The sequence below is a fragment of the Adiantum capillus-veneris genome, chromosome 16 (assembly GCF_014529385.1).
Source record: "Adiantum capillus-veneris isolate H3 chromosome 16, ASM1452938v2, whole genome shotgun sequence".
In the NCBI taxonomy this organism is placed as follows: Eukaryota; Viridiplantae; Streptophyta; class Polypodiopsida; order Polypodiales; family Pteridaceae; genus Adiantum; species Adiantum capillus-veneris.
The window spans coordinates 62519769-62591857 of NC_140946.1; the positions used below are offsets into that span (position 1 = coordinate 62519769).

Below are 72089 nucleotides of genomic sequence, written 5' to 3' on the forward strand. Positions count from 1 at the left end.
TCAAACGGCGGCCGGAAAGTGGACGAAAAATGATCGATCAGTTGGCCGGTGGCCGGTGGTTGGAAGTCAAAGGCCGGTGGCCGGTGGCCGAATTCAAAAAGGGACTTGTCTTCTCAAGGGCGGCCACACATGGGCGGATTGGAGGGTCCGATTTGGACTTATCTACACAAGGGTGGCTACACATGGCTGCCTCTCATGAGAGAGGGTAGCCCTTTTGGCCTATAAAAGGAGGCCATTTCTACACACATTTCATAGTGTGAAGTTGATGCGACAAGGTGAGTGTGAGGTGGTGAGAGTGAAGCAAGGCGGGAGCTCCATTAAGAGTATAATCCCTTTGTAAACTACTTCTTGTTTTGAAGTACTAAAGCCATTGAGTGGCTGCTTTCCCGTGGACGTAGCCCACGTTGGGTGAACCACGTATATCGTGTGTACTCTCTCTCTCTCTCTACTCTATAATCTCTTGTTTGTGAAATCTATCTCTCTCCATTAATTAATCTACTCAAATATCTATTTAGCTACGTTATATTTCAGAACAACTGGTATCAGAGCAAGGTTTGCTCGTAGCTAAATTATCTCAAGGAAAGGATTCCTTGAATTGAGTGGGAGTTATGGTGGAGGAAGGGAAGCTCAAGATTGAGAAGTTCAACGGCACAAACTACCAACATTGGAAGATGCAGATTGAAGACTATCTCTACCAGAAGGACCTCTATTTGCCACTAGGCGGTCTTGCGAAAAAGCCCGCAACAATGGCAGATAAAGCATGGATTGTCCTTGATCGAAAGGCACTGGGAACAATCCGGTTAAGCTTGGCATCAACGGTGGCCGTCAATGTTTCAGAGATAAAGACCATGGAGGACTTGATGAAGTCACTTGACGACTTCTACAAGAAACCATCGGCAACCAATAAGGTATTTCTTATGAAGCGCTTGTTCAATCTAAATATGGCAGAGAATGGTTCAGTTACAGAACACCTAAATGACTTTAACACAAACATAAGTCAACTTCGATCGGTGAAAATCAATTTTGATGATGAAGTGTGAGCTCTCCTTATACTACCATCTCTACCGGATAGTTGGGACAGCCTTGTGATGGCTGTAAGTAATTCTATCTCTGGCACAAATACTCTTAAGTTTGATGATGTTGTGGGTATTCTCCTAAGCGAGGAAATACAAAGGAGAATCACAGGAGAATCATCAAGTGCTGCACTGTCAATGGAAACAAGAGGAAGGCGTAAGGAGAGGTTTAAAAACCAAAAGGGTCGTGATCGCTCAAGACAGAGCAAGTCACGCACAAACTCAGTTCTTGAATGTTGGAACTGCGGCAAGAAGGGCCACGTCAAGAAGGATTGCTGGTTCAAGAAGAAGAAGGATACTGAGTCTCAAGACAACAAGCCAACATCGGAGGCCAATGTGGCAGGTAAAGTAGAGCAAGATGCTCTAATTCTCTCATTAGACAATGTGTCTAATTCCTGAATAATAGATTCCGGGGCTTCATTCCATGAGACACCACACAAGAAACATTTCCAAGATTACACCAAAGGTAATTTTGGGTATGTATACTTGGGAGATGATGAAGCTTGTGAGATTGTCGGCAAAGGTACAATTTTTGTCAAAACTGCTAACGAAAATGAATGGAACCTTAAAGATGTTAGGCATGTTCCTTCTCTTTGGAAAAATTTGATCTCTACAGGACAATTGGACGATGAAGGTCACAACATCGCATTCGGAAACAAACGGTGGAAGATCTCAAAGGGATCTTTGGTGGTTGTCAAGGGACAAAAGGTCGGTACACATTACTTGTGTACTATGAGCAGACAACCTTCAGCTTGTGCAACAACTATAAAAGTTGACAGTGCGGTGTGGCACTACCGGCTTGGGCATATGAGTGCCAAAGGAATGCAAATCCTTCAAACAAAGAAGCTTCGGCCAGGTTTGAAAGAAGTGGACTTAGAGTTCTGTGAAGACTGTGTTTATGGTAAACAAAAGAGGGTAAAATTTCAAAAATCAGGAAATTAAAGAAAAAATAAAAAACTTGAGTTGGTTCATTCTGATGTTTGGGGTCCTGCAAGTACACCATCACTTGGTGACTCATTGTACTATGTAACATTCATAGACGATGCGACTAGAAAAACATGGATTTATGTCATGAAGAATAAGTCCGATTGATTTTCCATATTTCAAAGGTGGAAAGCCTTTGTGGAGAATGAAACAGGTACCAAGGTTAAATGCCTCAGATTCGACAATGGACGCGAATATTGCAGCCAAGCTTTTGAAAGCTTTTGTGCTAGCAATGGCATTCAGAGGCAAAGGACAACCCCAAGGACACCTCAACAAAATGGTATTTCGGAAAGGATGAACAGGACAATCATGGAGAGAGCACGAAGCATGCGGCTACATGCAGGCCTACCGCTTGAGCTTTGGGCGGAAGCTGTAAGTACTTAATCAATCGGTCACCCTCAACGGCATTGGATGGGGGAGTTCCAGAAGAGGCATGGACAGGTAAACCGGTGAATTATGCATTTCTCAAAGTGTTTGGGTGTGAGGCTTTCATGCACATAGATAAAAGCCTAAGATCAAAGCTAGATGCAAAGTCCTAAAAGTGTTTCTTCATTGGCTATGAAGAAGGTGACTTTGGGTATCGCCTATGGAATCCTCAAGATGGTAAAATCTTATGGAGTAGGGATGTAATTTTGAACGAACAAAACATGTACAAAGATTACTTGGAAAAAAAAAAACAAAAGAAACGTGTGATGAGTACATGGAGCTTCAGGACGGTGAAGACTCAAGGACTGCAAACGGGGACAATGTGCAATAACGTCAACCAATTGAGGAGCCTCAACCTATTCTCCGAAGATCTACAAGAGCAAGTAGACCTCCAAAAAGGTTTGTTCCTTCCTTCAACCATCTCTTGATCTCAGATTCTAGAGAGCCAGAATCAACAAAGAAGCTATGCAACATGAATCCAAAAAATAATGGACTAAGAGCATGCAAGTGGAGATGGACTCACTACATTGCAACCAAACATGGGAGTTGGTTGAGTTGCCTAAAGATAAGCGAGCACTTCAAAACAAATGGGTGTACAAGGTGAAGGAAGAAGAAGGTGGGAAGAAAAGGTACAAGTTTAGGCTTGTGGTAAAAGGGTTTTCTCAAAAGAAAGGTATTGACTTCAATGAAATATTTTCTCATGTTGTAAAAGTGAACTCAATCAGGCTTGTCTTAAGACTTGTGGCTACTCATGATCTAAATCATAAGCAAATGGATGTAAATACGGCATTCCCTCACGGTGACTTAGAGGAGGAAATCTACATGCTTCAACCAAAGGGGTATGAAGTAAAAGGTAAGGAGAAAATGTTTTGCAGATTAAAGAATAGCTTGTATGGTTTAAAACAAGCATTAAGACAATGGTACTTGTATTTTGATCAATGGATGTTGGATCATGGATTCACAAGATGCAACTCGGATCATTATGTTTACACGAAGAATTTGGGAGATGGAAAATTCATCATCCTAACGTTGTATGTTGATTGCAAGTGCTAACATGCAAGACATCAAAGACCTAAAAGAGGAGCTATCTAAATCTTTTTCAATGAAAGATTTAGATGCTGCAAAGAGGATACTTGGTATGAAAATATCAAGGGACAGGACGAAGAAGACAATAAAGCTATCTCAAGAGGATTACATCAAGAAGGTACTAGAAAGGTTTGCAATGCAAAATGCACAACCAGTTTCTACACCTTTGGCTGGTCACTTTAAACTAACGAACGATATGTGTCCAAAGACACAACAGGAGATAGCCTATATGTCTAAAGTTCCATATGCTACAGCGGTAGGTTCTCTATTGTATGTTATGGCTGGACAAGGCCAGACATTGCACATGCAGTGGGAGTTGTGAGTAGGTTCATGGACAACCCAGGTAAAGAGCATTGGCAAGCTGTAAAGTGGATACTTAGGTATCTAAAAGGGACAACAACAAATGCTTTGTATTTTGGAGGAACTAATATTTTTCTAGAAGGGGATGTTGATGTAGATATGGCAGGTGATAAAGATACTCAAAGAAGCACCACTGGCTATATGTTCATGGTTGGAGGCACAGCAGTAAGGTGGGCTTCAAAGCTGTAGAAAGTGGTCTCACTTTCTACCACGGAAGCAGAGTATGTAGCAATGACAGAGGCAAGCAAAGAAATTCTGTGGCTTCACAGATTCTTAGAAGAGCTTGGATTCAAACAAGACAATTGTGTCTCGTACAGTGATAGCCAAAGCGCTATCCATCTTGCGAAGAACTCAGCCTTTCATTCAAGGACAAAGCACATTGAGGTGAGATATCACTTCGTACGCACTCTTTTGGAAGAGGGATAGCTAAAGCTAGGAAAGGTGCATACAAGTGAAAATCCTGCAGACATGTTTACAAAGGTGGTCAACAAGGAGAAGTTGAGCTTTTGCTCACCTTCAATTGGCATCCAAGGATAAGAATCGAGGATGGAAAGGAGTCACAGGTTTGGTTTGGAGATCAGTCTCCAAGTGGGAGATTGTTCAGTATGGAGCCTGATTTACCCCTTGTAATTTTTTGTGGTAAAAATGCACATTTGTAAGGCCCCCATTATGAGGAGAAGCCATCGTGCGTGAAGGAAAATCACTCGCCGAAAACCAAAATTTTCACGTCCAAAATTCAAGGGCAAATTTAGGGGCCTCGGGGGCGGAAGCCCCCAAGACTTCTTTTCCTTCGCCGGAATATTCTTTTTCTTTGGAATATTATGACCGTACGACGGCTGAAAAGTGGTCGGAAAACGATCGGTCGGTTGGTCGATTGGCCGGTGGTCGGAAGTCAACGGCCGATGGGCCGGTGGCCAAATTCAAAATCGGACTTGTCTTCTCAAGGGCGGCCACACATGGGCGGATTGGAGGGTCCGATTTGGACTTATCTACACAAGGGCGGCTACACATGGCTGCCTCTCATGAGAGAGGGCAACCCTTTTGGCCTATAAAAGGAGGCCATTTCTACACACATTTCATAGTGTGATGTTGATGCAACAAGGTGAGTGTGAGGTGGTCAGAGTGAAGCAAGGCGGGAGCTCCATTAAGGGTATAATCCCTTTGTAAACTACTTCTTGTTTTGAAGTACTAAAGCCATTGAGTGGCTGCTTTCCCCTGGACGTAGCCCACATTGAGTGAACCATGTATATTGTATGTACTCTCTCTCTCTCTCTCTATTCTATAATCTCTTGTGTGTGAAATCTATTTCTCTCCATTAAGTAATCTACTCAAATATCTATTTAGCTACGTCATATTTCCTAACAGAGTCTTGGGGGCATCATAAAGACTATCCCAAAAAAAGTCTATTGCTTCCATTTCAAGCATTGGCAACCCATAACAATGATGTCAGTTGCCTATAAAATTATTGCCAAATCTATAGCCCTCAAGCTCTCTCCCTTGCTTCACAAAGTCCTCACACCTCACAGATCAATTTATGATAACATTCTGGCAGCAATGGTCGGCATTGAATATGTTGCAAGCATGAAACAAGAGTGTATCTTCCTGGAGTTGGATCTTGATAAGGCCTATAGTAGGATCACATGCTATTTCGTTGAAGATGTCATGAAATCACTAGGATTTGGGCCTCCAATGTGCCAAATGGTCAACACCCTCTTTGCCGGAAGCCACTCGGAGCTCCTTTTCAATGAGAGAATTGTGGGAGCTTTTGAGGTCAAGAGATCGATTAAACAGGGCTGCCCCCTTACCCCTCTAATGTTTGCCATTGGATCCCATCCTCTGGTAACCTTACTCAAAGACAATGCTGCTAAAGGAGAGATTCAAGGGCTAACTCTACCTAGCAACCATCAACTTTTGGCTAATTTTTTTGCAAATGACTTCTTGCTTTTCCTCAAATCATGCCCTCAAGTCATGCGGAAGGCTTTAGAAATTGTGCAAACATATGCCTTAGCATCAGGGTCGAAATGTAGTATTGAGAAGGCAAGAATGATCTCTCTATTTGAGAATGACTCATTTGATTCGTCAATGTGGAGAGGGGAGATTGTGTTAATAGGGAAGATTTTACGGCACCTGGGAGCCCCTCTGGGAGTCGACATGACCCAGAAGCAAAGATTCATATGGTTCATGGAAAATATAAAAAACAAGATGAGAAGGTGGGAGTATGTGCTTCTCCCCTTTCCAAGCAAAATTAAGGTTATTAACTCCTTTATGCTCCCTTATATTGCCTTTATTGGGAATCCTGCCAAATGCAATTGGAAAGAGTTCTTGAAACCAATAAAGAGATTCTTATGGAAGAACAACTCTAAAAACTCAATACCTTGGCAATGAGCTAAATGGGACACAATTGCAAGACCTGTGGAGTAAGCCGGTCTCAAGATGCTGAACCCTATTAGTCATGCAGAGGCCCAATGTGCTAAGTTTGTGGTTACACTAGCAAAGCAAGACCAAGCTTGGGCTATTATGGCTAAGGCTATGATTGGAAAGCTCTAAACTATGCTTGAAAGGTGGCTAGTGGTGGAAAGGGCTTGAAACGCACAACAAGATTCTTGCCCCTAGTTAGGCCGTCCTGAAACTTGGAGGTTTGACTGGCGAGCTCACTCAAAAATGCAAGAGGGAAATGGAGTCCTTGGAATGGGGAGAGGTGTCAAGGTATTTCCACAGTTCCATCACTCATTGGTCCCCTTGGCTCTCTAAGGCTGAAAAGATTCTTCTAACCCCTTTCTGGAGAGAAGTTGCCAGGGAGTTCAATAATAAAGGTATTAAACACCTTAGCTAGTTGTGGGACTACAACAACTATAACTAGAAAGAGGCAAACCAAGTGACCCTACATTATAACCTCAATGGCAATGAAAGATTATTGATCAGCAGAGGCCTAGAACATCTTAACAGTGGCAATGGCCAAAGAACAGACATTTTCTTAAACCTCAAACTAAGGAAGTGTAATTAACACTTATGTATTTAGAGGATTGGTTCTTTTTGCTTAACAAGTAGTGGGGAAAGGACTAGCTAGAGTCGAGATGGGAGACAGTCATGAAGAACATATGGCACCCAAAATGGTCACAAGAGATGAAGGTCTTTATATGGAAGATTTTATGGGGATCCTTGCAATCAGGGTAGATATTCTCACCAGGGGAATTGGCCTGGCCAGATGTTTGCAATGCAGAATGGCTAGCGAAGACCTCCCTCACCTTGTTAAGGAATGCCCCGTGATTTGTGGCATGGCAAGGAAGGTTTTTGAATGGTTTCAAAAGACTTTTAAAATAGAATTCTTCAAGAACGATCTCTTCTTGGGAGGGAAGGTGTTCAAGAGCCAATCATTACTCATTGCAACGCAATTAGTGAGATTTAGTTACTTCAAACATATTTGGAAGGCAAGGAACTATCAATTTTTTGAGAACACCATGAAAACTGCTAAGTTCATAGAGATAATTCAAGAAAGCCAAGGGGTGATCATCACCATTGGAAAATAGAGTAACTCTGAAGAGTGCCTTGTGTGCTGTTATGAATGACTGACAAGAATAAAGGAGTGGGCTCTTCCCTCATCATTGGGTAGCTCCACATTGACTAGTCTATTTGGGTAAAGGTGTGGGCTCATCTCTTGTCATGGGGTGGCTCCCCAATCAGCCCATGTGACTAGGACCACTTGAGGTTGCCATGGCTTGACACGAGCATGGAAGGAAGTTGTAAATTGTATGGTTATGATTATATTAACTACTCACAATTGTGAGTTTTTCCAACCAACAAAAAAAAACATAACTTGAAGCTCTTAGTTGTTATGATAATGCCTTTACTTGCAAAGTAAGCACCCTACATTTTTCATACAAAGACTTTAGATAAGAAGATTTCAAAGTCTTTTAGGTGCCTAATTTTTCTATAAATAAAAGTTTATAGAAGAATTTTTAATTTTACAAGTGCGTAAGGCTCTTGAAAGGGTCTACGAGAGAGTAAAAATGTTCTTATGAGGCAAGAATGAGTAGAGTTATCAAAGAGGGATTCTTAGAAACTACCAAAAAAGTGAATAATAAGGGTCTGAATTAGCTAGCTCACTTCTAGGATGGTAACAGTAAGAGGTGGAAAACCATTGACCTTCTGGAAACCCAATATCAACTAATTGGCTTGGAGATATTGTTAGTCAATAGAGTGATAAAAGAGCGTGACAATGTTGTAATGCCAATCTGTGAATCCGAGTTTGAGTGGAATGCCTGGAGATGGCCCAGACGTAGTCTTTCATGGAAACCCTAAAGGCATATATCATGCGATTATACACGAGAATAATTGGTCTAGCCCCGTCAACAAAATATGGAAGATACAATGGCTAAAAGAATGATGGGAGGAAGTCATGGAGAAAATTTGGAAGCCAAAATGGCTACAGTTTATGAAGATATTCTTATCTAGGGTGATGTGGGGGGCTCTACCGACGGGTGTAAATATCTAGGAGAGGGGAATTGGGTCAGATAGATGCCTGGGGTGCAGAATAGCTAGTGAAGATTTGGCCCACCTATTCATGGAATGCCAAGCGATCAGAGGCCTGGCATGGAAACTCTGCAAGTGGGTCCAAAGGACATGGCAGATCAGATTCTTCAAGACTAATTTGTTCCTTGGTTGAAAGAATTTGGTAAGTCTTTCTCTTCTCATCTGCACTCAAACTATCAGATACTTCTTCGTCCGTCATATATGGTAGGCAAGGAACCGCCATGTGTTTTAAGGAAATTCAGACGTGGAAAGCTTCACAGAGATTATACAAGAAATCAGAGTGGTGATCTATACGCTTGGATGCAAGCAAGACTCAAAAGACTGGTCTAGGACTACCCATGCTATATTGTGAACCTGTGATAAGTAAAGCCTAGGACTACAGTTCACCTACTTTGTTAAGCCGATGATAAGCCTTGATGAGAGGCATTAGAAATCCAACTTGTAATCTTCAGCACCTCAAGGCCCGACTTGAGCTTGAGGTTGTATTGTGATCTCATGATGTGCTTAATACAATACACTCACAAATTGTGAGTTTTGCCCCCCAACAAAAAAGAGTTATCAAAGAGGGATTCTCAAAGAAATAGCCACAAAAAATAACTCAATATGATATTCATGGGTATGCACATGTACAAAAAGAATTCCTTCACAAAGAACAACGTGCATAGGAGAGAGAAAAAGATTAATGAAGCCAACACTTGGGCCCCATTGGGAATCCACAAAAGCTTACATTAATCTAGATGGAGTAAAGAGGGGTTGATGAAGCCGATATATCTCTTGGTCATCCACAAAAAGAGCCTTACATCCACAAAAAGTGTCTTACTTCCACCAACATTCATGCATCAAACATCAATTGTTGTGAATCCCCTCTTGAGTGAAGAGGTGCCTATTTGTCTCACTTTTCCAAAGCTCCATTGCATTAGAGAAGTCAAACTCATCTCTACCTTCAATGGCCATCAATGCATTCAAGTTCTCTATCTCTAATCAATCCTGCCATTTGGTTTTAATCTTTTTGCAGGCACTAAATCCCTACTCACAAATTGCAATGCTACAACATTCCACGAGAGCAATTTGGGAAACCTTCAAGATTGTAGGAAAAGAATCCTTCCAAGTGGATTTGTTTGGAAGCAATGAAGCCACTTCCATGATGCTCATTTTAGAAGAAGCAATACTAGCTTGCCGTTTAAACTTTCTAAACTCAACCTTGGAAGTCTCCCCATCAATAATAGGAGCAAAGGACACATTAGAAACCCTTTTGTCAATACTATAAAATGAAGCAATTGTATCACATTCATCATTTCCATACTCCTTGAGTAATCTCTCATGCATAGGCTCTTGGGCTAAAACCAATGTAATTTTGATTGCATACAAAGTGGAGTTATCAACAAAGCACTTTTCAACGGATTCACACAACTTTTTTGCATGCTTGAATTGAAAGTCTAAAGCAATTTGCAAATCCACACCTTCAAGATCTCTTGTAATTTTTTTCCCAAAAAACATGTCTCCTTTCAAAGAGGTTTGCAAACCATACATGTACCCATTTGTAGCACCATAATCCAACATAATAGGGCATCCACCAATGCCCCTTTGAGCCACCTTGAAATCTAGCTCACGTTCATCCAAGTAATCAACCTTCATACATAGGATTGTACTTTGTGACTCTCCCATGAATGATAGTAACATCCACATTCAAAAGTGTTTAAAAAATCATACAAATATTTGCGTTCCTTCTCCAAAGCCACAAGAAATGCATCTAATAACTTGCATATATTTGTTATGCATACATGGCAACTAAGCCATTGTATCTCAGAGATATGTTGCATTCTAACTATTTCATAATCAAGTTCCTCTTGTAGGTCATTCAAAGCATCCACTCAATTAGAACTACTTTAGTTGGCTATGACATTCACAAGTACAACTTTTTTTTTCATATGCAATCTTCTTGCTAGTGTCACATGTGGCTACAATGTATAGAAGTTAACATTGGACTCACTTTCTTCATTAGTGTGGCTACTCCATTTTTCCTACCAACCATTGTGTTGCACCCATCAAAACCAAATGCAATCAACATAGAGAGGTCTAAATTAAATCAAGTGCATGATGGAGTCAAAGGTCCCCTTTGCCATGCTATCCGTGGTGCGAATAATGCCATACAATGTATTACAAGGTATCAATCTCTCTTTTCAATAAGAAAGGTACAAAACCATATGGTGGTGAATGGAAACATCCAGCATCACACCAAACCATGGAATCTGTTTCACCTTTGCTATAGTCTCTTGAATTATGGATTGTGCAATACATTGCACCATCTCCAAGCAAGACTTATCATCAATCTAAAGGCTTGTCATGGACTTAACATCTAAATCCTTCATTAGATCAATCAAAGATGGATACAATGTGAATGACAAGTTATTCATACCAATAAAGTAATCCGTCTTTAACAAATTGAGCAATGCCTCCTCTTAAGTTGAATGCATTTTTAAAAAAACCCTTTTGCATGGAGGGTTTTGCAAACACTTTTGCATTCCTTGCATCCCTATGGCTTCGTGTGTGAGCATGGCTAAGATGATTACTTGTTTTAAACTTCTTAGAACCTTTTGGAGTAACTAGATTTAGCATGTGGATAGTTCATGCAACATGTGCAAAAAAGCCTCACCTTCTTGTCATCATATACAAGACAAGGTTTAAAACGATCTAACCACTCATCTTGCAAAAGCTTTCTACGAGACTTCTTATTATTTGACTCCGCACTAACCTCTCTTGCATTCTCATCGTCAACATCAATAACAATGGTGGTAGGTGCCTTACTAGTTTACTTAGCAACTCATGCCTTTTTTGAAGCTATCTTTGTCAAGGTGCCGTATCGTTCCAAAGAACATTGATGAATCTTTTGCTCCATGACACTATTTTACAAGACATAAATAAATAGGATTTTAGTAGCATGCACATTGCACAAGTTGCTTATTTTAAGTGAACATTGAATAGGCAAAAGAATGAAAAAAAAAACTCATCACTTTAATTGATTATTGGAGTGTTGAAAGTCTAAGCCTTAAAGCCAAGGCTTTTCATTATCAGAACTTAGAAGATCTCATTTACAACACCTACAGGCTACAAGACGTGACTTACCCAACTTGCAAGCAAGGAAACCTTTTTGCCCATTGGCAAATGTGGTCACCTTGACTGGGAGTTGTGAGGAGACTCAAAAGCCTTTGAACGACCAGACATGGTCAAGCTTGCTATTGCAATGGTCAGCCTGAGTGCACCTCGCAGTTGGAACTTGGAAGGGACAATCCAATGATGCGCAAGTTGGTGTGGGCAAAAAGAAAATAGTAGATCACTGCTATTGTTAGAGATTTTTGGACCTAGAAGCCTTGGAAGTACTTGGATGATGCACAAGCTACTAATACTATTGTTAGAGCTGCGCACGCTACAACTTGAAGGTGGTGACTTGGTGAGCCTTGAAGCTATGAGGAGATGCGATTTATAGAATGAGAAAGTGAGGGGAAGAGGGCTAAGGCATTGCAGAGCAAGACAACTTGACAAGAGACTTGAGAGTCAGGACTGTGGAGTCGAGAGTCGGGAGCAGCTGCAAAGTAGGACGTTTGATGAGCAGCGAGCTTGAAGCCTTGAGCCTTGAGCAATGAGTGGGTTGGCGCCTACAGAAGCGACTCAGTGAAGCATCCAAATTTGATTCACTGATGACTGCACAGTGCCGAGTTTGAGCAATTAACAATGAGCAGGAGCACTCAACGAAGCATCTAATTTTCCAAATTTCCAATAAAGGCATAAATTTTAAAGCCTTAGAAGTTAGAGATCAGTTTTAATATTCACAGGTGACAGATCAATACCGTCCAAAATACTCCATATTGTCCTCCTTTTCTCTGTTTTTAGAGCATCGACCCTTCACTATTCAAACTTCAGTGTTCAGTGAGTTATGGATGCACTAAAGTTTTAAAGCATTGTGCAGTTTCCAATCTAAGTCTAAAGTTTAAAATATTAGAGATATTAGATAATGTATTCATTTCATAATTCATCTCTCTCTCTCTCTCTCTCTCTCTCTCTTTCTCTCTCTCTATGTATACATTCATATATATACACACACACACACACACTTGGTTTTGTATATACACTTCGTTTTCATTTGAACAGTCAATGGCATATCTCCTTCTAAATTTATTTTATTGTGGAGAATTTCCCTCCTCTTTCTAAACCTTAGGGATGGTATCCTTTTTTGTGAAAAACTCACCTTCCTCACCTTCTCTTTGCAGATCGAGGCAAAGGTCAGAAGTAAAATCCGAATCGGTATGAATGTGAACTAAGACACAATTATTGGGTACACTCCCAGGGGGTTCACCTCAAAATAAGTAAGTGTAGCACGTGAGTTCAGCTGGAGGGGTTTTTTATATACCAAAGAGTTACAAAATTACATGTACAAGAGGGGTTTTAATAGTGAAAAATTAGAAAAAAAGTTACAAGTTTATGAAAGAAGAGAGGTCTTTTAATTCATGATGATGATGTGTGTGTGTGTGTGTAGGGGGGTTTTAAATATACCTCTTGAACACAAGTACTAAAGGCATTTTTGAAAGGTGGACCTCGGTACACTTGAGTACATATGGTGGTTTGGGTTACGAAAAAAATTCTAGCGCTTCACCATCCTTTTTTTGTTTTTTGCAAAACTCATAATGGTGAGTGGATTATATTGAAAGGTCAAAACAATTACAAATTGATGCCATGCTCGTCATGAGCCATGACCACTTCACCATATCAAAGATACATCGACTGATGGGGGAGCCACCCCATGAACGGCAACCAAGGTCCTGTTCTATACTTTTATACTTGCTTACAGTGCTTCACCATACTTTAATATTTGCTTCTATACTTGCTACTGACCACACCCATTATTTAGATTAGCTAGAAGCATTGTTATTTCATTTTGTTTTTATATGGCTTCATGGCATTGATGTCCAAAAGATGTATCCACCATACTTTTGCATGGCACTCACTTAAGCTATGCACTATATAAATCCTCAATATTTTAGTGGAACTTTCATTATGAGAGAAGTTAATAGACGTGTTCTCTCCAAATGTGTTTGAATCTAAACTAACATAATATGGCGGAAGGGAGAGCTCTTTACACTTATCAAAATCTACGACATGAAGGCTAAACTCCAAAACTAAGAGAAGCCCCTATGCACGCGATAAAGAGGGAGGGCGGTCAACCGTACTAATGTATGATACATCGAGACAATGCTCTATCTTGCAATGTAACATCACATTTAGTGCTTTACACAAAACTAGCTTCATATTGTTATCAATTAAAGAACTTTATCATTACACGCGTTTTGTAGAATTTTGCATGTAGACATGTCAAACGTCTGTCAAAAATTTTCTAGTGGTATCCTTAAACATTATAAGACAAAAAGGGGCCTTGTACACCTCAACATAGTTTATCGTTAAATAAAACATATATTGCCAGGCCAAGTTGCCGATCTAGCAAGCAAGCAAGACTAGTTGAGACTAGTCTTTGTTAACCTTTTCTTAAAGATTTCTTACAATTTTTTGGTGGAATTTTTGGCAAATGACTAATTCCTTCTAACTCGTCAACAAAGCTTCAGTTCCTTATTAGAGGCTAGCAATGGCTTCCTCCTCAGGAATTACCTTCACAGTTTCTCCTCATCCTGCCAGGCTCTTGACTCCTCCAAGTAGCCAAGATGCGGGGCACCTGCATATGCTGTCTTACTTAAAGGAGTACCAGCAGGAGGCTTGCCACCGAATCCTGCATGCCTCCCCTGTTTCCCCCCTTTCTTTCGAGCCCTCCAATAGTGGCTTCGTCAGAGCGGTTGTGGAGGCTTACATCTGCCATCGCAATCTTGTCATTCGCCCCGACGATGTCTGGCTCGCCATCCTCATCCAATTCGGCTTCTATGTCAACGCCAATGCAGAGGCCTTCCGTTCCCTTTTCGTCGCTCATCAAGGCAAGAAGGAGCTCACCGTGCATCAAGTTGGATCGCTCGAGTCAGTGGATTATGTGCGCTTTGTGCACGACATGGTTTCCCAGCTGCGCGCCAACATCACCGATCTCTCGTTCTGTGATTGGGTCCTTCCTCGCTTCTCCACCACCACTCACGATGACACCATCGTTGCCAGTGTTGCCCTCATGGCAAGCATGAAGAAGTACTTTGAACACAGATTTTGTATTTTGTGTGGAATTCCGCAGGTTACTCTGGCAGGCACGGTGCAGGACTGGGAAGAGATTGATGCACGCATTAACAGGCTAGAGACAGGGGGCTATGGCAAGGTCTGCTCAGAGTGGGCCTCTATGCTCAAGAAGATTTCAAGCCAGTTCATTCAGACCAGTAGGAATGTGGTTGACACCGAGTTTTGGGGGAAAATTTGCGATTACACTGTTGGTGGATCTGGGCCAAGTTTTTTGAGTGGGTGGATCACTGCTTTCTGTGTGTTTGATGGACAAGGCAATTGGCAGGCAACAGACTTCACCGCTCCGATATCTGGACGTAGAGCGTCGCAACAAAGCGAACCACACACATTGGAATTTCCTGTCATTGACACATCCGACATACCTCCCGGCTACATAACCGTAGATGTCACTGTGGATGACAATGGGGAAGAGCATGAGACTCTTATGTTCGCTGGCCATATGGGTTATGACATTGTCCAGGAAGGGTATGGGATTGCTCCAAAGCTTGCTTGGGCTATTGCACTCAAGGGTGAGAAGCACTAGTATTGGTGTAGAGTACATAAGGTGAAGGTAGCTTGGACTGTAGCTTGCCTAGTTTAGGTCTTTATTGTATATTTCGATGTAACAATCACAAACTATGCTTGTTTGTTGAAGGCAAGGCACGGTTTAGTCGACACATATACGATATGTGCCGTCTTTCTTTTGCACTAATAACACGGGTGAGCAAAATGGAGATGAGCTATGTTCTAGCTTATGGGCCTGCCTATGTAGCGTCAATGACATTTTCGCCGTTCTTGCTTCTATCTTTTCAAATTTGAAGGCGGGTTGTTCAAAGGGACTGCCCTATCGCCTAAACACACCTACACTCTTTTTTTTTAAGTCTTCAAAGGGACTGCCCTTTCCCTGAAACACACATGCACTCTTTGGTCTAGCTGGTTAGATCGAACACCACAGAGCTCTTCTGTTCCCGCCCTCATACCCTCTTCACAACCCACATCGAAAAGTAAGTGGAAGCTATCAGCATGGGTGGGGTAGCCTGGTGTGTGGGGGGGGGGGGGGGGGGGGGGATAGCACAAGAAGTTTTGGACAAATTCTCACAATAATTCCAACATAGTGACTTACCTCAACATCATGAGCTTCTATGAGGGAGGCACCGTATACCTAGCTAGGTACGATTGGGGGCAGGGGACCGCCGGCCCGATGGGGGGGCCGGTGGTCCCCTGGCCCCAATCGTACCTAGCTAGGTATGCGGTGCCTCTCGAGCATAAGCTCATGATGTTATTCATTGTATGAAAAACACTGGAAAAGACTTCGTTTTCCTACATGGGTGGGAAACCTTCGATGTTTTTCCTCACGAATCAGCTCTTGCCACATCCTCTACAAGCACCTGTGGCTTTTTCTCGAACGAGTAGTTTGAACCTAGCCTCACTAACACTGGGTGAAGTCCTTATGGGGATGTCAAGATAATGACGGTCGTAAATGTCCCATTAAAACTAAACTCAACGTAAAACTAAACCTAGACAAAGGGGCAACCCCATATTTACTTAAAATGTGTAGTTATAAGGCAATGGTCACACGAGGCATAGATATCAGTTACAAAGGGGCAACCCCCATATTTACTTAAAATGTGTAGTTATAAGGCAATGGTCACACGAGGCATAGATATCAGTTATTCTGCTGGATAACTATGCCTCAGTTCTGGTCATGCGAAACAGTCTTCTCGATATAGTAGAACAACATTGTTGAATTTGATCACAGTCAGCTTCTGTTCCTTTACTGCGCCTCACGAGCTAGCTTGCAAAATGCTGCAAATGCAACGTGGCTCACCCCAATGCTTTGCACGACACAACTTTGGCCGAATTTGCCTAATAGATTGTGGGCCACGTAGGTGTTACCTCTCTCCACCAGCCCAACCAGTTCAGAACCGGTTGTTCTCACCTCTAGATGACATTTTTTTTCTCTAGCTAATTATGCCTTGCGTCACAAGAGCAGACATGGTATGTTCGCATGCATTTATTACACGAGCTTAGTAGGCATAATTATTTCCTACGAATAATTGCGGTGCGCATGACCACGCTCTAAGCACGAGCATTGGTATACTATGTAGGGCATGTTTACACAACCGAAAATGGTCCATTTGTGGCCATCAACATTCAAGCCTCCAAGTCCCATGCTCCCTACAAATAAGGCCTCAAAGCAGGTGATTGGACATATCTTAAATGTTGATTTCACGCTTGCACTTTTCCCATTGTGGTTTGGGTGAAGTTTTGCTTTGTTTTAAATGGTTTTCACATCTTTTGAGAGGATCTTGTCTAATCAAAAAGTGGTGCACTCCTTTTAAGGGTAGAATTAAGAAAGGGTGCAAAAAAAAGGACCACCAATACTCACTAAAATGTTTGGCTCCTCACACAAAGTGCACATTTGACAAGCGTGGAAACAGGCCCTACACACGAGTGAAATGGTCAGTCCACATGCATGGGAAACTTGGATCATGAGGTAGTTCAAGCCTTGGCTCGGGGGAGGACAGCTTCGTCCAACCTTGTTTTTATTGTTGGTTGGGTTAATATTGCCTTGAGATGATGTGCACACTTCCACATTGTTGATCCCCTAACACTGCTTCATTAAATGCTTGTGTTACTTAGTGACTCCACCCCCGCCCCAGCGCTATATGACACTGGATAGTAAATGAAGTTGAAGCGGTGGGATCAATGACGCAGAAGCTTGGGCACAAAACTAGAGGTATATGCAGGCTTCGGATGTTGAAAAGTAAACAAAGACACAAAAAGTAAACAAGGACATGGAGGGGGAGTAAACATGAACTAATTTTATAACAATGTGAACTCACAATGGTTTCAACAAACCTAATATGTCTGTGTGGTTAGCTCATTAGGCTTCCATCCGTGAGGCAGTGGGCTCAAATCCTTGATCATCAACTTGTTGTTGACTTTTTTTCAGGCCGTTCCCTTGCCTCGAGATTCGTGTGCTTCACTCCTCACCGCGATCCCACCATCTTGAGGTCATTACGACCCCATGGTAAGTGGTGGGATGAACGACACAGAATCTCGGGCACAAAATTAGAGGCACACAGGCGTCAGATGTTGAAAAGTAAACAAAGATACAAAAAATAAACAAGGACACTAGGGGGAGTAAAATTGAACTAACTCACGTGCCTGCGTGATTAGCTCAGTGCGCTTCCATCTGTGAGGTTGTGGGTTCAAATCCTTGATCATCGACTTGTCATTGACTTTTTTCGAGGCCGTTCCCTTGCCTCAAGGTTTGCAAGCTTCAACCCTCATTGTTGATCCCACTATTTTGGGGTCATTAAGACCCCATGGCACATAGCGTCATGTCCCCCGCCCCGCCCCCCGAAGATATGCATGACTTGTAATCTTTATGTGTGAATGGTTAGAACCAAATTGAATGATTGATACTGGCTTCTTTTAAATTTAATTACGTGGAATCTTACAAAGATTTCAAAAATTGAAGTAGCCTTCCTTGTGGTTTGCATGTTTCCTTCTGCCATCGCACATGCTGCCCCTCCTTAGGCCTCCATCATGCTCCCTTTGCACCCTTGTGCGTTGTACGCTTCCACTTTTTGTCTTGGCATGCGGGTTGGAGTAAAGTCATTGTGTCTTTGCTCGGGTTGGACGTTTGGTGTCCGCCTGTCGGTCCATTGTGTGTACGCACCTTTATTCTTTCATATACAAAGAATAAGGAGCTCCTCACTCATACATTTCTTGAGGTTGCTCCACACACACTCTCATGCTTCTCCTTTCTTCGCACGCACCACGCATGCACGCATTCGACGCACACGTGCACTCACAAGTGGTATCAAAGCTGCAATCTTTTGTCCCGCTTCCCGACGCGCGTGCGTAGGCTTCCCCGCGAGCTCATGACAGTAACGATGGAGCTCAATCATCAGCGGCGGTAGATCCAACACGGAGGAGTTGAATCGGAGGAGATCCGGGTGAATCGTGGAGCTCCGAACTCCGATGTGTGCATCCCTTCCAAGCCGAAGGTGAAATTTTGAAGAAACCTTGAGCACTTGAGCATCTCTGCAAGAAACAAGGAAGAAAGGTCTGCAGAGCTTGGTAGAGCTTGAGGCAAGATATGAAGCAAAGGCATGAAGCAGGTTCGTGCAACTTACAGGCAAGCACACCTTGTGTGCAGAACGTTGAGCAGGCATTTTCCAGCAAAGAGTCGACAGTGAGCAGAGAATCAGAATCGAAAATCTTTGATGAAAATGGGGTGCTTAATAGAAGGGATAGAAGGGAAACCTTTGAGAAAGTGAAAGTTGCGCAACAGGGCAATTATCGAAGGCGAATTCGGAACATAGCAAGACCTTCAAGGAAGCGAGGGCATGGCAGGCTGCAGCGCCGGACACACACACACACACACACGCTCTCAGTCAGGGCTCGACATAGAAGGTAAGAGAGCAGAAAAATCGATTTTTTTTTTTAACCGTGTGTAGAAGTGAGTTCCCACACACACACTATTGCAATGTGGATTTCTAGCACCTGGCTTTGTGCTAATGCATGCTTTATGTGGGAGCTTGATGCTTAGGCATTTTGCAATTCCGACCGATGTATGCTTGCCGGCCAATGAGTAGATTGGATCTCCTCATGTACACAGAGCTATGGAGCCATCATGGCTAACATTTTTTGGATGCATGGTTCATGCTCGCAGTCAAACACTTGTTTATGCGCCTATGGCTGCTCGTGCTTGAGCATATGTATATGCGCATGATTTTCATCCATTGTGGTGTGCAGACAGGTTGACAGGTTTCATCAGTAGTGTGCTAGTGGTCGAGTTTACTGCCACTCTGGCAATTATCTGCAATTTTTTGGCTTGTGGTTTGCATTGAGTTTTGGCTCATTTTGCAAAGGAAACTCTATCCATCTTTCCTTGTCTTCTCGCCATAAGAATCTGCAATATTCTACCATACTGTATAGTGGTCGATTTATTTCCACTTTCACAGTGATCAAGTGTTTACTCTTACTTGGACACATGTTTTGTGTTGCATCCATTCTCGCACAGGAGTGTATACTCGTGGTGGCTACAAGTGGATCCAGCATATGCACTATATCCGATCGATGGATGTTTGGATCGTGAGCCTATTGCATACAGTTTACAGATAGTCACTTGATATAGGTTCTACAGGGACAGGTACACGTTTACATATCTTTGGTAGAGCTTGTTAGAGCTACTGATACATTTGTCGTCACATTCTCGTTGTGGTCGAGGTTCGCTGCCACATTGACATTGCACTGATTGACAGTATGTGTAACAGAGTCGTTGGAGATGGCTCGTGACAGACGGAGGTCTCACAGATGTCGAGATGTTGTATGTTGGCATTGTGGTAATAACAGAGGGCACATCCGACGTCGTTGTTTTAAACATATGAGACAACGATGGAGACGTATGCATGATGCAGAGATGGTTTTGACGCAGGCCAAAGAGGAGGCATCTTACGCCAATGATAGTGTTGTCACATTTACCTCTATTGTTCCTCTTGCTTTCATGTCTAGCACAGATCTTGCGGGTCCCATCATATGGCTAATAGATGAGTCTATATCATTTCACATCACATCATGTCGTGTGATTAGTTTAGCACTTTTGCTAGTGGGAGTCTTGGTTGTGTGCAACTTGCTGATGGGTGAGCATATGACATTGAGGGTGCAAGAGATGTATGTTTGTCATTACCTAGTGGTGCATTGTATATGCTACAACATGTGCGATATGTTCTTGAGTTGAGATAGAGTTTGATCTCAATCACATGTTTGAGAGACAATGGATGTCAGGTACTGCTTCAAGAGTCGTCTTTCCAGGTGCAGTTGGGTTGCCTAGTCCTTGTGAGAGGAGCTAGGTTCTACACCGTCTACCCATTGCACGTTTCTGAGGTGCGAGACCACAGAGTCTCGGTGACGACATTGACATGTGAGGAGGATAGACGAGACATGTCTCCTTCGCGAGTGAGCTCTAGTATGCTCTGGAGACAAAGCATTTAGATGTGCAGGACATGTCAGTGGACTCTGCAGCAACAGAGGTAGAACGAGATTGCTCTAGTGAGACACAGCAGGCGTCACTCGAGTGTGTGCAGACAGAGGTAGAGCGGGTCTGCTCCCTAGAGGCACATGCCGAAATGACAGATATGGAGTTTTTCGATTTGTTCATGCTAAAGACTAATGAGTTGATTCCAGGCCACACGGTTCCGCCTATGGATGAGAGGGACGTAGCCATCCCAGTGTCCAACAATGACACATCCATACACAATGAGTATGCATCACTATCAAAATCTCCAAGTGTTTACCGCGTTGTTTTAACGCGTTTTGTAGAAAGAAGGTGCAAATTCAAGTAGAGAAACAAGACAGAGGAGGGGGGGTGTCATAATAATCAAAATCTAATTCTCCTAAATGATTTTCTCATGTTAAACTGATCATTTAATATGGGGAAGTGCCAGGGGAGAAAAAGCTAGAATATTGGTTAAGCTAGCAGACCAGCCACAATAGGGATCCAAAGGAGGGAAAATAGGGATACAAAGGGCGGGCCATCTGCAAAAGAGCAATGTGCAACAGTGGGCTTAAAAGACCCTAAGGCTCATTCCATTAAGACTTCCAAAATGCTAAGGTTCCAAAATTCAAAGTTTGTGTACAAAGATCAAACATTAGGGGAATTGGATACTTTGTGTGTGTCACAAAAAGTCTTCATACTCCCTACATATAGGGGGGTGAGCCTTGCAAGTAGGGGATGAGAGAGAAACTCACACACACACTCACAAGCTTCATTTGTACACAAGGGGAAAGAGGGACACATGTCAGCTCCCTAGCCCAGATACCCACAAGCTATACTCAAATCCTATTGGATGGCCTTGGAGGTGGACCAATAGGAATTAGTCTAGAGTAAATCTAGTTTAATTAATTTATAAACACTTAATAAAAGAACCAATAAGAATTAAACTCTCTAGAACACTATCGAACAGTTTCCCAACAAGGGGACCAATGAGCATTCAGCAGCTCAATGGCTTGCCTGATTGCTATTAGCCAAGAGGCAAAGGGATCCAATGAGAGTTTAATTGCACTTTTTAATTACCTAAAGCTCTCACAAAAGGGGAAAGGGGGACAAATTTCCATTGGCTAGGCCTGGGGAGGTCCAATAGGGTTGTAGCATGAGCAATTAGCAAGGGGGGTCGACCAAGAGAGAGAGGGGATTGATTTTTGCAAGGCATTATCACACACACACACTCACACAATCTCATGCGTGAAGCAAAGAAGACCCTCTCTCCTTCTCAAGGTTTAATGGAAAGCTTACCACGTACTCCAAGCTTGTGAGAAGGGAGGCCTACACCAACAACTCTTGGCTTTGTGATGCAAATCCAACCAAGAGCCAAGCTTCAATGCATGCTCATCTCCTCTACCATGCTAATTACTAAGCTAACATATGCTAATATGAGTGATTATGTGAGGAGATGTACATCTTTCTCGTAAGAATACTCCTTCTTCCTCTCAATCTACTCTCATACCCCGCTAGCTCTCACCATCTTCCAAGGTGTGTGAGGTCTTGGGTCTGAGACCATGAGGGAATTGATGTTGTGTTTGATAAGTGTTTTGCTTAGTGCATAAAGTTTCCATCTTCATTGCACTAGCTAGTATTGAAGGAACACAAAGAATTGTATTGTAAAATGTCTCTCTTGATGGAAGAAACCATAATACAAAGCTTTTTGGAGGGTGGACCAGCTCCATGCAAATCCGGTCCTCAATTGTTGTCAATTGCTTAATTTCTCTCTCTTTTGAAGTATTGTTCATGCTATCTATCTAGATGTTATGCTTTTTGTTGCTCTCTCCACCTAAACACTCTTGTTATTCTCATTAGGAATCTATTTTAATGAAATGCTTACTATTTTCTGCTACACACAAGTTACTAGACCATGAAATGTTACATTGGTATCAGAGCACAAGGTTTCTCTTTTCTTGCTCAGGAAGGGAGGTCCTCAAGCTAGCTATAAATAGTTGGTACTACTAATTGCATGTGAGTAAGTAGAATAGGGATTTTTCAGCCTTGCAGTGTGACTGCCTTTATGCAGTTAACGGGCATCACCGTCGAGAGGATGGTCTTAATAGTGGAGTCTTACGGGGCTTGCCTACGGCTTAACCACTATTGAGCTATTAGAAGCTTGACAGGAGACGGTGTTGTTTTGGTGTTGAATGACCCTCTCTTCTATTCCTTGCAATTAATGGTATTCAAGTCACGGGTACAGTAGCTTGAGTGCTTTTTCTAAAGGGGTAAAGAGGAGTAGCAACTAGGGGTTGAAGTGCCAAAGTACACCTAAAAAGTTTATAACTAAAAGTTGTTAGAATGGCTGATAATAGTAAAGGGAGTGAAATTAATGTTGATAACTTTGATTTTGCTAACGAGCAAGCTACCAATGATGCCCCGATGCTTGTTAACTATCTTGTTTCTAAGCTTCAACAAACCATGGGTAATCCATCCCTCCAAAGTGAAGTGCAATGGTAGCTACATGCTCATGAGATTCTCCAAGCTCCCCACCATGACGAGAGAGCACCTAGGAAGCCTCCTTGCGAGACTTCCAAAAGAGGCCTCTCTACGATTCGAGAAGAAGAAGAGGATCCATATGAAGGGCTCAGAAATTTTCTCCTTGATGACGCATCTCCTTCTCAAAGGAGAATTCAAGAGCCTCCACCAAAGGAACGTGAAAGAAGTGAGTCTCCAGCCACCTCCGCAGAGATGGCTCCACGAAGACGGCGGGCTAAACGCTCTCCATCACGTCCAAAACGGAGAAGACCATCGCATACTTCTCCACACCCTACTTCGAAGAGGGATGATAAAAAGCAAGAGAAGGAAAAGGCGAGAAAGAGGACACCCTCTTTTCCATCTTCTTCATCCTCTTCCTCTTATGAAAGTGATGGTGGTGAAGACAAAGAAGACCAAGGAAAAAAAAAGGCGAGAGAGAAGTCACCCTCTTCTCCATCTTCCTCAAATTCTTCATCTTCTAAAGAAAGTGATGGTGCAACCTTTGAACCATAAAAAATAAGAGGCCATAGGAAATCCCATGCCGCATGGAAGAGGTCGTCCAAGCTATAGAAGTTCAAAGAGAGAGGAAAGAGCATCTCTTTTCTTAGCTACGATGGCACCTTTGGTGCTACGAACAAAGTCTTGGCCTTTATCCAACAATGCGATGCGGCGTTTGGAGATGAGGGCTTCACGGAGCCCTCTAAGCTACGCCATGTAGCTATGCACTTTCATACGTCCGCCAGGCAATGGTGGTCTAGCCTATGGGCCAGCGATGAAGCTCCACGAACGTGGAAAGCTTTAAGAGCTTCCATTATGAAGCGGTTTTTGGCTACCGATGCCAAAGAAAAAGTACTCACCGAATGGCGAAGCTTGAAGCTCTCTCCCTATGAATCCATTCACAAATATGTAGACAAGTTTTGGGACCTACAACTCAAAGCCACTGTCTTCAAAAAGTTGGATTTTGGAGAGCAAAAGCAACAATTTTGTGCGGGCTTAACTGAAGAAATGGCGGAGTATGTCAACTCCCAAGGGCCACGCACCATATTGGCGGTTATACACCATACTATGTTGGCCTCTAGAATCAATTTCCAAACGGGGGCTAACAGAAATTTTAAGCCCATGGAAAACAAGGGTTCCAATGAGCCTAAGGGGAAGGACAATGTCCAAAAGTCTCCTAAGGGCAACTCCAACAAAGCTAAAGAGAATGGAGTTTACAAAGGCAAAAATAAACTCTCTCATGAAGAGCTTGAGCGTTATCGCAAGGATAACCGTTGTTTCAAGTGCGGCGAGCAAGAGCATGCGTACCGCGCTTGTCCCCAAAAGAACACCCACCGTGAACCTCCTAGAGCTACCTTGGTCGAAATCCAAGAGAAGGAAATTCACCACAACTGATCTCCTCTATGCCATGCTTGCGAAAAGGTAAGAGAACATGATGCTTTTATTCTCTTTGACCCTGGTTCTACTCACAATTTTATATCTATAGAGTTAGACACCATGCAAGCCTACGAGATGGGAGATGTCCTACCCGCAGAAGGTGCTTTCAAGGGGCAAGAAGGTTCAGTCACTTCCTTAATCGGGAAATTGAGGGTCCATGTCCGAAGCTATGTGGACAAAGAGGACTTCTTTATCTCTCCTCTCAAGCATGAGGATGTAATCCTAGGGGCACCATGGTTTGATCGCATGGCGGCCAATGTTAAATTCCCTGAAAGGAGAATCTCCTTTAAGTTTAGGGAAAAAGATATGTATATAGATGTTAAGGAAATGGGTAACACTATACCCATTGTACATACACAAGCTTTCAACAAGTTAGAAAGAGCTCTATTTTCGTGTACATGATTTTTGTTAAATATTCTCAAAATGAACGTAATGTTTTAGCAAAAGAAAATATACACAATAAAAAGGAATTAGAGTTATCCAATTTTCTCAAGGGGTTTCAGGATGTCTTTATTGACGACATCCCTTGTGAGCTACCTCCTAAACGAGGTATTGATGACCATGCAATTGAACTTCTTCCAGGAAGCTCATTGCCTAACAAACCTCCTTATAGAGTTTCTCAAGCTCAACAAGAGGAGATTATGCGGCAAGTGTATGAGTTAGTCGAGAAGGGCATGGTTAGGCCTAGCTCATCTCCATTTTGTTCTCCTGTGCTACTAGTGCAAAAGAAAGATGGCACATATCGTATGTGTGTCGACTATAGAGCACTACATAGGATCACTATAAAAAATGTTGGAATTAGGGTTGCAGAGAGACACACACAGCTTGGAGAAGACGAAGGAAGCTCAAGCTACACAACAGAGAGTGTATAACTTAGTGTGCAATGGAAAGATAGATAGCCCTAGAGTGATGGGCATATATACAATGCACCGGGAAAAAAACCTCCTAAAAGGGAAAAAATGCCCCGGCGGTCCTAGTGTGTTCACACACATCACTACCACATGTTTATGGTAACAAATCCCCCCTGGAGTGATGCGGTAAACGAGACCTGGCACATGAGTAAAGGGAAGTGCCATGCCCTGAGAACAGGATCAGTCCACAAAGGGGAGTAAGCCCAAAGCTTTGCAGAAAGCTTCAAGCTTCTCACCAGACAATGCCTTTGTGAAAAGATCTGCAAGGTTGTCCTGTGTTGGCACGTAAGCCAAGCTGATCTCTCCTGCTGAGAGCCTCTCCCTGACATAGTGGTAATGCAGCTCAATGTGCTTTGTGCGAGCATGAAAAACTGGGTTCCTCGCAACTGCCAATGCGCTATGACTGTCAGTGTAGATAGTGTTGGCAGTGTCCTGTCCAACTACCAAATCAGCCATAAGGTGTCTGAGACATACACACTCAACTGTAGCTGTGAAGACTGCCTTGTACTCAGCCTCACAACTCGAAATGGCCACAATAGGTTGCTTCTTGCTCAACCATGATATACTTGAATTGCCAAGCATGAAACAAAAACCACTTGTAGACACTCGCATGTCAAAACAACCAACCCAATATGAGTCTGAAAAAGCATGTAAGTATGGTGGCAATGATCCCCCCTTGGGATAAAACAAGCCAAGATGTAAAGTGCCACTAAGGTAGCAGAAAATCCTCTTGACAGCCTGCCAATGCTTAGACCCTGGGCTATGCGTAAATCTGCTGACCTGTGAGACTGCAAATTGAATATCCGGCCTCGTGTTGCATACATAAACAGCAGTTTGGTAAAGAGTGACATCAGCAGGATCGCCAGCATCATGTAAGACTCAACTTCAAACCTGTTTCCATGGGAGTGGCAATAGGTTTGCAATCCTCAAGTCCAAACTTACATAGCAATGTCTCTATGTAACTTTTCTGACTCAAGGCAATACCACCATCACACTGCTTGAACTGTATACCCAAGTAATGATGCAACAGGCCCAAATATTTCATCTAGAAAGTAGCATTCAAATCAGCCTTAAATTCAGCAGTATGTCTCTCATTTGGTCTAGTGATCAGCAAATCATCAACATAAAGAACCACAATGAGAAGGTCATCACCCTCACGCTTTACATACAATGTGCTTTCTGTTGGACTGTTACAAAAGCCTCGTTTAACCAAATGAGTGTTAGCTTTCTCATACCAAGCACGAGGAGATTGCTTCAACCCATACAAAGCCTTCTTACATCTGCACACTTTGTCCTCTTGTCCTTTTATGACAAAACCACGAGGCTGTGTTACATAAACTTCCTCAAATATGTCACCATTCAAGAAAGCAATAACAATGTCTGATTGATGTACATCCCAACCAAAATGAGCCACCAATGCACATAGAAAACGTACAGTAGTCATACGACAAGTGGGAGCAAAAGTCTCTTCATAATCTATGCCTTTTTGTTGTGCATAACCCTTTGCAACAAGTGGAGCCTTATGGCGATCAATCTCACCATCCGGCTTGCGTTTCAACTTGTAAACCCACTTCGTACCAATGGTCATTTTCCAGGAGGAAAATCACATAAAGTCCATGTATCATTTTCTATAAGTGCATCATATTCTGATTGCATGGCAGCCATCCAATTTTCTGAATTTTGTGCTTCATCAAAAGAGAGAGGCTCCTCAACATCATGTAAGCTAGACACAGCCAAAGCATAACAATCTGATGCATAAGATGCATGGTGAGAGCCTGAACGAGTACGACTAGACAAAGGTGCATCCAATTTACTGTCACGCAAAGTGTGTACCAGCCATTTTGGCATACCTCTAGCCTGCTCATTTTCAACCCTTTCCTCATCAAGTACATCATGTACATCTGCATCAGTAATAGGCTGATCTAGAACATTTTCAGAAACCCCCATAGGCTATATATTTGCCTCATTGGAACTTACATTCATATTTCCACCACTGAAAAGAGGCAACAAAGTGTCATAAATGTCCTGTGAGCTTACATTACTGTCTCTAGTACATGACAGCAAAGGCTGAACAGAATCTTCCACAAACACTACATCGCGAGAAACCAGAATACGTTTTGTGTGCGGATGATACAACCTGTAACCTTTGCTTTCAGCACTATAACCAACAAAAATACATTTGAAAGCCTTATCATCCAATTTTCTGCGCTGCACTTGTGGCACCAAAGCATAGCCAAACAACCAAAAACACGCATGTGCTCAATAGAAGACTTTCTGTCATGCCATGCTTCATATGGAGTAATAGACTGCAAAGCTTTCATAGGACACCTGTTAAGTACATAAGTGGCACACATGATGGCCTCAAGCCAAAAAGAATGCGGCAAAGCTTGACTTTTGACCATACATCGTGCCATTTCCGTGAGTGACCTGTTTTTCCTCTCAGCAACACCATTTTGCTGAGGTGTATAAGCCACTGTAAATTGGTGTTTTATCCCACGACTAGCCAAAAATGCATTAAATTCATGAGACATATACTCCCCCCCTCGATCGGAAGGGACGGTGCCCATAGTACATTTCGAGACATTTTCAACCATAGCCAGAAATTGTTTGAAGCACATCAAAACTTCAGACTTCGCTTTAAGCAGAAATACCCATGCATGCCTGGAGTAATCATCAATGAAAGTCACGAAGTGAAGGTAATTGCCCAAGGACGGAGTTTTCATGGGCCCACAAACATCACTATGCACAAGCTGCAATTCGCATGTGGCCCGAACTGAACCATCCTTTGGAAACTTAGAACGCTGCATCTTACCCAAAATACAGCCTTAACAAACATGTTTGACAGGTGCTTCAAGAGGCGGCAAAGAAGAAACCATATCAGATTTCTACAAACACAGCAAACTGACAAACTTCAGATGACCAAAACGTGCATGCCAAAGTTTTGCATCTGAAATAGCCCTTGAATCTGCAACAGCATTTGCAAAATTTTGTCCACACTTTTCATACAAAGTGAGCTTATACAGCCCACGGCACAAAAGACCAGATGCAACAATTTCATCACCAAAACTAAGACCATGAACTATACATCTGTCATCCACAAATTTGACTACAAGTCCAAGTCTAGCAAGTGCGGATACAGACAAGAGATTCTTCTTGATCCCAGGTACATAAAGTGCATCAACAAGTGTGAAAGAACTGCAATTAGCAGCAGTAAGCACAATCTTTCCAACTCCTTGAACTGGATAAGAGGCATTGTTGGCACAAGTGACAGAATTCCCATGAGGGACAGACTCGAGAGAGGTAAACAATTCACGATGTGAGGTAATGTGCTTTGTAGCACCACTATCGAAATACCACACATGTGAATCTGCAACAACTGACAAGCATGCATCATGGACATCAGGATTGTAAGTGCATTCTACGCTAAAAGCCCATTCTGCATCAACATCAGCATCACAGTCTCCTTTCACAGAAGACTCAACAATGGCTGCATTTGTAGTGGAACCAGAATTTGCAGTGGAACCACCCTCTTTCTTCTTAGCCTCTTTGGCCTTCAACTTAGGACACGACTTGATCAAGTGATCATTACCTTTACAATGATGGCCACACATCTTCTTTTTGCCCTTATCACCAGAATTTCCAGACGAATGTTGCCAGTAGTAGCATTAGGAACAGAAATTTTGCCACTCGCAGCAGAAGCAAAGGAATTTTAGCCTCATTGCGACTTGCATAAAGACCAGCCAATATATACCAAGCCTGTTTTGCAGATTTTGCTGAACGGATGTGAGGAACAATGGTGCGCTTCACAGACAATGCAATCAATGCATGAGCTTGCGCATCCTTAACATCCCAACGAGCTTGTTCTGCCGTAGGCAAAACAACTCTAATAGAAGCAATCCTTGCAGCAAGACCTGCAATATCCTCAACATCGCCTACATCCTCAGAACCAGGACGTACATCAATGCCTTGCACAATTTTCCAGACGCCCTTTGACACAAGAACATGTTGCATCATATAAGCCCACATAGGGTAGTTGTCCCCATCCAACCTATCCTCAATAGCAAACATCTTGAACACATATGTGTTGTTGTTGTCAGCCATGGTTAATGCTGCACCTGATGAGAAAACTGCCCGAAAATAGGAGAAATGGAGCGGGAACAACACGTGCTATATAACACAAACCGTAGAAGACTATAAAGCACCTATTATGCAGAAAACGGCATTGACAGAAATTCTGCACAAAATGATGAAATAGCTTGTGCAGTACTTCCTGTAGTGGAAACGGAGGCCGAAATGAGCCCAAATCAAAAATCTGAGCACACCGTGCTCTACGAGCTCACCCGAAGTATTTGTCGACCTGCGAACGCTTGCCAAAGCTCACTAAAATCGGAGAAAGTGAGCAGGCGTGTGCTGGAGCAGTTGGCGACGAAGCCCGGGAGGACGTGACCTGCTCTGATACCAATTGTTGGAATTAGGGGTGCAGAGAGACACACACAGCTTGGAGAAGACGAAGGAAGCTCAAGGTACACAACAGAGAGTGTATAACTTAGTGTGCAATGGAAAGATAGATAGCCCTAGAGTGATGGGCGTATATACAATGCACGGGGGAAAAAACCTCCTAAAGAGGGAAAAAATGCCCCGGCGGTCCTAGTGTGTTCACACACATCACTACCACATGTATATGGTAACAAAAAATAGGTTTCCCGTTCCACGGGTAGAAGACCTATTTGATAAGCTACAAGGGTCCACCTACTTCAGTAGGATTGACCTAAAAAGTGGCTATCATCAAATAAGGATAGTTGATCAAGACATTGTAAAGACCGCATTTTGCACTACGTTTGGTCTTTACGAATACATTGTCATGCCTTTTGGCTTGACCAATGCACCAGCCACATTCAACCACTTGATGGAGAAGCTATTCAAGCCTCACCGAACCTTTACTGGAGTGTTCTTTGATGATATCATCATCTACTATAACTCATTAGACGAACACAAGCAACACCTCCAGGTGATATTTCAAGTTCTAAGAGGGAATAGACTTTATGTTAATTGAAAGAAAAGTGAATTTTCTTACAATAGATTCAGTATTTAGGTCACATTATCTCTCAAGATGGCATCCAAATGGATCCATCAAAGTTAGAGGTAATAAAAGGATGGGCTAAACCAAGGAATCTTCATGAATTAAGAAGCTTTATAGGTATGTGTGCATACTATAGATGCTTCATAGAAAAGTTCTCACTAATAGCAGGACCATTACATGATCTAACAAAGAAAAACGTTAGGTACACATGGTCTGCCAAGGAGAACAATGCTTTCAAAAAGCTTAAAGAAAAGCTTATCTCTCAACTTGTGCTTACACTATTGGATTTCTCAAAGCCATTTGAGGTCCAATGTGATGCTTGTGGTGATTGCCTTGGAGCTGTTTTGCTTCAAGAAGGGCACGCCATAGGCTATGAAAGTCGAAGGCTCGACCCTGTTGAGCAAGCTCTAGGCATATATGAAAAGAAACTCCTCGCAGTTCTACATGCCCTAGACTCATGGAAGCACTATTTATCGGGGACTCCTTTCATTCTGCAAATGGATCACCAAAGTCTTAAGTGCTTCATGACGCAGACCAAGCTCTCCGACAAACAAATGAGGTGGGCAAACTCTCTTTTGCAATTTCATTTTCATATTGCTCACATTGCTGGCAAGCATAATCAAGTAGCCGATGCACTCTCAAGACGGCCGAGAGTGAATGCGGTTTCCGTAGCAACTCACAATGATCTATCTTCTATGATATATGAGTATGCTATTGATCCCGATGTGATTTCAGCCCTTGCACTAGGGAAGAAAGAGGAACCATTATTTTACAAGATGGTTATCTTCTCTTTGGAAATAGACTATACGTTACTAGCTCACTACGTGAGAAAGTAATGTATGAATCTCATGCTCCTCCTTATGCAGGGCATAGAGGGATTCAGTCTACACCCTAAAGGGGATTTAAACATATTTCTATTGGCCTACCATGAAAGAAAACATAGAAGAGTATGTTTCTAAATGTGTGGTATGCCAAAAGACGAAGTTTGATAGAGGGAAGCACATTGGATTGCTTCAACCTTTGCCAATCCCTAATTCACCATGGGAGAGCATATCCATGGATTTTATCTTTGGATTGCCTAAGTCTATCCATGGGAATACAGGAATATGGACGATAGTAGACAGGTTCAGTAAACAAGCTCATTTTATACATGTCAAAAAGACTATCAAAGCCCATCAAATGGCAACCCTCTTCATTTCACAAATCTTCAAGTACCATGGCTTGCAATGTCCATAGTGTCGGATAGAGATCCTAGAATGACCAGTAATTTCTGGAAGGGTCTGTTTGAGAATTTAGGAACAAGGCTAAATTTCTCTTCTGTCTATCACCCGCAAACGAATGGCCAAAGTGAAATAGCTAACCTAATAATTCTCGATCTACTAAAAGCCTATGTAACGGAAGTAGATCAAAGATCCCAATGGGAGAAGTACTTACCCTTAGTGGAGTATGCCTACAATAACACTATGCATACTTCCACGGGAAAAGCACCTTTTGAGGTAATAGAGGGAAGATCAAAAAGTCCCTTGCTACTTAAGGTACATGGGAAGATCTTTCCTGCTGCTGCAGATGAGTATAGCCAAGACCTACAAAAATCTTTTCAAAAGATTAAGGATGTTATCTTTATCTCACAGCAAAGGCAAAAGCTAGATTGTTCTTGATAAGCACAGAAGAGCCCAAGCCTTTAAAGAAAATAATTGGGTCTTACTCAAATTTCCCAAGGCTCGATTAAGGCATACAACGGGCAAGAATCCTACAAGACACCAAAAGTACTATGCTAAGTTAGAAAAAAGGTACTATGGTCCTTTCGAGATTCTTAGGCCAATCACTGAGATGGCCTATCAACTCAAGTTGCCCAGTCATTGGCTCATACACAATGCTTTTCATGTGAGCCTATTAAAGCCTTACAAAGGAGAGCCACCTCAAGAACCAACTATTGAAGACCCACCGGAGATCATGGACCAAGAAGAGGTGTTGGAGCCCGAGTCCATTCTCCGACATGAAGACAAGGTACTAAGAGGCAGTAAGACTATCTTATTAAGTTTAAGAATTATCCTTTTGAAGATGCTAGATGGATGCAAGGCATACAATTAGAGGATAGCCTAAACCTTGTCAATGCTTACAATGCTTCTTAGAGTAAGAAAATGTACAAATGTTAAAAATGAACAAAGTTTTTGTCTTATAAGACTCTCTTTTTCTTTATTGTGCACAAAAAAAAAAGTAGTATGCATGCTTAGATCAAGTTTGCGGAGATGACGTCTCCCAAACACCAAGTAGAGCTTGTCACTCTACTATGGAAGATTGATAGGACTAATGTGCAAACATGCTTGCGGCAGCCTAGGCTCTCAAGCGCCAAATGGACTAGTCATCCATTCTGGAACGATATCGTAGGGTAACATAGGGATCCTCTACCCGCTAGGAAAAGGACTAATGAATATGCTTTATCTTCTCTACCCCATAGTCGAGGACAACTATGATTTCAAGAGAGAGGTAATGTCATAATAATCAATATCTAATTCTCCTAAATGATCTCATGTTAAATTGATCATTTAATATGGCGAAGTGTCAGGGCAGAAAAAGCTAGAATATTGGTTAAGCTAGCAGACCGGCCACAGTAGGGATCTAAAGGAGGGAAAATAGGGATCCAAAGGGGGGGCCATCAGCAAAAGAGCAATGTGCAAGAATGGGCTTAAAAGACCCTAAGGTTCAGCCCATTAAGACTTCCAAAATGTTAAGGTTCCAAAATTCAAAGGTTCTGTCCAAAGGTCAAACATTAGGGGAATTGGATGCTTTGTGTGTGTCACAAAAAGTCTTCATAATCCCTACATAGGAGGGGGTGAGCCTTGCAAGTAGGGGATGAGAGAGAAACTCACACACACACACTACAAGCTTCATTTGTACACAAGGGGAAAGAGGGACACATGTCAGCTCCCTAGCCCAGATGCCCACAAGGTGTACTCAAATCCTATTGGATGGCCTTGGAGGTGGACTAATGGGAATTAGGCTAGAGTAAATCTAGTTTAATAAATTTATAAACACTTAATCAAAGAACCAATAAGAATCAAGCTCTCTAGAAAACTATTGGAGAGTCTCCCAAGGGGACCAATGAGCATTCAGCAGCCCAATGGCTTGCCTGATTCCTATTGGCCAGGAGACAAAGGGGTCCAATGAGAGTTTAATTGCATTTTTTAATTACCTAAAGCTCTCACAAAAGGGAAAAGGGGGACACATGTTAGAAGGCTATCACTTATGCTGCTTAATTTCCATTGGCTAGGCATGGGGAGGTCCAATAGGGCTGTAGCATGAGAAATTAGCAAGGGGGTCGACCAAGAGAGAGAGGGGGATGATTTTTGCAAGGCATTATCACACACACACACTCACACAATCTCATGCGTGAAGCAAAGAAGACTCTCTCTCCTTCTCAAGGTTTAATGGAAAGCTTACCACCTACTCCAAGCTTGTGAGAAGGGAGGCCTACACCAACAACTCTTGGCTTTGTGATGCAAATCCAACCAAGACCCAAGCTTCAATGCATGCTCATCTCCTCTACCATGCTAATTAATAAGCTAACATATGCTAATATGAGTGATTATTGTAAAGAATGAGGATGTAAGAGAGCTACACAAGACAAGCACAAAGCACACAGAGATGGAAAGCTTCTTCTTCTTCTTTACAGAAAAGAGAGTACAAAATGACTAAGTGCTAAAGCTGAAAAGTAGCACATATGTACATGCGATCACTAAGTGTGAACTCGCTAGAAGCGTACTAGGCTGGCACTATAAGTGTAGTCCAACTGTAGAATCACTGGCAGAGATCCTCCGTGTCGGTCACCTAACGCGCCAGTGAGTAAATGCCGTAAGCAGCCAAGACCCGTAGTGGATGCCAACTCAAGGTGTAGAGCTCGACATCTCAACACTCCCCCTCGAGCTCTGCATGTCGCAGAGTCCAAGCATAGTCCGAAAATGTCGAAGCTTCTCAGCTCCGAGGGCCTTGGTAAAGATATCCGCTATCTTCTCCTCTACGCTGACGTAGACCAAGTCGATGTCGCCCGCCAACACTCGCTCTCGAACGTAGTGGTAATGGACCTCTATGTGTTTGGTCCTGGCATGGAACACTGGGTTCCTAGCCAACTGCATGCTGCTGAGGTTGTCACAATGAATGACAATCTGCTGGTCCACCTGCACTCCCAAGTCCTCAAGTAATGTGCGTAGCCAAGCTACCTCGCACGCCGCAACTGCTGCACCTCTGTACTCGGCCTCTGTGCTCGGTAAAGCAACCGTAGGCTGCTTTTTGCTGCTCCAAGTAACAACAGCACTCCCAAAAGAGAACATGAAGCCACTCGTAGATCTCCTATCAACAATGCTACCTGCCCAATCTGCATCTGTATACCCATACAATGCTAATGGTGCATCTGCTGCATAGAACAATGCGTAGTCAAGAGTACCTTGCACATACCTAAGTGTGTGTCGTACTCCATCCAAATGTGGCTTCCTCGGAAGCTGCATGAACTGACTCTCCAAGCCTACTGTGTAGCTCAAGTCTGGCCTCGTGATAGTCAAGTAGATTAGACTACCCACAATCTTCCTGTACATGTTGACATCCTCAACAACATCACCCTTCTCTGCACTCAGCTTTGCATTCACATCCAAGGGAATAGAAATTGGCTTACAATCAGCCATACCATACTTTGATAACATGTCCAAAGCATACTGTCTCTGTGACAGCCATACACCCTCTGGAGTCCTGATCACCTCAATGCCAAGAAAGTAGCGCAACTCGCCCAAATCTTTCATTTCAAACTCCTGTTTGAGAAGACCCTTCACATGGTCAATCTCCATAGCATTGTCACCCACAATAATAAGGTCATCTACATATATGGTAATGACCACAATCCGCACATCACTCTCACGTACATAGAGTGAATGATCAGCATGAGCTCTCCTAAAACCAATACTGACAAGATACTTGGCAATCCTGTCATACCATGCTCTAGAGCCCTACTTCAAACCATACAAAGCTTTGAGAAGTTTGCATATATAATCTGGGTAACCTGGATCGACATAACCAGGTGGCTGATCCATATACACTTCCTCTTGCAACTCACCATTCAAGAAGGCATTCTTTACATCCATTTGATGCATAATCCATCCTCTAGATGCAGCCACTGCTATGACAGCTCTCACAGTCGTCATCTTTGCCACTGGAGCAAAGGTCTCCTCATAGTCTATGCCATACGTTTGTGCATAACCCTTTGCGACCAGCCTTGCCTTGTGACGCTCAATGTTACCATCAGCCTTATGCTTGGTTTTATACACCCATTTACAGCCAATAGCTTTCTTGCCACTTGGCAATGGCACCAACTCCCATGTGTCGTTTGCTTCCAATGCAGCCATCTCTTCATTCATTGCATCATCCCAATGCACATTTCCAACTGCATCCTCAAAACATGTGGGCTCCACATCGTGTATCACCTTAGCCATGTAGGCTTGGTGATACGCTAGATACCCATCATAAGTCAATTTCTGAACTGGATTTCTGACTCTATTAGATCTACGTGGTCCTGGGTCACTCCTTTGCCCTCTAGCATCTTCTTGTACTTTCCTTACACCAGGTGTTCTGATAGCCGGAATTCCAAATTTCTCATCAAGACTTTGTTCAGAACCATCTGAATCCATGTCTACATGTGAAAAACCTGATGATGCATCATCCATAAGATCAACCTTTTCCTTTCCTTTTCGTGATACATTCCCTGTACCTGTTGGTGGAGTAACCTGCGTACGTAGTCTACCATTCCATGGTTTCTCAACAGAGCCACGAGAAGAGGACTCTTGTGGTCCACTCAAAACCTGTGACTGTGGCCTCACATTTTGTACAACCACATCATCTTTTACATCAGCCCCAATAGTGCCATGTGCATTACTGTACCAGCTGCTCATCTCATCAAAGACTACATCTCTGCTCACTCGTAACTCTCGTGTAGTAGGATTGTAGCACCTGTACCCCTTTTGTTCAAGGGAATATCCCACAAGAATACATTTCTCTGCTTTAGGATCCAATTTCCTACGCAACTCGTCTGGTACATGCACGTAAGTTATGCAGCCAAACACTTTCAAGTGTGCCAAATCAGGTTTTGTACCTGTAAACTTTTCCTCAGGTGTTACATCATGCACCGCAGCTGTAGGTGTCCTGTTCATAATGTACACAGCTGTATTTAAGGCTTTAGCCCAGAAATGATGAGGCATGTTCTTCTCATTCATCAATGCACGTGCAACCTCTGCAATGTGTCTGTTTTTCCTTTCTGCGACCCCATTCTGTTGTGGAGTATATCTGCATGTAAACTGCCTGCATATACCATGCATTCGCAGAAAATCTGAAAAATCATTGGAGAAGTACTCTCCCCCTCCATTTGACCTCAATGTCTTGATTTGCATATCTGTCTCCTTCTCAATCATGACTTTGAAGTCTTGAAAGTGACCAAACACTTCACTTTTGTTACGCATGAAGTAGACCCATACTTTCCTTGTATGGTCATCAATGAAAGAGACATAATACCTGCAACCATGTATACTTGCAGTATCGGTTGGACCCCAAACATCTGTGTGCACCACCTCAAGTGGCTTTTTACATACATTGCGCTCATGTGGAAATGAGCCCTTTGACTGTTTTCCAAACTGGCATGCTGCACACACTTTATGCATACCATCCACCTTGAATTTGGGCAAACCTTTTACAATCTGTTTTGATTGCATGCTGCGCAATCTCTGCTCATTGACATGGCCAATGCGTTTGTGCCAAATGTCAACATCAGCCACAACACCTGTGCCCTGTGCAAATAATGCAGCTTTTACCTCAGGCATGTCTACATTCAGTGTAAACATTCTGCCCACACATTTGCCCTCTGTGATCAGCTTATAGCCATTCTGGAAATCTTCTACATAACAGCCATTTGGATTGAAGCGAACCTGCAAACCCTGCTCAACCATTTGTCCAACAGAAACAAGATTCTTTGTAATGTTTGGGACATGAAGTACATCTGCTAAGTACTTTGATTTCCCACTCTTCGTATTTAGAGGTATGTCCCCTACATGAGCAATGGGGTGAGCTGTGTCATCTCCTGTCTGCACATAGCCTGACACATCTGGTTTGCGCATATCTCTAAACCACTCTCCACGAGACGTGATGTGATTAGAGGCACCTGAATCCACATACCAAACATCATCTTGGGTGGAATTCTCTGCAGTCATTGTATTCATTACATGCTGCATAACAAACATGCGCTCGTTTTTGCTGTCATCTGCATCTTTGCTAGTAGATGCATAGTTGCCCTGTTCTCTCTTTCTACTTGCTTTTCCCTTTGGACAGTCACGTGACATGTGACCTCTTTCACCACAAGTCCAACATTCTCTACTATCTGGAGTGTGTTGCTGCCTGCTTGATCCTGCACCACGACCTCTTTGACTCCCCCTGCCTTGAGACTGGTTTCCCCTGCCACCTGTATTGTTTTGATTTGATTGCCATTCCAGAAATTGGCCCCTGCAACCCCTTGGGCCTCGACCACGACCTCTACCTCTACCTCTGTTGGAGTTAGAATAGAAGGCCTGTTCATAATTATTTCTGCCATGAGAAGAAGATGTGTCAAGGTTCTTCTCCTCAAGAATAAGCATAGAAATCAAATCTTGGAACACGGGGATGTCGTCTCTTGTATTCATGGAAGACCTGAAATGTACATACTCATCTCCTAGACCATCCAAGTATGCACGGACAATGTCATCATCTTCCACTGAGACTTTAATAGATCCAAGAGCCTCAATGATACTCTTGATCTTCAAGGCATAATCATTGATTGAGAGGTTGTTCCTCTTAACCTGATTTAGCTCCGACTTTAGTTGAAGCTTCCTGGCCTTGGTGTTCACCTCGAACACTCTGCCTAAGTTTCTCCATGCAATGGCAGGGGTTTCAGCATCCTGTAGATAGCCCATCATGCCATCTGTGATGCTCATAGAAAGCCAATACATCACTTTGCTCTGGCCTTGTTGCCAGTCCCTCAAAGCTTTCCTTTGTTCTGCTGTAGCATTTGCCTCGGGAATCTCTGGTTCCTTTTCATTGTCTCCTTCTACATAGTCCCAATAACCTTTTCCTTTTAGGAAATTTGTTATTCTGAACTTCCATGCAGGGTAGTTATTTTTCTTAAGCTTCTCAGTAACAATCTGACTGAAACCGTCAGACATCTTGAAGCAGTAAGACAAAATAGCTGCAATCTGCAAAAACTTGCAAATCTGCTGCACCTGCTATCGTGGTACCTGTAATGCTTTCTACACTCAACGAGTGTCCATAATCAAGCGTACATACAACCACTGTACTTGTACAGTAAATCTCTGTATACTGCACTTTGGAGGCCTGTTCAGAAACTTGTGCGAAAAACCCCTAAAATTTTTTCATCTGGTCGTGGATTGCGAACGAAGGGATTGTGATGCTCTTGCTCTCTTAGCCTCTCTTGCCTGCACCAGGCTCTGATACCATGTAAAGAATGAGGATGTAAAAGAGCTACACAAGACAAGCACAAAGCACACAGAGATGGAAAGCTTCTTCTTCTTCTTTACAGAAAAGAGAGTACAAAATGACTAAGTGCTAAAGCTGAAAAGTAGCACATATGTACATGCGATCACTAAGTGTGAACTCGCTAGAAGCGTACTAGGCTGGCACTATAAGTGTAGTCCAGCTGTAGAATCACTGGCAGAGATCCTCCGTGTCGGTCACCTAACGCGCCAGTGAGTAAATGCCGTAAGCGGCCAAGACCCGTAGTGGATGCCAACTCAAGGTGTAGAGCTCGACATCTCAACAATTATGTGAGGAGATGTACATCTTTCTCGTAAGAATACTCCTTCTTCCTCTCAATCTACTCTCATACCCCGCTAGCTCTCACCATCTTCCAAGGTGTGTGAGGTCTTGGGTCTGAGACCGTGAGGGAATTGATGTTGTGTTTGATTAGTGTTTTGCTTAGTGCATGAAGTTTCCATCTTCATTGCACTAGCTAGTATTGAAGGAACACAAAGAGTTGTATTGTAAAATGTCTCTCTTGATGGGAGAAACCATCATACAAAGCCTTTTGGAGGGGGGACCGGCTCCATGCAAATTGAGTCCTCAACTGTTGTCAATTGCTTAATTTCTCTCTCTTTTTAAGTATTGTTCATGCTATCTAACTAGGTGTTATGCTTTTTGTTGCTCTCTCCACCTAAGCACTCTTGTTATTCTCATTAGGAATCTATTCTAATGAAATGCTCACTATGTTCATGCTATTTTTCGCTACATACAAGTTACTAGACCATTAAATGTTACACAGGGGGTTTTTTTTGTGTTTAAAATATTACCGTGACTGTTTTTGCTGTCATTATCACGTTTATTACCGATGTTATTACTACGCGTATTGCCGTTGTTATATCCGATAGTCAAATTTAGCGCCTAAGCTTTCAAATTTTGGCTTAACCTCTCCCCCCCCCCCCCCCTCTGCCCTTTAAATTTTGGTGTTTCCCTCCTCTCAATAAAAATTAAAGAATATTGTATATAATTTTCAAATTTTAAAAAGAAGAGAAAGAGAGAGAGAGAGAGAGAGAGAGAGAGAGAGAGAGAGAGAGAAAGAGGGGGGAGAAGGAGGCGGGGGATATAAGATTACACTTGATTACAACTAAAATAATCATTGTCAATTGATTAACATAATTGAGCATATTCTCAAATCTAAAAAGAGGAGGAGGGGGGAGAGAGAGATGAATGGATTACACGACCAAAAAACTTCATAACTGCAAAATGTTTATAAATCATCTTCCAAAAGATCTCTACATGAAGCCACATTCAATTCTAAGCCCATGGCTCCTAAATCAATAAAGAGAGAAACAGAATTGTCGTTTGTGGATGTAGTGCCTTCATCATCTTCGAGTTCGTCATCCTCCATCTCATCATCTTCATCATCATGACAATCATCCTCGCTAAGACTTGCTGCTGCCGAACTTGATTCATCGACCTCCCTCCTCTGTTTCCACCTCATCCAAAAGTCGGAGGTGGAAGAGGGTCGAAGATAGTCTGCACTTCATTAGTGGAAAAAATGGTTCTCCCCCGAGGTGTTACGGGAATTACGAACCAAAGTTTTGGTTGGTGGATTGCTGGGATATAGATTACCTATAAAATGGAAGCTCAAAGTGAGTAACATTGGTATAACTAACGCCACAAGCAAATAAGAATAAAAAAGGTACATGTCACTCACCTGCTCACAATTGCGTAGTAAAACTAAATTGTGATACCTCCCTGTGTGATGCACACTAAAGTCCACCATGTGGAGGACATTCTCATGTCGTGTAGACGCATTTGCAAACCACTTGCACTCGAAGATGAAGGTATGAAAGATTCTAAAATTAACCTTTAGTATCCTTTCAATAGTTCCGCAGTACCTGGCTTCATCACCACCCTGTGTCAAAGTTGCCCATGATGGCACAATCCATGGTGGTTCTACACTCATCAATGTGGCGCGTATGAAAGTGACGACCCTTTGACCACATAGAGTTAAAGGAAAGGCACTACAAAATAGAAAAATATATTAAGTTATCAAATACATATTAAAGATAATTTCAAGAAATAGCGTTACAATATGGTTTAGATATATGAGTACTCTACTTTTTGTACGTAGCTTCGTGCATACTCCCATTCTTTGTTGGTGATGTCTTCTCCGCGGGCTTTTGCCTCGGTCATTCTCTTATGAATCCACTCTGCACTAATGAGATCTGGGAAACATGCAAGGTGTCTAGGCACTGGGGTGCCCTCCTTTCTCCATGTGCTTGTTTCCATGCTTCCCTCTCTTGCAAACGTCTTGCCTTTGCCACTGTCCACAAGTCCACCCACTTGGTCATAATCTTTGCATTGAGAATGCAAAAGTTATCGATCACTCGGGATAGATTCATATCCATGTTAAGTATTTTCCCCTTTCCACTTGGCAAGTGTGAAGTCATCCTTGCATCTTCCTCGTCTGACCACATGTGAGGCATTGAAGGATCAACTTGTGTCAAATACTCTGATATGTAAGCAAATGCCTCTTGAACGATCCACCCTTCAGCCATACATGCCTCTGGTTGAGACCGTAGCCGCACAAATCTTTGAGAGTCTTTAAAAACTTCTCTAAGAAGAACATCCATTGTGCATGCACTAGTCCACATATAGCGATCTCCTCTACCACGTGAACCAAGAGGTGAATTTGACTAAGAAGGACAGATCGAGGAAATGCATCTTTAATGGCACACAGAGTTTCTATTGCAAGTGTTTGAGCAGCAGGGATAGTATCTATTTCGATTTCCTTGGAGCTCATAAATTGCAAGAAAACCCACACAAGGATACACTAAGTGCTAGTTGAAATTATTATGTACATAAAAAAGGTGTAGTTGAGTGGAGTCTTGTGGTGTACCTTACTAGCTCTCCTAGTTTGAAAATAGCGTCCCTGACTTTCTTGTCCTGACGTATACACATACTCACTGGCAGAATAAACTACAATGTAAATCAGGGAAAGGAAAAGTGAGTGATAGTCATACACACAAACTATAGATAGAATAGGGAGTATGAAGATTACCTGAATCATCTTGTGCCAATCATGGGACTTCAACCCATACAATCAAACGCTTCCATCCTTCTTCGCTTTTGTGAAAGCTCCCTTTAGTGACCTCATGTATCCTATTGGTGTGCGAATAGAGGCAATGGTACTCTTCACCTTGTCTAATTCTTCTTTGGCTAGCATCCATGATACTTTAGGAAGCACAATATTTCCATTTGGGACATGCCATGGAGTAGAAGAGGCAGGAAGACGTTTTAAAAGCCTCAAATCCTCCCTCGTACCCAAAGAGTCCTTCTTGCCAATAATGTGGTCCCATAGTGTTTGTGCTACATTCTTGAATATGTGCATGGGATCCAAGAGGTGTTGTATTTTAAGTCCTTCCAATATGGAATACTTTGACATACCTTTTGGTGGAGGACACGGAGTCGGATTGTTGTTGTGGTGTTCTTCCCAAATGGTTGCCCAATCTGCTATCGTGAGCTTTAGAGGATTCTTCCCATTTGTTGGAGCCTTGTGCTTGTTATGACCTTGGGGTAAGAAACGATGGTTGTTTGGATAGGTTACCTTGCGCAAGGACTCGGGACTCTCCGTCACCAACGATGGCCCACAAGTAGGACATGCATTATGCCCCGATGTGGACAACCCTGCATACATATCATATGGTTAGAGATATGAGTGAACTAAAGTTAACTAAAGGGAGAGAGGGAAAGAGTAGAGGAAAGGGGGTTACCAGAAATCTCTCCAAGCCCACGATAGTCGTGCATAGTCCACATAAGGATTCCCCTCACAATGGCCTCTCTCCCCCCCTTTACAAGTGAGACATCAACAACAGGAATGCCTCTCCATAACTCCTCCAACTCCTTGATGAGGGGCTTGAGGTAAATGTCAATATTTGACACTTTGTACTTCCCTGGCACAAGCAAGGAAAGAAGTATATTGCCCTTCTTGGTTGTCTCCCATGATGGAATATTGTAGTTGACAATCACCACATGCCAAGTGCTCCATGAAGTAGACTTAGTGCCGAAGGGGTTGACACCATCACTTGCTAACCCAAGCCTCAAGTGTTGAGGCTCCAACCCAAACTCTGGCCATTGAGTTTCGATGTGCCTCCATACAGGTGAATCGACAGGGACAAGTATCATTCCATCATTTGAGCCATGGTTTGCGTGCCATGCGAGAAGCTCCACGGTAGACTTGCTTTTAAACATGTGTTGGATGCAAGGAATTAATGAAAAATGTCTCAATACCTTGCAGGGTAGGTGTGCCCCACTCACTCCTGTCTTGTATCGTGCCTCCCCACACACGGGACATGAGGTAGCATGTGCATGCTCATTGCGGTATAGCATACAATCGTTGACGCACACATGGATGCGCTCATACTCCATTCCAAGTGCAGTGACATACGATCTAGCTCGTCAACGATCTAGAGGCATGTGGTGATCTTCTGGCGATATTTTGCCCAGCAAACTACAACAAACATGCGTATTAGTATAATTCCTCGAAGACGACACCATAAAGAGAGAGGGAAGAGAGTATACAAAATCCACATTCCATACTTACAGAAGTAGCGCATAGACACTAACATTACTCCAACTAAATTTTGCTTGCAAGTTGAGGACTTCCAACGATGCTCGGAGCACCGAGTACCATGCACCGTCATAAAGAGGTGTTCGGGCACTCGTTATCAATCTATCCTCCGTTTCGGCAGCCCGTTTAGTGTAGGGATGACAATCCTCCTCGCACATGTCACGCACATGAGCTAGTAACTCATCACACATGCCGAACATGTGCTCATCCTCTACCTCAAAGTGCGACGAAGACGCCATAGGAGCTATCGTTGGCTCTACGCCATAGGAGATGCCGACGTAGAGCCAATGGGAGATCACCATGTTGTGCACCCAAATTGCCCAATCGCTCTTGCCTCTGCCGTTCGGCCTTACGCACTGGTGGACCACCACCGAACACAGACCAATGGGGCACCTCCTCAAGCGATGGGTGTGTCACGCTATCATCTCTCTGAGCGCTTTTTCGAGGATGCCAAAGCCCTTCGTTCTCCACGTGCTCCAAAGCAATGCACCTCAAGCGAGGGATTACCCTTTTGCACTTGGCGCAAGGACAAGGTAGTTTTTCCTTGAGCCAATGATCTCGCTTTGGGCCTCCAGAGGGACCATGATCATCCCAGTCGATGTCCTGCACATGCAAAATATAGTTTATTTAGCCATGTGTCCTAAAAAATAAATAATTAAAAAAGCGTTTAATTCCATTAGAAAAATTACATATAGTTAAAGTGAAAGGGAATAAATGACAATGAGTGTTTAAAATTATTTTTAACTAAAAGAGAATTTAAAAAATGCAATTGATAAACATATAAAAGTACTACAAAATAAAGCATCCATAAAAAAATAAAAAATCTTCATGAAAAAACCCAAAAGACTAAAAAATGAAATAATGTATAGCTAAAGGTAGAGGGGGTGATTTGTACCCCCCTCCCCCCCCCCCCCCCCCCTACAACCTTGGAATTGCATGTATCCGTTTGAAATGACTGGCCATGGTAATAACTGGCGGCTAAAATAGGTAAGAAGGCAGAGTATGCCATGTTTTTGCAGCATACTCTGCATTCTTGCTCTCCTCCATCGCTCCCAAGCTTCCCCCCCCCCCCCTCCCCTCGCCCACCCCCCCTCTCCCTTCCTCTCTCCCCTTCTCCAAGCCCCTCCCCTCTCCTTCTCCAAGCTTCCCAAGTTTCTTTGAAGAGGGTTTCGTCCAAGTTTCGCAGAAGGAAGTATTCGGCCATCGCCTTTGGAAGCTCAACCGCCTACAAAGAAAGAGGTAAACACAAAATCACATCCCCCCTCTTGCCCTTTTATTTTCTACTACTACTACTACACACACACACACACACACACGCATAAATCCCAAAAAAATAGAGAAAATAAAGAATCTATAACATATCTCGTTCATTAGGAAATGGTTTCTTTGCATGGCTTGTTTGAAATGGTTGCTTTGTTAGGCACGTTTAAAAATGATTGCTTTTCTACGCACGTTTGAAAATGATTGATTTGTTAAGCAGGTTTGGAAATGATTGTTTGGATAGAATGTTAGATAGAAATAGAGAGAAAGAGAGATAAATGAAGAGAGAGAGAGAGAGAGAGAGAGAGAGAGAGAGAGAGAGAGAGAGAGAGAGAGAGAGAGAAATAGATAAAGAGAGAGAGAGAGAGAGAGAGGGAGATAAATGGAGAAGGATGAATAGAGAGAGAGGAGGAGGGAAATAGATAGAGAGGGGGAGAGAGAGAGAGAGAGAGAGAGAGAGAGAGAGAGAGATAAAGAGAGTGAGAGAGAAAGAGGGATAGAGGTAGATAAATGGGGAGAGAGAGAGCGAGAGAAAGAGGTATATATATATATATATATATATAGAGAGAGAGAGAGAGAGAGAGAGAGAGAGAGAGAAGAAGAGAGGGAGAGATAGAGAGAAATTAGATAGAGAGAGAGAGAGGGAGATAGGGAGAGAGAAAGAGAGAGAAGAAGAGAGGGAAAGAGGGAGAGATAGAGAGAAAAAGAGAGGGAGAGATAGAGAGAGAGAAATAGAGAGATATAGGAGTAGATAGAAAGAGGGAGAGATAGAGAGAGAGGAAGAGGGAGAGATAGAGAGAAAGAGGGAGAGATAGCGAGATATATATATATATATATATATATATATATATATATATATATATATATATATATATATATATATATATATAGATAGAGAGAGAGAGAGAGAGAGAGAGAGAGAGAGAGAGAACGAGAGAGGGAGAGATAGAGAAAAAGAGGGAGAGAGAGATAGATATATAAGGAAGGAGAGAGAGAGGGAGAGATAGGGGAGAGAGAGAGAGAGAGAGAGAGAGAAGGAGAGAAGGAGAGAGAAAGAGATAGAGAGAAAGAGGGAGAGATAGGGAGAGAGAGAGATAGATATATAGGGAAAGAGAGAGAGTAAATAGAGAGAGAGAGATAGATAGATAGATAGATAGATAGTTCTATTATCGTCCTGGGAGGTCAAATATGACCTATGGGACCAAATGAACATGTCACGTGGTGTGAGTGGAGTTCATAAGTGACTCTCGATGCTCAAAAATGGCTGAAATGAGCGTAGCAATAGAGAGTCCACATCGTGGTTGGGAGAGGAAGGTATGTAGGGAGAGCTCATGGCTGAATATATGGGGAAAAGAGGACCTAATGTGGTCAAAAGCTGAGCACTCAAGTAGTGTGTGGTACTCACTCTCTCGCACTTGATGAGGGCATAAGGTGCAAAGTCGATGACACTCCTCGCCAGTGCCCCAACGTCCTGTCTCGCAGCGTAGAGAATGGGAGCTAAGACTAATGGAGGCAATGGTGCGGATCGCACTCAACGGGATGGGCTCAAGGATGTAGGAATGGGTTCGGTTACCTCGTTCCGAGAAGAAGAGAGATTTGTAGTTTGGGGCAACGTGTGTGGTGTAATGGCTGAAGCGAGAACCTCCGGATTTCTCCCAAGCCATGATACATTGGCGTTGTAAGAAGGCCTCATTAACTTGGGAGTCGATCGACGCATCCTTGACCAAGTGACATGCATCCCATCTTCCAAACCATTTCTTGATATCAAGCATCCACCCCGAACTTAGTATTTTGCTCTTGCATGTCTTTTGAACCTTTTGACTTGCTTCATATGCGATTCTAGGAAGTCGATGCAAAGGGCTACGTTGTGTCTTACGCATGTACTCCACAACCCTTTCCATGCCCAAGACCTCAATGGGAAGCGATCCGGACTCAAGAAGTAAGAGCATGTAGGGTGTTTGTGTCTTGACTTGGAGAAAGTTGGTGAGAAAACGCTTTTGGACATTCTCAAACTCTTTCCAAGTAGACTTCCCGATGCTTCCACCCCACACCTCCACTCCATAAAGAAGCACCGGTGTCACCAATGTGTCAAAGAGGTACTTTTTGAGAGCCCAACACTTGATCTCTCCTGCATTGCACATGTTCTCAAATGCATAATAAGCCCTCTTTCCGGCTTCCAAGCAACGCATTGCACAATCCTTCCATTTATGATTGGATGGAACCTCAAGGCCAAGGTACTTGAAGTGATCTACCACTTCAAGTTTCTCATTGTTGTATACAATGCATGGATTTTCGTCATTGAGGGTCTTTACAAGCATAACCTTGGTTTTGGATCCATTCACGATCAGCCCGCTATGTTGGCAAAAGCGTTCCAAGACACTCATAAGCTTTTGTGCATCTTCTAAGGTATGTGCCAAGAGCACTACATCATCGGCATAAAGCAAAAGCATGATCACCGCATTTCCAATCTTAACCTCTTCTATGCCTTCTTGCTGCATAAAATCAAGAACCATGTATTCCAATTCATCAATGAGTCGCCCAAAGAGGGTTGGGGAAAGTGGGCATCCTTGTTTGACACCAATAGTGCTTGCAAAAAATTCTGAAATTCCATCTCCCATACGTAATCGACATATCACTTTTTGGTAGATGCGAAAGACTGCATGCATAAATTCTCTCGGCACTTGAAGGCTTTGCATACGTCTCCAAAGATTTCCTCGCGGTACCATGTCAAAAGCTTTCTTGAAATCCACAAAGCAACAATACAACTTTTTTCCTTTCAATCGAGACGCTTCCATAAGAACTCGAAGAGTGACAAGGTGATCAATAGTGCTATGATGCTTTCGAAAACCTGCTTGGCCAAGCGCACGTTTGCCATTCTTTTCAACCCATTCACTTATCTTCATCTCCATGATACATCCAAATAACTTTGCCATCAAAGAACCAACCATTATAGTGCGATAGTTGTTCACATTGTTTACATCTCCTCCTTTGTGCAAAGGTTTGATCCAATTTGCACTCCAATCATGAGGCATGCCATGCTGAAGTCCAAGGTTAAACATATCGCATATCCAATATCGTGTTTTCTTGCTTGTCCATTTAATCATTTCAGCCTTGACACCTTGAAGGTCACCTGCCTTGCGAGTAGCAAGTTTCTCAAGCGCGCGGCATACATCTTCAATGGTAAAGAAGGGAGACATAAATGGAAGGGAGCTACAACCCTCCATCTTATCAACATTGGGTTGCTCATAGAGGTTCTTACAATGCATATACATATCCTCAAGAGTCAAGTCACCAAAGCTCTCAACGCGCTTGCCTTTTAGATTTTGCCAAAACTTGCCACATGCATGTGCTTTCTCTTGTGCTAAAAGAAGTTGTTTTTCGACTTCCCACCTTCTCCTCTTCTTTTGAACAAGTGCTTTGTATGTGTGTGAACATTCCAAGTAAACTTCCTTGTCTTTGATTGCATCCAATCTTAGCAAGTGTTTTCGGGCTTGACTACATTCCATGTCAAACCATTTCTTCTTGGTGCTACCCTTCTTAGACCTTTTGCAAGACATGTGTTTCACCGAAAAGCATTCCTTCGCACAAGAGAAAATTACTTCTTTGAAAACTTTCCACTTGCATTCTAATGTTGGGCTCCCTTGATGCTCTATCATGCTTAACATTTGGTCCACCATATCAGCATATATAAGTGCTCGTTTGAAGTCTAGACGTAGGTACAAATGATTCACATCATGATTGGAGGCTACATGCTCGGGCCGTTTACCACACTTGAGGTCAATACATAACATCCTATGATCCGATTCCGGATTCCATTCACCAAGTGTAAAGCTTTGTATGCATTCTAGAGTGGCTTCTGAGAACAACATATAGTCAATCACGCTAGCACCATTGTGCTTTCTACATGTAAAGTCATTGGTGCCTTGCCATAGAGATAAACCATTTGCAATGAGCATTCCGGTACTATTGCACATATGTAGAAGTGACTTTCCATAGTGATCCACTTCTTTTGCATCATTAGAACTTCGATTATACATGTATGAGTCATCCACTCTTCTTGATACATGCGGCATGTCGACTTGTTGTGTGTCGTGTTGTAACATATTTGTGCGAGCATTCATGTCTCCAAAAACAATGACTTCACCTTGATCCTTGTAATGAGCAATGTCTTCCTCTAGTTCAACAAAGGGCTGATCTCTATCCATATTCAAGCGAGCATAAAAGTTGGAGTCATAGTGAGGAATGTAGCAGCCGGCCACAAACATGACTTGACCATTTGGTGGGCTGATTTTCAGCCATAAGTAGTGTTTATACTTATCTTCTTTGACAATGGAAACATCTTTCAAACCCTTTTTGGTCATACATGCTACGCCAAGATTACCTTCAAAGAGGGAAAAGAGAGAGATAGGAAAAGAGGGAGAGAGGAAAATTGGGCTCCAAAGGGGGATACCTGAGCAACCAACACCAAGATTACCTTCAAAGCGAAGACGCTTTGTTGAACGAAGTGCTTGCTTTACATGGAGGCGCAGGCATGACTCTGGGATGGAGCTTCCCCTTCCTAGTTCAACCGCACGACCGAGAAGGGGAGAGCGAGAGGGATAGAGAGAGAGACTCAGTGAGAGAAATGGAATTACTTATTGCATTACATTAGAATTGTAATGTTACGATCAATTGATCACTTAGACGTTGAATCTAGGTGCAGCCAACACAAAACGATGGCTACATTTACAACCATAACATATATGTGTGTACATTTATATTTGGTTATGCATGTATGTAGGCACTAAGTATGCGAACATACCACCCAAGGGTTAGACGCTTCCTTTTGGGTATAGTCCTTTTTTAATCGTGGCGTTACGGTCATTGATCCACTCATGCGTGGATTACTGCAATGTACCTTTGGTTTAACCACGGTTGAGACTGCGATGATATCTAAAGAGGTGCAGTTGACCTTTGGCACTACTAGCCTCTACTTAGGTCTACTAGTATGTATATGTATCTACGTGTTTGTGTGCTAATATACTTCTGTACATATTTATAGATGAGTGAGTAGGATGGAAAGCTTAATCTTATATTGCTCTTTGTAATGTAGATGTCAGACGAGAGACCAGCTAGTGAGGAGCAGCCAGCTAGCTCTTCTTTGGTTGGTTCACATCTCATGTGGGCTCCCACCCGGGGTGGACATTGCCTCCAGTGGACCCGAGTCTTGAGTCGGTGAGAACAAGCAAAGAAATAAAGAATGTTTCTACATAGTTAACCCTAAACCATGAGTGTCATAGGGTTTTTTTTGTTATTTGCAGGCATGGCCATCCTATACCTACCCTTCTCAGGTTCCTCCACCGGTCGTAGATCCTGACTTACAGTGGGCTATCTCTTTACAAGAGTAGTACTTTCGTTCGACGGAGGATTTGTTTGGCCGCTACACTCCGCAGCAGCTTGCGACCTACGGCATTTCTCCACAGATTACACCATGGGGGAGTCAAGGAGGGACTCCTTACCTACAGAGCCTCGCACCGACAGCACCTCCCTCTACTCTCCCTTCGTTTCGTCCTACTCCTATTCCATCGCAGGGTCCTACTTCCCTTGCATCGCAGGGTTCTACCCCCCTTGCATCGTAGGGTCCTACTCCCATGGCATCATAGGGTCCTACACCACTCCATTCCACTCCTGCTTCGCCAGAACATCGTCGACGGACTTCCTTTGGGGCAGCGCGCGTCGACGCTCATCTCAGGGCAGCGAGCGCTGTGAGAGATGAAGCAACAATAGATCTTTGTGGTTTCGCATGTTTTGGTAGTGGCGGGGGAACGGAGTCCCCACTTTTAGAGCATGTCGTCCCTGATGCAGAGGACAAGGATATTGACGCACCCATGCCAGACATGCATGGGCGCTACTAACAGGATTAAATATGGCGGGGAGGTGGATTTCGGTACAGCACAGGGCAGGGCATTTCGACGCCATCTACAAATTCTTATACATTCAACGTATAAGAACTGTTTTATAAAGTTTAGAGACCAACTACCCGATCATGCACGGTACATTGAGGATGCTATGTTAGCTAGATTTCCAGCCGCCCCCGATCAATGTTTTTCACAGCAATGGTTGGAGGGCTACGTAAAGACATTTCTGAACAACAAGCAGTCCAGTGTGCGGTGCCCAGCAGCCAACTAAGTCAGAGATCCAGACAGGAGTTACTGTGGTGGCAACATGGCAGACGCGGAGTGGGAGTAGGCAATTCAAGAGAAGAGCGATCAAGCTGCGACGGGCTCATCGCACAAGACAAACTCCCATGCACTATGGCTCAGGAGGCAAGGGAGCTTGGAAGGATAAATATGTAAGATTAATTGAATTATAACGTTGATCAGTGATTATAAAGATTGTAGTTGATGATTTGGTATTGTTATTGTTAACTTAGGAAAATATCACTCTCTCTCGATCAACCAGAGAGATGATCAAGTATCGGGAGTGACATACTGAATTTGATACTTTGTGATGGTTGTTCAAAAACAACCACATCTCTCACGAGCAATTCGAGGCGGCCATTGGACCACTACAAGAGGTAAGTTTAAACAAGTAATTTTGTATCAATCGTTTTGAGTTGTTGATAATTGTTTGATTTGGTTTGGGTTTATGTAGAGTCAAAGTGATCCAACATATGTGCCTCTGGACGACGATGAGATAGAGGAGCATTAGATAGAAAAATGTTTTGTATAAACTTTCGTAAAGTCCCAATGTGGCACAATGTATATACAACTATTTACTTTTTATTGTTGTAACTTTTTTAAATAGTTGATCTTCTACAGTTTTAATTGTCAAGGTAAAGTAAATTCAATTTCTGTTCTTTGGTATTTTTTATACTCTTCCAGGAAACAATTGATATTTCATTGTTTTATGCAGGTCAAAAATAAAGGTGCTCATTTGGGCCACCCAAAATTGGGTGGCCCAAATGAGTACCTTTATTTTTAATTAGCGTGTAGTGAAAACCAGCGTTGTAATAAACGCGGCAACTCGCACGCGGTTATTGCCGTCCCCTCAAATTTTTCTCTCCTTTTTTCTTTGTTTTTCCGCTGCAATGTTAGCGGTTATAGACAACTCCTCTTATAGTGCATGATGATGCAGTGCATACATATAGCAAACGAGAGGCTAGAAAAACCATGTTTGTGCAGATTTTGTCAGCATTCGGGCATCTCATGTACGGCATACAAGTGTCGAGGCCCGACCTAGCAGCTACAATGGGAACATTTACAGTAGGGATTGTCAGTCATACAGTGATTGACACTAGCATGGCGCTTTGTGGAGCTTTGCAGACCATACAAAGTTATCTGCGGATTTTACATGCAGGCTCTAGCGTGGATAGGCACGCTCGTCTACCACTAGAGCTGATATGGTTGAGTGAGCCAGTGGGCATAGGTTGAGAGAGTCTCTCACTTAGTTTCTTGTATATACTGATAGTTTAGCTAGTAGGTCTCACTTATCAGTGCATTGCCTTTAAGTTGGGATAAAGGGGAAAGGCGTTGCACCTTTGCTCGGGGCCCAAACATCCAGTGTCCGCCCGCTCACCCACCGTGTATACGCACCCTTATTCTTTCATATACCAACAATAAGGAGCTCCTCACTCATACATTTCTTGAGGTTGCCCCACCCACACTCTCGTGATTCTCTCGTTCCCCGCACAAACATCTGGCGCACACGCACACTCACAATGCACTTCAACTATCGCCTTTGCACCCTACCACTTGCTCTGCAGCTCATAGTATCCTTGCAACCTTGCAGCTGGCCTCGTAGCCTAAGAGAGTTACAACCAGAGATGCAGCCTTGTTGGGGAGCATGTTGCTCTCGCCCAAGCCCGTGCACTATAGCCCTCTGCAATTGCCTCTCTCACTTCTTTTATGCACGCACACACACATATTGTATATGTATTGATCCTCTGTAGGTAGCTATCGATCCTATGTAGCTATTAATAGCTACCTACTAGAGTCTGGCTCTTTTATATTTCATTGACGAGAATATTTTTATATTCCCTTCCTTCCTCCCTTTCCTGTGATTAAGCCTCTTGAAGACACCTTGCCCTGCAGCCATCACTCGAGTGAGACTGTGTTCACGATTATGCTAGTACATCCCCCATTGGACGCGTGTGTTTCTCTTGCGTGTCTGTCCGCAAAGGGAGAAAGAGAGAGAGAGAGAGAGAGCTATTGGCGGAGACACAAGCAATGGCCGCCTCACACATCTAAGATACAGAGAGAGTTATGGGGGGGGAGACACAAAGAGAGATGGACTCGCATGCCAAAATCTTCCTAGGCATAGAGTGCGCTTTGCAAAACCACAAGATCACGAGAGAGAGAGAGAGAGAGAGAGAGAGAGAGAGAGAGAGAGAGAGAGAGAGAGAGAGAGAGAGAGAGAGAGAACTATGGAGGACCTCTCGGTGTTTAGATGGAGAGAGACATGCTAGTCACCTCCATCCCTTTGCTGGGCAAAGAGAGTGTGCCTCACATCCCAACGCCTTGCCAGGTACAGAGAAGGACCGGCATATGGAACAAGGAGCAGGGGGTGTGAATGGACCAAGGATGTGCAAAAGCTTCATACTTCAACACAATATATATATATATATGTGTGTGTGTGTGTGTGTGTGTATATACATATGTATGTATATATACATTAGGCAGAATTTGGACTCACAAAGGGGCCCTTTAAGGAGTTTGACTTTACCTCTCTCTACCAAAACGGGCACATGGATCATTTTTTGCAAACAAACTCCAAAGTTGGTGGAGGTTTGACAGTTAGAATGTCCTCTTCAAGCTCTATCTACTGATATACAGCACGCCATGAGATTCCTCATATTTTAGAAGATTCTTTTTTTGATTCACCTATGATGTGACAACTCTGTCGGAATCTCAGTGAATTAAAAAAAAGAATCTTCTAAAATATGAGGAATCTCATGGCGTGCTATATATCAGTAGATAGAGCTTGAAGAGGACATTCTAACTGTCAAACCTCCGCCAACTTTGGAGTTTGTTTGCAAAAATTTATCCATGCACCCATTTTGGTAGAGAGAGGTAAAGTCAAACTCCTTAAAGGGCCCCTTTGTAAGTCCAAATTTTGCCTAATGCATATGTATGTATATATATGTATATATATATATGTGTGTGTGTGTGTGTGTGTGTGTGTATATATATATATATATATATATATATATATATATATATATATATATATATATATTATATATATATATATATATATATATATATATATAATATATATATATATATATATATATATATATATATATCGTTGCTGCACCTGGCATTGCCTTTTCCCACCCCCAATAACACCATCCTACTTTTCCCAATCCAAGGGAATTTTCCTTTCCTAAAGCCCGGGGTATCTTGTTAGATTGTGGTCAAAGAAATTGGTCCAAAATCGTAGCTACCTACACTACACTGGCTCTAACTACACTCCATTTGCAAGAATCTTTTTAGATTCCTTGTTCTTGTGTTTCTCAGGCTTCAATGCCTTCGATTGTAGCGTGCTCCACGTGCATCATCACACTCACACAAACGTCGTCGGGTCCCCCTCGCATTGCATCATAGGCTTGTGCCCTCCACTTGAGCTACGTAGAGGTGTCTTGGGAGTAGTCCTACTCGTCAACGTTATTTAGGCTTAGATTAAGCGTTTTTGAGTGGTTGATAACTTAGACTATCTCAGAGTTTAGATCGTCTTCAAGTTTGTTGGGTTTCTAAAACAAGCATTAGAGAAGAGAGAGTTAGGCTTTCATTAGGTGAAATTTGGACTCACAAAGGGGCCCTTTAAGGAGTTGACTTTACCTCTCTCTACCAAAACGGGCACATGGATAAATTTTTGCAATCAAACTCCAAAGTTGGCGGAGGTTTGACAGTTAGAATGTCCTCTTCAAGCTCTATCTATTGATATATAGCACGCCCTGAGATTCCTCATATTTTAGAAGATTCTTTTTTTGATTCACTTAGATTTTGAGAGAGTTGTCACATCATAGGTGAATAAAAAAGAGAATCTTTTAGAATATGAGGAATCTCATGGCGTGCTATATATCAGTAGATAGAGCTTGAAGAGGACATTTTAATTGTCAAACCTCCGCCAACTTTGGAGTTTGTTTGCAAAAATTTATCCATGCACCCATTTTTGTAGAGAGAGAGCTAAAGTCAAACTCCTTAAAGGGCCCCTTTGTGAGTCCAAATTTCACCTAATGTTCCATATTGATATTATACCTAGAAGGGACCAATGATCAAAGTTGAGTCATACTTCATGGGTGTCCAACTTTTTAGGTTTCAAACCATCATAAGCAAATCCCCTAGGGGGCTACAATACATTTGATTATTTAATTATCATTAAAGCCAATTCACATGAGTTGCAAGCTCGCAACCAGCTCACAAATGGTTGTCGTCTAGTTCACATGGTTGCAAAAAAACAATGCAAAAAGGAGCTTTTATTTCCAAAAACTCAGCCCGTTAACCAAATCTGGCATATGCTGACTACACGATCTTTGTCTGTTTTGCAGTTTTACACTCTCGCTTCACCCCCAAGAGGTGAAGCAAGGGTGCAACCAGTTAGCAACCACGAATCAATAACTAGGCGAGAAACCCACCACGAAAACACAAAAAATGAGTAATTGGTTGCGCACATATTGCCAACGAGCCCCTCACGTGAGCTGGCTCTTAGTGAACACGGGAGCTAGCATGCCTTTAATGAAGAAGGGATTTACCTTGCATTGGAGTATTCAATCATTTGTTGTGCTGACATCGTCCATGAACTAATTATCTTTGCATGTGATTCTTTGTTGATGTTTATGAAGCCTTTGCAATCTTGTTCTATTCTGCTTCTCTACGGAACATGAGAATTTCTCAAGCTCCTGGCTATGCCACGCATCGAAAGAAGGGCATGTATGTAGACAATGAGATCCTTGGGTGAACTGCAGGTGGCAACTGCTTCCTAGCGTGACCTGCAATGCTCGGCATTTTGCCAAAGACCCCTAGCACCTCCCGGGATTGTGGAGCCTCGTGTGTGTGTGTGTGTGTGTGCGCGCGCACAGACGTTATAGAGAGAGAGAGAGAGAGAGAGAGAGAGAGAGAGAGAGAGAGAGAGAGAGAGAGAGAGAGAGAGAGAGAGAGAGAGAGAGAGAGAGAGAGAGAGATAGAGTGACAAAGAGAGATCACTCTGTAGACAGACAAAGAGCATCGATGGTTGACCTAGGTGCCCGAGAGAGAGAGAGAGAGAGAGAGAGAGAGAGAGAGAGAGAGAGAGAGAGAGAGAGAGAGAGATTCTGACTCCAACGGTCCAACCAAGATAGAGAGACATGTTGACAAAGGGAGCTACTAGCATTTCTTGCTACAGAGAGAGAGAGAGAGAGAGAGAGAGAGAGAGAGAGAGAGAGAGAGAGAGAGAGAGAGAGAGAAGGCTATTGAATCAAAGTCCCGACTCTTGGCTCGAATAGAGAGAAATGTTGGCTACAACCCTCGCACACCGTGTCGGTGGTTGTGTCACCCCTGTTCTCTCCTATTCCTCAAAACTTGACAGAATGACTTGCATGCACACTATCAAGCTCAAACAATCCATGCATCGACATGGTGCTGCAGCTTTTGTGAAATTGGATTTCGCAAAAGGGTGCCATATGTGCCTCATCACTATGATTGACACATCCTTTTGAGAGGTGGGATCAATGGATCACGATCACCGGTTGATTGTGATCGTTGGATTGCCTAGGGAATGCAAAAGATTCCCACATTTCCGAATCCAGGGCATGAACCCGCTGCCCTCCCCCCCATGCGAATCCAGGGCATGAACCCGCTACCCTCCCCCCCACACGATTGACTCTAGCCACTAGGCTATTGCACACTTGTTTAAAGGTATGTGTGTGGTAAATTTAAAGATCATGGCGTCGTAGACAAGTTTACATCTAGTTCACACCGAATTTGGTGTGATGTGTAGACCCTCCCAAGTTGACACCAAGCTCACACTTTGTTCACGTCGAGTTCACACCGAGTTCACAACAAATTCCGTGTGGTGCACATACCTCCAGAGTTCACTCTTAGTTCACACCTAGTTCAAACGGCGATCGGACAGCCCGGATTGCACCCGCTCGCGACACCTAATGTGGGCCATTGATCCCATCTCCCTAGGGAGGTGTCAACTAGTAACGAGGCCATGTGTGTGTGTGTGTGTGTGTGTGTGTGTGTGTGTGTGTGTGTGTAAGAGAGAGAGAGAGAGAGATGCCAATCCAATTTGTTGTGCTAGGGAAGTAACAGTGTTGCTAATAATGCAAGTGCGGATCCAACTATCAATGTGAGGCGGAAGCCTCAAGCAGGGATGCCTGCAAGTGCGGTGCCAATTGTATTTGCCATTCTTGCACCTATTAATTAGTAGGTTAACAAATATTGCGCTATTGAAGGATGTCTTGCATACACAGGCAAGAGTATTGTCTGCTTTCCCACTGCTTGATGCATTGTCATGTATATAGAAGAAAGATAAATATCGTTCTTGTTAGTATAACATGACGTTTTCTTGCAGTAGGGCATTGAGAGAGAGAGAGAGAGAGAAAGAGAGAGAGATATATTTTCTTGGATAAAGCTACTTTTTATGGAGATTTTAATAGATCGCTCACCTTTTATCTGCCTCTCCTCTCTCTCTCTCTCTCTCTCTCTCTCTCTCTCTCTCTCATTCTGTTGCGTATGACTGTCTCGCAGTTCTTTAAAGATGGAAGCGAAGGCAAGTTTACCCTGCTGGCCGTGGCCGTCGAGTGCAATGCTAAGAGTGTCAATGTGAGAAAACGTGGAATAGAGAGCTTGGTCATTGAGAGTTCCATTCAATTACTCCAATGTGATAATTTCACCATGTATGCATTTGGCCCTATTTTTTTGAATCTAATTATCTCTATGTATGGATATGAGTCGTTCTCTTGATTCTTGAGTCTGCCTTGAAACTTGAGTACTTTTGGTACATCTATACTTCTATACTAAGTATAATGCGGGAAGGGATTCCGGCTCCCTTCCCCATACAGGTGGCGAAAGGAGAATGCTTCGGCATTGTTCCCTGCACCAACCTGCAACTGTGCGAGACAGAGAGAGAGAGAGAGAGAGAAGTTGCTTTTCGGTCAGTGCTCTTTGAGGCTCTGAGGCAGAACAGTAGAGAGAGAGAGAGAGAGAGAGAGAGAGAGAGACCACGTCAAGGAGGAGCTCTGGCCATCCAATGCCTGGCCCTCGCAAGCCTGGACCCTCGCCATATCGAAGAGGAGCTCCGACCTGAGCGGGTAGAATCTCACGCGTACAAGCTTTCGGATGATCAATAGTTTCTTCTTCTTCGTGCGTGGCTAATTTGCCTTTGCGAGCAGCTCATTCAGTATTGTCTACCTCTGCAAAGTTAACTGTATGAATCATGATTAGAAGATCAACAAACGAGAGAGAGAGAGAGAGAGAGAGAGAGAGAGAGAGAGAGAGAGAGTTGGACGATGGCACCAAAAGCACAAAGCCGAAGGAGAAGCAGCAGCAGGAGCAAGGGATCCGGACGCCATAGCTGAGCGGGCTTCACATCTGCGTCTCAGGGAGATGCACGAAGCGCAGCAGGAGGAGCCCAGAACGCCATAGCTGAGCGAGCTTCACACTCGCGGCTCAGAGAGAAGCCATACTCTTATTTGTCAGAGGCCTGATGTCACTCACACACATCGGACGCCCGTGACAGCGTGACTGGGTCGGCCGCCGGCGACCTCCCGTGTTGTCCCTCGACACGATGGCATGACGAATAAATTAAAAATGATTGGCTCGGAACCAGTAGATGAGGAGAGTAGGGCGGGAGTCCGGGGAGGGATTCCGACAACAATGGAGGATGCCAGTTGGGACGAAAATTACGAAAATACCCCTCTATTTTGTGGAAATCTTTGAAATACCCCTTAAATTTATAAAAGGGAAAATTACCAAAATACCCCTCTAATCTGAGGAAATTCCCAAAATACCCTTGTATCTATTTTTGTTGGAATGTTCAAGATTTTCTGATCTTCATTCGTTTTTGACAATTGACGTCCATTTTTGAGTGCTCGGCATGTAATTTGTCACTAGTTACGATCGCAAAAAAGGCAATTATGTCTAAAAATAATGAAGCAATTCATCTCCAAAGCCTACGTAACCAACTCAAATTGTAGTTTTAGCATCTTGTACGATAGACAATCACTCTTTTTGTGAAGACCTACAAAAAAGTTTATTTTTTAAGAAATTTAGTCTCACAACCAGGGGTATTTTGGAAATTTTGGAAAATTTGAAGGGCATTTTGGGAATTTATGACAAAATATCAGGGGCATTTTGGGAATTTTTGAAATTTGAGGGGTATTTTGGAAATTTTGACAAATTAGAGGGGTACCCCTCAAATTTCAAAAACTCCCAAAATACTCCCAATATTTTGTCATAAGTTCCCAAAATGCCCTTCAAATTTTCCAAAATACCCAAAATATCCCTAGTTGAGAAATTAAATTTCTCCAAAGATAAAAAAATTTGTAGCTTTTCATAAGAAGACTCATTGCTTACCAATATAAGATGCTAAATCCAAATTTGAGTTGATTATGTAAGCTTTGAAGATGAAATGCTTCATTATCTTTAGACATAATTGCCTTATCGGGTGCCTACTGGGTCTACACCCCCATTAAGTGGAATCTACCTAGATGCGATCGTCCCTCTCTCTCCTCTCTCTTCCATCTGTCTTCGTGGGACACTCTACCCTCTGTCCTACCTACGCAGCCATCGCCACACCCTCCTGCAGCTGCACACATCGCATGCACGTTCACACGAGCTCAGACGAGCTCTCTCACAGTCTCTCTTGCTCTGCCCTTTGCACTACCTGCGCAGCCATCACCAGACCCTCCTGCAGTCAAACAGTCGGTCAGACGAGCTCAGACGAGCTCTCTCGCTATCTCTCCCGCTCTGCCCTCACACGACTGAGGCCCCATGTCCCAAGTGCAGTCGTAGGTCACCTCCGAAATGAGATTTCTCTCTCTCTCTCTCTCTCTCTCTCTCTCTCTCTCTCTCTCTCTCTCTCTCTCTCTCTCTCTTCCTCTTTCCACGTGTTTGCTCCCCCTTTTTCACTTCAAATTTATCCAAAGCATCTCCCAAGATACCGGTTAATCAGCTGCTTCCAAAATTGGGGACACCTACTTGCCTTTTGTGTCGAGGTAATTTGTGACAAATTACATTCTAAGCACGCAAAGCGGATCTCAATTGCCAAAAAGGAGTAAAGATTTAAAAATCTTGAACAATCCAACCAAAATAGATACAAGGGTATTTTGGGAATTTTTGAAATTTGAAGGATATTTTGGGAATTTCCACAAATTAGAGTGGTATTTTAGTAATTTTCCCTTTAAAAAATTCCCAAGGTGCCCCCAATATTTTGTCATAAATTCCCCGAATGCCCTTCAATTTTCCAAAATTCCCTTGGTTGTGAGAGTAAATTTCTTCAAAAATAATTTTTTTGGAAGCTTTTCATAAGACGACTAATTCTCTATCATACAAGATGCTAAAACTAGAATTTGAGTCGGTTTTGAAGGCTTTGGAGATTAATTGCTTCGTTATTTCTAGACATAATTGACTTCTTTTGCGAGAGATTCCGGCACAAATTACATGCTAGGCACTCAAAAAACGGCCTCTCAATTATCAAAAAGGAATAAAGATTAGAAAATCTTGAACAATCCAACAAAAATAGATACAAGGGTATTTTGGGAATTTCCACAAATTAGAGGGGTATTTTAATGATTTTCCCAAATCAATTTCACAAACATACAAAACTGCCTTGAGGGTAGATTCAAAGAGGGGATTTTCTAGAATAACTGCAAAGGAACTCTATTTTCTTAAATTTGCCAAACCCATTTTTTCCTTCTCACTGGTGAGCTCACTGTGCTTTCCTACCTTCTGCAAGAGTGTGCGTACACGCACACACACACACACACACACACACACACAGAGCATGCAAATTTAGATTCATTCCGGTCCCTCCCTCGGCCACGTGTCATCACCTCTTTTCTCCGACAGAGTGACACCTGTAGCCTGAGAGAGAGAGAGAGAGAGAGAGAGAGAGAGAGAGAGAGAGAGAGAGAGAGAGAGAGAGAGAGAGAGAGAGAGAGCTAGCTTGAGTTTGGGGGAGAAAGAGAGAATTTGAATTTATGAAGAGCAGTATTGTTTTAGAACTTGGGCTCTTAAAGAGAGAGGCAACATTCCTCTCACCTTAGTGCTCAAGAGTCGACTCTCCCAAAGCTTCCCTCACTTCAATACCCTGTTCGCAACTGTGAGAGAGAGAGAGAGAGAGAGAGAGACGAGCAGAGTTGCAAGCTTTAGCTTGGGTCGGTATGTCTTCTTCGCCATCTCCAAACATGCAAGCATTGCTGCTTGCTGGCCTTCGGTGTGTGTGCAGAGGCCTGATCACCATCACACCCCCTGCTTGCAGTCCTGTGTGTGCTCGCTTGGAGTCACTCCTGTCTGCCACGTGCTACTGCGCACCACTATTATATGCTGCCAAACTCGTGCTGCAGAGGTCCACTCTTGCACCTGCCACTGTAGGTTACGATAGCATCCTGCTAGGCCCACCATTACAACGAGAGGCCATGTTTGTTGCAAGCTATATGGAGCACTTGGAGCCCATAATACTGTGTGTGTGTGTATGCGGGCACGCCAACCATGTCTTTTATGGCTGCTTCCTTGGCCTGCCCAAGGCACTACATGTTGTCTAAGCTAAGATAATCGACCGAAAGCGAAGCTGTTGTACTAATAGGTAATAAAAGGTATGACTTTACATCAAACAACATAGTCAATCAAGTGTACATTTTGTTGTTTTTAAGGAGTTGTGGTATCATGGTTCAAGTGTTTGCAGTCGTGTGTTTTAGGGCTTGAAGTGAAGCTCCATGAAGAATATGTTAGGCATATCTGTTTTCTCTGATTATTGCTTTATTGGACTTCAAGAGAGTAAAGCGTTCACAACTTTGATAGACTTCATGGATATGCATGAAGTACTTGTTCACTATTTTAGTATGTACACGCTTTGATTTCGCATTTGTATGAGAGGTAGAGGTTGTGTGTGATCGACATCCAACAAGACACATCACTCACTTTGATCATTTGCTGAAGATTAAGGTTAGATCGGCACCTCTGCCAACAAGCTGATTATTATCCAATGTCTCTCCTTGGAAACCTATTGATGCTCTAGCCAATGTGTGAGTACACTGGAACCAAGATATTATCCTTTTACGTGAGTGTCGTGTCAAAGCAAGAGACTTGTCGTACACTGTGTGCGAGCCACAAATGGTTACACATGCGCGCACGTGCACACACACACACACAAGTTTTTGTTCCATCATATACGTTACAATATTGTTAGCTAATTGCCTCGATATAGTATCGGATGGCATCTGAGGGTGTATGTAGCATGACATGTAGAACATAAGAAAAGCTTGAGGTACTGCATTCCTTCATTAAAGTGAACACCTTGGTCTTTTGACTTACGTAGGGATAGCAAAAGCATAGCTTATAGGGATAAGTTGTAATGACAGATTTGAAGGAGCTATAATAATGTGTTCACATTCCAAGGTTCCATGAGTAATGTTTGGACGTGGGATTCCTCGCTTCTACATACACACACACACACACACCTTTGTGTTTGTGTTGTTCCCTATTTCAACATCACTCTCCTAAGAGTTGTGAGAATCCACAAATTTGAGCAAAAGTAAATAAGCCACAAGCAGGCAGCCAAAACGACTTTTTCATAAACCATTAATTAATTATTTTTTTTTGGGGGGAGGGGGGGGAGGAAAAGGAAAGGGTGGGAAAAAAAAAGCGAAAGGAGAAGGGGGGGGGGGGGGGGGCGGGGGCGGGGGGGGGCGTAATTTGTTTTTCTTAGTGCTTAAGGGAGCCCTAAGGGCAGCCAAAGTGAATAGCCTAGTGGTTTAGGTTGAGTTTCATAGTATGTCCCAAAGTGAATAGCCTAGTGGTTTAGGTTGAGTTTCATAGTATGTCCGTGATGAGTTCAAATGCTACTCATTAAGGTTGGTTTTAAATGGTGATGTGCATGGACATGCTAATTGGAGATGTTGAAAGATCTTGGGGAGATTCTACGTAATGAAAAACAAAATAAGGCAGCTAGCAAGGATCCAATATACTCAAGGTGTGTCTCAACTTAGTCAAAATCACCCATGCTTTGCATCTTGAAGGTACTGGGAATATGATGTTAAAATGGATAAAACGTATATAAGATGACATTAGCCTTGGGGAGACCCAAGAACTTTGTACGCTTTGGTTGATACACATATAAATCGGATGTATTTTTGAAATTTTAGAGTCGAGTCGGGCTTGACGTAAGTGTTGTTTGTGTTATGAAAAAAAGTCACTAAACTATAGTTATGTACCTCTTTCTAGCTCCCGTTGTAGCATCATCACCTAAGGTGGCAATCTCTCTCTCTCTCTCTCTCTCTCTCTCTCTCTCTCTCATTCAGTAGAGCTTATCTAGATAGTGGTGGCATACCTACGCTAAGAAAATCCACATAGAAGCGTCAGAGGCGATGCCGCCGCCGAAGGCAGCGCCGTTATACTAGTGTTTGCAATGGTTCCCTATTTACGAGAATAGTTGATCATGAATATCCTTAGCCTTTCGGTTGGAAACTTGATGGCAAATAACTATCCAAGAAGGGTGATTGCTCGCATCATAGAATCTTGATCATTTGAACCACACATCATTAGCAGTCTTCACTCTTCAAAGTCTGTATGGATGGAGAAATTTTCCTTTAATAGATTCCACAATGTCCAAAATTGCCTTCGCATTACTTGCATCCCAAACGACACATGATTTTTGATACTCGTCATCTTGAAAGTAGGTGGGTGTACCTATTACTAGAATCCCTCATAGGATAGGGCTTTGAGCCATCATCTATGTCCCATAAGCCTTTCCACATGAACCACAATTGCACAATCAAGTTCTAATGGGATTAGTTATTGTCATTTTATAGTGCTACATCCGAAAGTGATTCCTTCTCACACTCCAAAAATATGGCTGCAAAGTCCAAGCCACTCCAAAATACTTTTGAGGCTCTTGCGAGCCACCTTTCCAAAGCCGGTCCAAAATTTGTTGTCCTTTTCAAACCTCTTACACACCTCCCTAAGCCTATCAAGAGGAAACAAGGTCCCTTTAGTGCCCTTCTCTAAGCTTCACCCCTAAAGCAATTGATGGAACCTTTGTAAGTTGAGTCAACAAGAGAGGGAAAATAGGAGGAGGGTAAAAAATGGGGGGAAAATGTAGCAATAATTTAAAAAACGTTGTCTACACACAAGGGGGAATAACTCGCCGTTCTCATCGTCAAGGGGAAGCCGTAGATGGTGTATAAAAATGTTGTTGGGAGGGAGGGTACACTACCATCACCCATCACACCAAGCACCAACACCGGGGGCGTTTTAGAATGCAAGGCAAAAAGTGCGTCAGGGGGTGTAGTGTCAAGCATTTCAAAATGCAAGGACAACACTAAAGAAGCTCCAATAAGGTCCGAAATGCAGCGTGTTAAAATGCCGATTGTAGAGAGGTGACGGCAACGACGCTACCGGTACAGAAGTAGTTGACGGTCCTCTTCACAAGTTTTCAACAATGAACGTGCTCCACCAAGGCTCTGATACCATGTCAAAGTCCATGACGCGAAAGCGTCGAGACCAAGGAGAGAGAGAGAGAGAGAGAGAGAGAGAGAGAGAGAGAGAGAGAGAGAGAGAGAGAGAGAGAGAGAGAGAGACTTATGCCTTCACTAGCAAGTATGATACCTCCTGAGACACGATGTTGATATCAATCATAAATTTGTAAACAATCAAAACGGGAAACGTATTAAGACAGCTTATACATTCGACCTCCCGGATATTGGTCACTCAAGGTAAGAGATGACAACTAGATCCTCATGAGACCAAGTCTGACTAATACCACAAGTCTTCTAAATATAATTACAGAAAACCCCACCTCTTAGCCCTGAAATCTTCAAGCCTCAAAACAAAACAAATGGTTTTGGCAAACAAGTTGAAACCTCCCGGATACTGATCACTCAAGGTAAGAGATGACAACTAGAGCCTCATGAGACCAAGTCTGACTGATACCACAAGTCTTCTAAATGTAATTACAGAAAACCCCACCTCTTAGCCCTGAAATCTTCAAGCCTCAAAACAAAACAAATGGTTTTGACAAACAAGTTGAAACCCCCAAAATTTTCCCATTTCCAAGATTTGTTCACAGTATCTTAGACAGAAACATGAAGGAAGTTGCAAAGTTTCTGATTCATGCTCCAGAGTTTCTGGCGATGCTGCACGATATGGTACTAGCGTTGATGAAATACGATCTACTGCATGCTGTCGGTAAGAGTAGTTGGAGGACCTCGAGGGCCATCGAGTACGCAGATGGCGTTAGCGGACAGGACTAGTCATTGCGCACAACACTACTAGCAATTCCCTCGTATGAGCTCTAATTGTTTGCTGGTGATTACTTGTTTCACAATGCTGCCAATTGTCTTGTAGATCTTCATTGCTTCCTAGTGCATCTTGCTTGGATAACTTATTTGATGTTTTCAGACCATGTCTACCTTGTGCAACGTCTAGGACGGGAGAGTTATTCTGCACGAGCAGGGCGTGTGCATGTTGACGATAAAATGGTCTCACTGGAAAAAATGGCAGTAGTGTTCACGATAATAGCTAGGCCTTCTCGCTCGTAGAAAAAAAGCCTACCTCGTCTACATAGCGAGAGCATTCTTCAATACCATAGATTCTGTAGGCCTCCCTATTCATTCCAGCAGTAGAAGGTTGACAATGTCACTGTTTGCCTCGTCGCCATATTCGAATTGACCTTCACTTGCAGTAAAGCCTCTGCGCCTTCACGGCGTAGCAATCATAGCAGCTATGTGTGTATGTCCACCTTCAATTACCTTACTCAGCTCGCTTCTGCAGGCACAACTACTTATGGCCTAACTCTACCGTGTTTCACTGCACATAGATGAAGAGAATCTTGGACACAACTCCTCTACATTTGCAACAGCGACATATTCCAACGTGCGGTGAGTAAGAAGTGCCACATTTTAATCTTGAACACTGAGGACACAGTAAAAAGGAACACAATGAAACTTGCATGCTGCCGTGGGAATGGCACGTTCCCTCGTTTTATAATTGGGAGGACTATGCAAACTCCCCAGTGCAGGGACACCAGCACGTTTTCTTTTTTTTCTATAACATAAGAGATAAAGAACACATACAAATAATGAGATTACTCTTAGAACCTTCAGCATTGTGCGATCACTTTTCTAACTCTTCGTACTTATTCTTTGCAAGGGACATTCAAGAAATCAGTTATCGCTTGCCTCTTCTCAGTCCGAAACCCCACAACAACACAATCCAACACCAGGTACATAGTTGTTTCAAACGCTTGAAGTGTTCGTTGCTTAGCCGTGACTAGTAACTAAATATCACAAGGTTCTGATCGCATTGAAACATTAAGATTGAGTCCGACTGAAGCCTTCAATGGACCATCACCGAAAGCATAGGATACACCTCAGCAGATCGAGAGGAAGACATCGCACTTCAATAAAAAAGAAGGCTAGATTTCTACCATGCTCACAATCATGGATTGATATCGTTAATTTAGTACACCGATGGAGTTCAGAAATAGCAACGACATTCATACCTTTAAGCATATGCTTTGTTTGTGGTGTAGTTTTCATCCAAAGAAGTGCCTCTTTTCATTGTACTCGAGCTCCAGACGAAACATCGATGCAATGTTTGCTAGCAGTCTACTGGTATCCAGCTTAGAGGCTACACAAATAGGAACCCAATGGGTGCAGTGCTCCGCTTGTGAGAACTCAAGCGCACGTCGCAGATATTGTGTGCCCTTACTTCCAAACTACACAAGAAGAATATTGACGGGAAATCAGCTTCACATACAGCTACTGAGCGTCATCGACATATCTGTCAACGCCATCTCAACAGTGACAACAATTGCGCGAGGTACACTAGACAGACGTTCAATATTAGATAACCCTCTGCTATCATGGAGTAAAGAGCATAGAACAACCTTCACATAGAAAGATCTAGCTACATCACAAGTGGCAGACATACTAATTGCATTCAATCTTGAGAACAACTTCGTACTACAGAAGTACATGTCGATGGCTGAACGGCCGAATAAGAAGCTTGGCCTCTGCATACTAAGTCAAGATAGTGTGAGCAAGATCATTCAACAACAACAAGACAACGCACCTTTTGCAATAGTGGCGCAACTGGACACGAGTTTGATGTTTGGTATCATTGAAAACATTGTTGAACCAGCCAGGAGAAGAGCATTCACTGCTAGCGATACTTACGAATTTGCTTCCTTGCAGCTCTGTGGCCGTCAACAATTGCTAGAGAGAACAGTTACTTTCAAGCCCAACGGCATGCCTGCCGCATCAAGCTCCGTGAACGACATCACAATAGAGACAGCAGTGTTTCCATTCATGTTCCCTTTTGGGAAAGGCCAGTATGATGGTAAAATCAACTTCATTATATATGTGAAGATACGTGCATCGACTCTATTCTCCGTTTACACCCTGTACAAGCCATACATGCTCATAATATACCAACTAAAGCAGGCTCTTATGTTGGCTAACAATACACACACGAGCTTGTTGCAAAGGGACATTGAAAACTACTAGAAGGCCAATCGTACAGCAACTGACGAGGATACTGTGAGACATGTGCTTCGGTACAGCACCCCTTTCAGCATGCCAGGCTCCTGCTCGTGGCACCGCAAGAACCTAAAGTACTTGATAGCAATGGTGGACGAATGGGGAATGCCTGATTTCTTCTTGACTTTCACTTCCGATGAGGTCACAGACACAAGATGGCTTGAGATTGACACGATCGAGCTAATTACACGTCATTTGAATGCCTCCTTCACTTGGACAGACTGCCCAGTTGAATGCGCCCTCACCTTCCACACTAAGTTCCAAATGCTTATGTCCTCGTTCAGGCTCGCACCATGCATCCTATGCATCAGATTGTTATGCTTTGGCTGTGTCTAGCTTACATGATGTTGAGGAGCCTCTGACTTTTGATGAAGCACAGAATTCAGAAAATTGGATGGCTACCATGCAATCAGAATATGATGCACTTATAGAAAATGACACATGGACTTTATGTGATTTGCCTCCTGGCAAAAAGGCCATTGGTACGAAGTGGGTTTACAAGTTGAAACGCAAGCCGAATGGTGTGATTGATTGCCATAAGGCTCGACTTGTTGCAAAGGGTTATGCACAGCAAAAAGGAATAGATTATGAAGAGACTTTTGCTCCCACTTGTCGTATGACTACTGTGCATTTTCTATGTGCATTGGCAGCTCATTTTGGTTGGGATGTACATCAATCAGACATTGTTACTGCTTTCTTGAATGGTGACATATTTGAGGAAGTTTATGTAACGTAGCCTCGCGGTTTTGTCATAAAAGGACAAGAGGACAAAGTGTGCAGATGTAAGAAGGATTTCTATGGGTTGAAGCAATCTCCTCGTGCTTGGTATGAGAAAGCTGACACTCATTTGGTTAAACGAGGCTTTCATAACAATCCAATAGAAAGCACATTGTATGTAAAGCATGAGGGTGATGTACTTCTCATTGTGGTTTGTTATGTCAATGATTTGCCTATCACTAGACCAAATGAGAGACACATTGCTGAATTTAAGGCTGATTTGAATGCTACTTTCAAGAGGAAGATTTGGGGCTGTTGCATCATTACTTGGGTATACAGTTTAAGCAGTGTGATGGTGGTATTGCCTTGTGTCAGAAAAGTTACATAGAGACATTCCTACGTAAGTTTGGACTTGAGGATTGCAAACCTATTGCCACTCCCATGGAAACAGGTTTGAAGTTGAGTCTACATGATGCTGGCGATCTTGCTGATGTCACTCTTTACCAAACTGCTATTGGCTGCCTCATTTATGTATGCAACACGAGGCCGGATATTCAGTTTGCAGTCTCACAGGTCAGCATATTTATGCATAGCCCAGGGTCTAAGCATTGGCAAGCTGTCAAGAGGATTTTCCGCTACCTTAGTGGCACTTTACATCTTGGCTTGTTTTATCCCAAGGGGGGATCATTGCCGCCAGACTTACATGCTTTTTCGGACTCAGATTGGGCTGGTTGTTTTGACACGAGAGTGTCCACAAGTGGTTTTTGTTTCATGCTTGGCAGTTCATGTATATCATGGTTGAGCAAGAAGCAACCTACTGTGGCCACTTCGAGTTGTGAGGCTGAGTACATGGCAGTCTTCATAGCTACGGTTGAGTGTGTATGGCTCAGACGCCTTATGGCTGATTTGGGTGTTGGACATGACACTGCAACCACTATCTACACTGACAGTCAGATCGCATTGGCAGTTGCAAGGAACCCAGTTTTTCATGCTCGCACAAAGCTCATTGAGGTGCATTACCACTATGTCAGGGAGAGGCTCTCAACAGGAGAGATCAGCTTGGCTTATGTGCCAACACAGGACAACCTTGCAGATCTTTTCACAAAGGCATTGTCTCGTGAGATGCTTGAAGCTTTCAGCAAAGCTTTGGGCCTACTCCCCTTTGTGGACTGATCCTGTCCCCAGGGCATGGCACTTCCCTTTACTCATGTGCCAGCTCTCATTTAGCGCATCACTCCAGGGGGGATTTGTTACCATATACATGTGGTAGTGATGTGTGTGAACACACTAGGACCGCCGGGGCATTTTTTCCCTCTTTAGGAGGTTTTTTTCCCCGTGCATTGTATATACGCCCATCACTCTAGGGCTATCCATCTTTCCATTGCATACTAAGAAACACACTCTCTATTGTGTGCCTTGAGCTTCCTTCGTCTTCTCCAAGCTGTGTGTGTTTCTCTGCAACCCTAATTCCAACACTTTGGTGCCACAAACACATCACGAAAAATTGGATGATAAGGCTGTCAAATGTATTTTTGTTGATTATAGTGCTGAAAGCAAAGGTTACAGGTTATATCATCCGCAAAAAAAGCGTATTCATGTTTCACGGGATGTAGTGTTTGTGGAGGATTCTGTTCATCCCTTGTTGTCATGTACTAGAGATAGTAATGTAAGCTCACAGGACATTTATGACACTTATTTGCCTCTTTTCAGTGGTGGAAATACGAATGTAATTTCCAATGAGGCAAATGTACAGCCTATGGGGGTTTCTGAAAATGTTACAGATCAGCCTATTACTGATGCAGATGTACATGATGTACTTGATGAGGAAAGGGTTGAAAATGAGCAGGCTAGAGGTATGCCAAAACGGCTGGTGCACACTTTGCATGACAGTAAATTGGATGCACCTTTGTCTAGTCGTACTCGTTTAGGCTCCCGCCATGCATCTTATGCATCAAATTGTTATGCTTTGGCTGTGTCTAGCTTACATGATGTTGGGGAGCCTCTGTCTTTTAATGAAGCACAAAATTTAGAAAATTGGATGGTTGTCATACAATCAGAATATGATGCACTTATAGGAAATGACACATGGAATTTATGTGATTTGCCTCCTAGAAAAAAGGCCATTGGTACGAAGTGGGTTTACAAGTTGAAACGCAAGCCAAATGGTGAGATCGATCGCCATAAGGCTCGACTTGTTACAAAGGGTTATGCACAGCAAAAAGGCATAGATATGAAGAAAATTTTTCTCCCACTTGTCGTATGACTACTGTGCGTTTTCTATGTGCATTGGCAGCTCATTTTGGTTGGGACGTACTTCAATCAGACATTGTTACTGCTTTCTTGAATGGTGACATATTTGAGAAAGTTTACGTAACGCAGCCTCGAGGTTTTGTCATAAAAGGACAAGAGGACAAAGTGTGCAGATGTAAGAAGGTTTTCTATGGGTTGAAGCAATCTCCTCGTGCTTGGTATGAGAAAGCTGACACTCATTTGGTTAAACGAGGCTTTCGTAACAATCCAATAGAAAGCACATTCTATGTAAAGCATGAGGGTGATGTACTTCTCATTGTGGTTTGTTATGTCAATGATTTGCCTATCACTAGACCAAATGAGAGACACATTGCTGAATTTAAGGCTGATTTGAATGCTACTTTCAAGAGGAAGATTTGGGGCTGTTGCATCATTACTTGGGTATACAGTTTAAGCAGTGTGATGGTGGTATTGCCTTGTGTGAGCAAAGTTACATAGAGACATTGCTATGTAACTTTGGACTTGAGGATTGGAAACCTATTGCCACTCCCATGGAAATAGGTTTGAAGTTGAGTCTACATGATGTTGGCGATCCTGTTGATGTCACTCTTTACCAAACTACTGTTGGTTGCCTCCTACGTATGCAACACGAGGCCAGACATTCAGTTTGCAGTCCCATAGGTCAGCAGATTTATGCATAGCCCAGGGTCTAAGCATTGGCAGGCACTTTACATCTTGGCTTGTTTTAACCCAAGGGGGGATCATTGCTGCCATACTTACATGCTTTTTCGAACTCAGATTGGGCTGGTTTCCGCCAGACTTACTTGATTTTTCGAACTCAAATTGGGCTAGTTGTTTTGACACGTGAGTGTCCACAAGTGGTTTTTGTTTCATGCTTGGCTGCTATACTTACATGCTTTTTCGGACTCAAATTGGGCTGGTTGTTTTGGCACGCGAGTGTCCACAAGTGGTTTTTGTTTCATGGTTGAGCAAGAAGCAACCTACTGTGGCCACTTTGAGTTGTGAGGCTGAGTACAGGGCAGTCTTCACAGCTACGGTTGAGTGTGTATGGCTCAGACGCCTTATGGCTGATTTGGGTGTTGGACAGAACACTGCCAACACTATCTACACTGATAGTCAGAGCGCATTGGCATTGCGAGGAACCTAGTTTTTCATGCTTGCACAAAGCACATTGAGGTGCATTACCACTATGTCAGAGAGAGGCTCTCACCAGGAGAGATCAACTTGGCTTATGTGCCAACACAGGATAACCTTGCAGATCTTTTCACAAAGGCATTGTCTCGTGAGAAGCTTGAAGCTTTCCGCAAAGCTTTGGGCTTACTCCCCTTTGTGGACTGA

The 72089-nt window shown here is 43.0% G+C and overlaps 2 protein-coding genes and 1 pseudogene across 4 annotated transcripts; 2 read left to right on the forward strand and 1 right to left on the reverse strand.

The window, feature by feature from the left end:
* Positions 1–10545: 10545 nt before the first annotated feature.
* On the reverse strand, positions 10546–11355 carry LOC147439162 (uncharacterized; annotated as a pseudogene).
* A 2568-nt stretch (positions 11356–13923) lies between these two features.
* LOC147439163 (uncharacterized) lies at positions 13924–15484 on the forward strand. The gene has a single exon (XM_086484257.1). The coding sequence runs from the start codon at positions 14092–14094 to the stop codon at positions 15196–15198; it is 1107 nt and encodes a 368-aa protein (XP_086340383.1). The 5' UTR covers positions 13924–14091; the 3' UTR covers positions 15199–15484.
* Positions 15485–18128: 2644 nt separating this feature from the next.
* Positions 18129–51810, forward strand: LOC147439164 (uncharacterized). Of its 3 annotated transcripts, none has more exons than XR_015184461.1 (3): positions 18129–19082; positions 51453–51596; positions 51674–51810. XR_015184461.1 is itself a non-coding variant. In XM_086484258.1 (3 exons), the coding sequence occupies exons 1-2, from the start codon at positions 18766–18768 to the stop codon at positions 19799–19801; spliced, it is 426 nt and encodes a 141-aa protein (XP_086340384.1). In that variant the 5' UTR covers positions 18129–18765; the 3' UTR covers positions 19802–19821; positions 19946–21732. The 3 variants fall into 3 exon arrangements, 2 of the variants coding, with proteins under 2 accessions (XP_086340384.1, XP_086340385.1); XM_086484258.1 differs by lacking the exons at positions 51453–51596; positions 51674–51810 and adding exons at positions 19693–19821; positions 19946–21732; XM_086484259.1 differs by lacking the exons at positions 51453–51596; positions 51674–51810 and adding an exon at positions 19219–19681.
* Positions 51811–72089: the final 20279 nt, after the last annotated feature.

Coding starts and splice junctions, on each gene's coding strand:
- LOC147439163 (XM_086484257.1), top strand. CDS start 14,092: ATGGCTTCCTCCTCAGGAATTACCTTCACAGTTTCTCCTCATCCTGCC.
- LOC147439164 (XM_086484258.1), top strand. CDS start 18,766: ATGAAGCAAAGGCATGAAGCAGGTTCGTGCAACTTACAGGCAAGCACA. Junction 19,083..19,692: donor GTCAGGGCTCGACATAGAAG/GTAAGAGAGCAG, acceptor ATTCTCGCACAG/GAGTGTATACTCGTGGTGGC.